Source organism: Balaenoptera musculus, chromosome 7 (genome assembly GCF_009873245.2).
Source record: "Balaenoptera musculus isolate JJ_BM4_2016_0621 chromosome 7, mBalMus1.pri.v3, whole genome shotgun sequence".
Taxonomy (NCBI): domain Eukaryota; kingdom Metazoa; phylum Chordata; class Mammalia; order Artiodactyla; family Balaenopteridae; genus Balaenoptera; species Balaenoptera musculus.
The window spans coordinates 30,573,382-30,645,470 of record NC_045791.1 but is presented as its reverse complement, the minus strand read 5'-3'; positions in this window follow the sequence as shown (position 1 = coordinate 30,645,470).

The window sequence follows — 72,089 nt, the reverse complement described above, 5'->3', positions numbered from 1 at the left end:
ATATTTTAATGAGAAGTAATGTACACTGGACATTGGTGGTGCTGAAGGACATGTGGACAGAAATGATCAAGTCCTAAGGATCCTAGCCTGTAAGGTATCAGGTGTTGCAGAAAATAGTAAGGGGAAGAATTTAAATGTTTGAGATCTGAGGAAAGGAAGTCTCCCCTGTGTGCTGGAAACCTCTCAGGATAGTGTTTTCTGACTGTCCCTTTAAACTTGGTCCTTTAAGTATTTCTCTATCTCAACCTCTTTGGTTTCCTTGATAGCATTTTTTATACTTATATTTTTCCATTTTCTTTACTTTTTTCAATCTCCTTCTCTGGAATGTATGTTCTCTAAAGACCAGGATCATGTCGCACAGCGACTGCTCAGTAAATGTGTCCTATTATGTAAAAGAATCTGAAAAAGAATAGATACGTATGACTGAATCACTGTGCTGTACACCTGCAACTAACACAACATTGTAAATCAACTCTACTTCAAAACAAACAAACAAACAAAAATGTTGACCGGGTGGTGCTGCGAAGCCTCTGTTAGCCGGTCCCCAGCGGTCCACGCAGCGGTCCCCAGTGCACCCCACAGGCAGGCCATCACTGTAGCCCCGAAGGGCATGCCTAAATCTGCACATGCTCAGAGACCACCTCCTCCTAGGAAACGGGGCATCCCCTCGCCCATCGCCCCACGCACGCAGGTCGCACGTCAGGGGAACCTGGTACAAAACCATTTGTAGAGGACCTACCCGGGGACGCTGGACGCTGCGTGGACTGGAGAAGGGGGGCCAGTGCGGTGAGCCTTGAGGCCTAGGGCAAGGGACTGGTGGAGCAGGAGAATTAAAAATTATGACCATTGTTGAATGAATACGCCAAAAGGCCAAACAAGATCCCCTCTCTTTGTGAGATCTGCATCAGGTACTGCCAGACTGAAATCCACATACCAGTGCAGGGATCACCAGGCAAGATAATATAATGCATGACAGTTTGTTTTCATCAACACTCCCTCTGTACACCACCCATCATAGAAACGGCCTTAGAAAGAGGATGTGCTGGCATCTCACCCACAAGGACAGTCAGGAAGGAAAACAGGAGCAGGTGGCACTGAAGAAATGGGGCCGCAGGAGTCGTTGACTCTGGCCCAGGTGGCCAGGCAGTCCAGGGCAAGCAGTTCAAAGGTTGTGGACCATTGAGCAGATGTTTTCTTTTTCCAGAAAGGTTTTCCAGAAAGGTTCAATGTCATAGGCTTCAGGCAGGTGTAGGCTGTGTAATACTGAGTCAGGTGGTGTCATACTGGGGACTTGGCCCAGGGGTGGCTCATCTTGGCAAAGAGTCAGGACTCAGAATGTTCCAACACTTGAAGGAGGAGACTTGTAAGAACTGGTCAGTATCAGTTTGCCTGTGAATTTCTGTGGGTTATCAGCATCCATAGGCGGCGTACCATACACCATACCTGACCCTGTAGCCTTGAAATCGTGTTACAGAATCTGGGTGCCTAGGAAAATATTCACAACAAAGAATTGAGAGATAAAGAGAATTAAACAACCCTATATACCATGTGAGGCAAAATATCTCTATCTCTGTATTTTTATCTACACCTATATATGCAGAGGAAAAGAACAGATTGGGAAGAAATACATGAAGATGTTATTAATGATTATCTCCAGGTGGTAGAATCTCAGGTGATGTATAGTTTCATCTGTATGTTTTCCAAGTCTTCTCCAGTTAACATGAATTACTTACAAAAAAGAAAAAAATAAATGTGAAAAAAAAAAAACAGAGAAAGACTCCTCTAGGCAGAATAAATCTAAATAAATCAGAGACTGTGCAGGTAACTCTTCTCATGTTTCTGTTTCTCGTCCAGGGGAATGGCCTTCCTGGATATTCTCTGAAGTACAGACTCTGGTGCCTTCCCTGGCTGGGAGACACCAATTACCCGCCCTGCTGGCTCAAGATTCTCCCTTTTTGCTCACGGGTCGAACTTCTTGCTTCTCACAATATGTGATGGTGGGGGTGTTCCTCTCCTGTTCTTCTCTTTACCCGGCATTCAGTGGTGGTGGACACAATAGGCCTGAGCTTCAGCTTTGTTCAAAGACAAAGAATTTGGCAGGGACACTGAGGCAGGTATCACACTTTGGCAATGCCCTCCCCCCATCTCTGGTACACTACGTGTCGGAGACCTTGAAGTGCAAACCCTTTAATTAACAGCCCCACGGCAGCGCCACAGGCTCCTATATGTGTGGTGGAGTAGATGCTGGGACTGCATGCACATTTGAAGAATCAAATATTGAATCTGTCGGTTTATTGCAAAAATTGCGATGGCTGGTTTAGAACCAAGGATGAGCCTAGACCTGCAGTTTTACATGAAGCTGGAAAAAGCAAAGAGGGTGATTTATTCCTCTATGGTTAGTCTCTCCCTGTCAATCCCTGGTTGCCCTTCACTCTTATTTTCCGAATTCTACCTACCCTTCCTACCTCACAAGAGAGGCGGTTTGTCACATTTTCCTCTTAATTAAAATGTACAAGTCCTATATTTTACTCTCTCAGATCCCCTGCTAGGTAACTGATTTAACTGATTACTTGAATCCAAGTTGAGGTGTTGATAGCTGATAAGCACTAGATGTGTTAGATGTGTTAATGTGTATGCTGATAACATTGGAATTTCTCCAGTGACCTTCAGAATCTTAGATCTACTGGGCATTTAAGACACCATGAGGTGTTGTAGGATAAAAATGTGAGGGCAAATGGGACTTTCATAACCCTAGGTGATATAGGCTACTATTTAATTGAGCTCAACATTTGGCCACTTTTATTTTCAGAGCAAATTCTCTGAAATCAATAATGTTTGTCTCTGATTTCTGATTAGGTGTAGTACCCAATACTTGAAACTTAAATGAAAAAACTGTAACTAGTTATTTGAGAGGAGTTTTGATGTTGAATTTAACAGAAAGTCTGATCTTTTTTGGATATGATTCCATTAAGATGAGTGTTATGTACTCTCTCCAACAAAAGACTAGCATAAATGGTAGCTGTGACATGGCATATTTAATAATGTATCTTTTGTAAGTTAGTCAAAGATAGAGAATATAAGTTGGCTGGGGAAAAAAAGAACTGTGAAATTCAGTGATAAAACCTCTGATCATGCCTAAAAGGTCAGTTGAAATGGGCTGATTATACTTTATAATCAAGTGGTTCTTAACCTATACTGTGATGCTTTTAACTTCCTTGGCGTGACCTTGTTTTGGTGAAATTCCCATTTAGATTTCTGATTAGGGGTGTGTGAGTGTCTGTGTGTGTATTGGGAGGAAAGAAAGACAGCCACTTTGAAAATTCCAATCATTTATGCATTCTTCCCTCTTTTTCTGTGCTTTGATTTTAGTTGAACTGATTGCCTGTCTCATTTTATTTTAATCCATATAGCAATTTTTGCTTTCTGATCCTTTCAAGATACATGACAAGTTTGAGTCTAATTTTTATTTGGCTATCTCGCTGTAATTCAGTGGATGTGAGTATGCACGTGTGTATCAGTTTGAAGTAAAAAAAAAAAAAAAATGTGAAGAAAAACCCACTAAGAGATCAGTTTTAAGGCTTGTAAGATTACTTCATTTCTATGTCTGTCTCCTTCTCTATAATTTAAGAATAGTATCTGTCTTTTGTATCTCAAAGTGTAGTTGTAAAGTTCAAAATGAGATAATAAAAATGAGTATTTTTAAAAGTATAAAATCCTGTTTAAAAATAATAAAGATGTTACTTATATTGCTTTGATTTTCAGTAGTTCTACCTTTTAAATTGTACATTATCTAAAGATAAAGAATCTACATGTTTTAATTTGACACACGTAAGTACAAATATTTTTCCTTAAATATGTTTTTTCATTTAGTGTAAGATTCTCCTTTTGACTCTCAGTGAATAATTATTCCAAATTTAGCAATCTAATTAGCATTCATGCACATTGTCTTTATAAAATTATGGTGAAGAATATAAGTTATTGTTCATTAAAATGAAATAATACAAACTCTGATTAGGATTGCAACTATTCTGTTTTGCCAAGTGGTTAGAAGACAACAGAACTTAAACTTTGAGGAGCTAAATAAGTAAAACAAATTGTTTTGCCACTAGACAAAAGTCTCTAGTAAAATATGACCATTCTGCAAAATACTGGGAAAATATTCAGCATGAATTTGCAGTCAACAATTTTAAGAAATTTTTTTTCCCTTTGACGCTATGCTTCATTGATCTATTAAGCAGGTCCCGTTAGCATCCAGTCTCTTTAAGTAAGACATCCCGTGCTAGATAATCCCTGTACAGTTTTCAAAGTCATTTAAAATGAATGAATAAGCAAAGAATTTGTGATCTATGGGATTCTAGAAAAAAAGGTTGAGCAATTTTATGCTATATATATTAGAATAATGCGTATTGGTAAATACTGTATTCATGTAAATATGCATGCACATTTTTCAAGAGACTTAAAATAATACATGAACTCTTTGGCTAATGCTTGCCCCTGTAATAAATCTGTCATTTTTCCTTGGAAATGTGCAGTTACAAGGAATTTCTACCTCATTTGTGACCTCATTTGGACAGATATTTTTAAATGTTTGCCAGAAAATAAACAGGAAACATATTTGAAAGCAGTTCAGAAAAGTCAGAAAGATACTCTCCTTCCAAGAATCTAGCTCAGTTACCATTCCTCTCCCTGTCCCTATTTAGTAGTCCCAGAGGTTTTTGTTTAAAGATCCAGGTCATAACTATAAATTAAGTAGTTTTCAGCACCTCTGGATACCTCTAAACAAAATTACCTAGATTCTTCTCTCTCCTGCCACACCACCTCCTTCCATTAAATGGAGAGTGGTACATGCTGCAGGAGACTATTTGATCATTGAAGAGAGACAGAATGTTCTGCTTTTCAGCACATTTTAATCCACAGCTGGTGCACAGATTGGCATAGAGTATATGTTAATTTTAGCTGTGAATTTTTTCAGGTTGAGGTTGCCTATATTTAGATCTCTGGAGTTTTAGGATTGCTGAAAGTAAATGTTTGAATGAGAAAAAATATTGACTGGAGGAAAACACTGTTTAATAGAGGTGTTGATTTTGACCAGCCTAAAAAATGCTCATGTTGGATGAACATTTGTAATAGGAGAGATGAAACTGTGGTTATTACTGGGAACCACATTTATTCGATAACTATGCATTAAAGATAAACTGTGGTGTCTAAAGAATATTTGGCTTTTTTGGAAAAAAAAATATTTTCCTAGGTTCATTTTGGAAAGCAAGGTATTACACTTTAGAGACAAACCAACACAAAACCTAATTTAGACTTTTAAAGTTTATTTTCAAATTTATTAAAATCCTAAAGTAATTATTTAACTATTGATTCTTGGACTGCCTTGCAAAACAGGCTCTTCACCCACAAGAGGGAACGTGATGGTCTATTTTATTTCCTCCTGACCTGGCTTTTAATTCATTCAACAAATATTTATTGAACACCCATTAATTGCCAGGCAGTGTGCTATTTGACTATAACTTTGATTGTTATTGCTCTGTGAGATGTAAATAAACACAGGATTTTTTTTTATCCTGATAATACTATAGTATATGCTTTTCTGGTCAAGTAGTTTTAATTGCAGGTTTATCTAGTAACTCAGGTAATTCAGAATGTGTATGTTTTGCTCAGAGCTCACCTCCATTCAGTCAGGGATGCATAGTGTATGGACTCAATTAAAATAACAAATAATGTACTTAAATCATCATTTTTTTCTAATATTTTTCCACACAAAAAACTGAAAAAACCTGACTCTATTCCAGTATATAAAAGAATAAATGTTTTAAATAGGAATTATGGTTTTAAAGCAAGTATATAGAAACGGATTGTTTAGATCAAGACCCCCAGTTTAACTTAAAATTCAAGATAAATAATTTTTATTTCATTTACATCTTATCACCAGAAAAAGAATTATAAAATATTCTAAATGAATCTTCATGAGAAGAGGAGAGACTGGCAATGTGTATTCAAAGCCTTTACAATGTTCATTATCTTTGAATTTAAAATACCTCAACTATGAATTTGGGGAAATCATCAAGATGCAAAGGGAGGTTCAGGATTATGTTATTTGTAATAGTGAAAAATGGATATAAATGAAATATATATTACAAAGTGTTTATTAGATAAATTATGATACATCATAGATTGAATGTGATGGCATGCTGTTACCATTGACATTTTCTTAACAGTACATCAGGAGTATGTTTCTTTTGCATTCCATTGAGACTACTTACATCAAGATAACCAATAAGTGGACTCCCCTGGTGGTACAGTGGTTAAGAATCTGCCTGCCAATGCAAGGGACACGGGTTCAAGCCCTGGTCTGGGAAGATCCCACATGCTGTGAGGTAACTAAGCCAATGCACCACAGCTACTGAGCCTGCGCTCTAGAGCCCACGAGCCACAACTACTGAGCCCATGTGCACCATGACTAATGAAGCCTGCATGCCTAGAGCCCGTGCTCTGCAACAAGAGAAGCCACCGCAATGAGGAGCCCGCGCACCGCAACAAAGAGTGGCCCCTGCTCACCACAACTAGAGAAAGCCTGCACGCAGCAATGAAGACCCAACACAGCCAAAAATAAAATAAATAAATTTATTAAAAAAAGATAATCAATAAGCTTCATAGAGCAAAATGCTCCATCATTTTTCTGCATATCTTGTGTGACCTATCTGCAGCAATCTTGTAGTATACTGTTCAACTGTTCATCACCCAGCAAGATGTGTACCAGGTACACAAAGCTACAGAAGTATAAGATGCCTTAATAAGGAGAATAAACTCTTGAAAACAAACCCAGAACTGACACAGATGATAGAATTAGCAGAAAAGGACACTGAACATTGTTATAACTATTCCATATATTTACAAAGTTAGGTAGAGACATGGTAGGTATGAAAAAAAGATGCAAATCAAACATCTAGAGATGGAAAAATACAACATGTAAGATGGAAAATACACTGGATGGGATTAATGGTTGATTAGACATCGTGGAAGATGATTGAACTTGAAGTCATGGCAATAGAAGTGACCAACAAAGGAACACACAGAGGAAATAAAAAAGTACAGCCACAACAAATAAGTGAACAGATCATCAGTGAGCTGTGGATAATGTCAAGTGGCCTCTGGAGGAGGGAGGGAGGCAGAGAAAATATTTGAATGTGTAATGGCCATTTCTTTTTTTTTCTAATTTGGTAAAAATGATAAGCTCACAGATCCAAGAAGCTGACTAAACTCCAAGGGCAAGAAACATTAAGACAATCACACCAAGATACATGATAACCAAATGCCCAAATCCAGTGAAGAAGAGAAAATCGTAAAAGCTGGCAGAGAAGGGAAAACATATTTTAGTTGTAGAGGTACATAAAGCTTTTGTCACCGATAATATTTTGACATATGACCTTTTATTGTTGAATTATAGTTTGATTTGCTCTTTGACTTTAGAAAGCCTATTGTGGTCTTAATATCCTCAGTCATGGACAACTTCATCACCTCTGCCACTCACCCATTTCACATTTTTTTTGCATGAGCTAGGTCTAAAATAAGTAAATACCTTTAATAATCTCCTTATTTTCTATTTCTTGTTTCTAAACATAATGGATGACTGGTTAGTGTGTCCTTATAAAGGCTGCTTATTTAACCCATTGGTCACTGGATTATAGTCATTTAGACATTTACGTAGTTGGTCATGCTTAAGGCTCTTATTAGCAGAAAATATAAGCTTAGCCACACCACCAAAGTGGCAAAAGTTACAATAATTTACTAATATGATTGGTCAGTGCCTACTGTATAATTAAATGTAAATGTGTTGAATGAAAATTTGATAAATAGAGCCAATAGCGAATGTTATTTTTTTAAAAAGTAGAGCTTCTAACTTTTTCAGTATGATAATATTCACTGCTATCAGTTCACTGTCAACTGATACTTTGTAACGAACACATCAACAATGGTTGATTATGGGATATGGTATTTCAGATTTGTGAAGTTGATAAATTTATTTTTTAACCTATCTTTAGAACATTGGCCTTTTCATTAGAGAAACTCCAACAGATTTATTTTTTTGTGATGTAAACTGCGTGTGTTATTGGAAACATTATTAATTTTTAAAAGCAGTATGCCTGTGTTTTGAATAGAATTAAGTAGTCACTACAAAAGAATTAGTGACTAATTTCTAGACTACTCAGGGAGCTTTTTTCAGTTCTTAGGTATTATTATTATTATTATTATTATTTAAAAATCAAACCAAAGTACAAATCCTGAAGAGGATATGTGAGAGAGCTTCAAGCTAAGAATAGCATCTGAATTTGTTTTTTCCCCCTAGATTCCTAGGGGAAAAATAACAACAGCAACAACATTATATCAAGCCCTATGGTTGCTGAGTTACACAACTTTATGCCTCACTTTTCTCTCTTGAATCTCAAACCTTTTATATTCAGATACTCTTAGGCTTTATTCTACTTGGTGAATCTTGATTCCTTCATCATGATTCAATGTTAGCTCCTCAGTGAAAATTATCCTTTGAACTGAAGCCGACTTAACAGATAGCTCTTGTGTATTCCACATTACTGTCACATATATTACATATTTCCATTAAGGTTTCAATCCCACGGAATGATCACATTTGTTAACATATCTGTTTTCTATGTTAGCCTATGAAGTCTTTGAGGGGAAGGCCATACCTGAGTCTCTACCGCAAGCATAACAGTAAGTACTTTGTAAATGCTGTTTGAATAGTCATGTTTAAAGAAATTAACATTGAAAGGTTATAAAATTTACTATCATGTAATTTTAAAATAAGCTAAATCTATTATTCTGTTCACTCCTCACTCCACTGCTTGCTTTCTTTTCATTCTTCCAGTGAGGATGCAGGGGAACGGACACTCTTCTTTCTAAAATTGTTTTATGAATGGAAGACAGAAATTAGATATTTACTAATATTTTCTACACTGAGTGAAATAACTTCAACTTCTTTAACCTTTCCTTAAAATATATATTTTTCAAAATTGAAGTCATATTTTTAGTGAGTATTAATTTAGATAATGTAAGTTAAAATGCTTTAAAATCATAGAATGCTATGCAGAGATGAGATGATAATAGGATTATTTCAAATCCAAGTTTCATTCATTCACAATTTGAGGAAGTGAGTTCCATCAGGTACACTTTGTAAACACGATATCATTTTCGGCATCTATATGCCATTTTAAAAGGTCCGCTGCTGCCAGAAAGAAAAAAAAAATCAACGGCCTACTCAGCATTGTCAGAAGGTTATAGGAAACAAAATACAAAGCATTATCAAAGCCTCGTTGTATGACTAAAGACATAACAGAGCTGAAGATGAATACTGTGTCCATAATGGAATTTAATGCATCTTATGAGAGGTAGGGATGGGTCAGTGAAAAGGTCAAAGGACTTGGAGTCAGGAAAACTTATCCTCGGGGTCTCATTTCAAATAATGCACTGAGGTCAAATAATGCACTAATAACATGAACACCCCAGAACCAAAGGAATCGTTATTTTAAAATCAAATTTCTAGTTGTTATTAGACATTTCTCTTTTAGATGATACCATATACATTTTCTCTGCTAAAATATACAGTTATACAGTTATTTAATTCTATATGAGTCTTCAAGTACAGTCTTCCAAGTGTGTTAAATTATAATTATGGTGAGTATGATCTGGCCCATTCATTCTTGCATGTAATTTGGTCACATACTCTGTGACCATGAAATGATTTCGTGTATGGAATATCAACAAGCTTTATTATGAGAGAGAAGCCCTGTGTTTGGATTCATTAAAACTTCAGTATGGAAGTCCAGTATGGCTTATTTATTTATTCATATGCTCAACTACGTCGATTTAACCCCTCATTTTAGGAATGTCATCTGTATGTTAGTTTATATGTCATAGTCGTCAGCCACCTAGAACAATTACCAATTTGTGGATCCTATTTATATTTCTATCATAAATGGCATTCTTTTGTAGACCAACTTTTGAACTTAAACCTTCACACAGTTGTAGTGTGAAGGGTTCATTTCTGTTTTATAATGGCATAAGGTTGTTAGAAAGATCTAGGGAGATGTGGTATGTGAAAGTGCTTTGTAATTTTTAAAAAAACTATCCAATTACAAGGTGTTAATTTTCTTTATTAGAGTACCTAGTATGTGCTTGGCACTGATAAACCTTGTAATCAGTGAGATTTAAATTGATACTAGGAAATCCCAAATGACATTATAGGTTTATTATTTTAACCATTCAACCATGATTGTACATTTTAGAAATGGAGAAGTGTTTTCATTCACTGATGGAGATTGATTAATTTAGTGAAGGAAAAACAATTTAAATCCAATATATTTTATCATTTGATATTTATCTAATAGAGGAGTTGGTCTCCCTTTGGTCTTTAGTGACAGTTTATTGTCAATGTTATTATTTATCTAGCTGCATTGTAATTATGGAAATAAGTAATAGTAAAAAAATGTTATTCGTAAGTAGACTATAAGTCATTTCAATATCAATTGTGAATGCTTACAGTTTATGTTTATGGCTTACATCCATGCTATTGCACAGATATTCAGGCAAGTACCTTTCTTTGTTAGTACCTTTGTTGGTCCTTCCTTTGGCAAGCCCACATGATTAGTACACTGGATAATTTTGTGGTGGTGTAAATATGTTACATGTTGGAGAGACTTGATGGAGTGGTTTGTAACCAAAAGATGGTATAATAGCCATAGTTCTACTTTCCTGATTTTCAGAATAAATTTATTCCTTGATTTCAATTGCAAAACCAGTCTCCAACTGTGCACCACAATTTTTATATCTAAGAACATTATCACAATTGAAAGCAGTGACGAACTCTGTTAACACGAGGTCTCTCTCACTCTTACTGTAGCATTCACTGTCTTGTTTTAACTTTGCACAGGCACAATACCGGTCAGTTAGGAATTTTTCAGTCTTTGCAAGCAACACTAAATACCTCTTTCCAGTGCAATATCTGCCTATAGAGAACAACTGTGTAGACGAAGAGGAAGGAAATTGTAGGGACTTTTGCTCCTAGGAATCTCTGAAATTAGAAAGGAATTTTATTCTGTGTGAATTTTTATAGACATGAATTTGAGGGGTAGGTCTTAATTAAAGCTCCTACTGAAAGCTAGGAATTTGTATCTCATTCACTATCATTTTGGCTCAGACAGTGCTCCCAGGACCACTGCCTGGTTGAGTTGACGCACTTCACACAGTGATGCTGTCTACTTTCCAGTGGTCCTGTGTCTTCCACTTTAGGCTCTGGCTTGGGTCATCATTTGACTGTCTTTGCTCAGAGTCACCTTGCCCACTGTACAGCGACCTCTTTGGTAAGATCCGCAAGCCAGGATTTGAGTTCTCTCTATACCACGTAGGAACCGAGGGCCGCCAGGAAGAGCTGAACCTCAGGACCATCTTCTTCTTGAGCTCCCGGGGCACATGATGATGTATCTGTGCCCAGATTGTTACAGGGCAGCCTGAAAATAAGCCTTTTCCCAGAGTGAAAAGGGAGAACAGGATGGAGTAAGATCTTCCCCTGCCCTTGGTGTGGACCGTGCTAACTAACCTCCTCTTCTCTGGACCAAAGCCCAGAAAGGGGAGTATTTACATAAGAGCCCAGTTTGGAGCTTCTTTGCAAGCTCTTGGTTTCCTTTTCTGGGATTGGAGAGTGCATAGCTTTTATTTTTCTTGTCTTACATGTGCCTTCCTTTGGCTCCATCAAAACCATAATGACAGAAACAAATAACTTCTATTATTTCAGGTGAACTCTGTGAACTGATTTCCACAAGCTGAGCTGTTAAATTGCTGCAGGGTTGGGGAACTTGCAGTAGGGATGAAAGAATAGAGACAACAAAATGACACTCAAGATAACCAGTAGAGCCTGAAGGTTGACTTTTTGGGGGTAGAGTCAGGGCAAGGGCCTTATATTCAGAAAAGCGAAAGAGAAAATTAAATAATTTAAACGTGTGTGTATTGTTTTTCTTCCCTGCTAGAATGTTATATACTCTTTTTTTTTTTAAAGAAATCTCCGTTTTAATTATTTATTTATTTATTTATTTATTTATTTATTTATTTATTTATGGCTGTGTTGGGTCTTCGTTTCTGTGCGAGCACTTTCTCTAGTTGCGGCAAGTGGGGGCCACTCTTCATCGCGGTGCGCGGGCCTTTCACTATCGCGGCCTCTCTTGTTGCGGAGCACAGGCTCCAGACGCGCAGGCTCAGTACTTGTGGCTTACGGGCCCAGCCGCTCCGCAGCATGTGGGATCTTCCCAGACCAGGGCTCGAACCCGTGTCCCCTGCATTGGCAGGTGGATTCTCAACCACTGCGCCACCAGGGAAGCCCGGGAATGTTAAATACTCTTAACGGCAGAGTCCTTATAGTTGCTGCTCATAAAAGATGCTCAGAGAATATTTATTTTATGAATTAAAAAGTAATATATAATACATATTAAAATATTAACATGATTATCAATTTTTGGATTCATTGTATTGTGTTGAGAGAACATGAACTGTATTATTCTGTTTTTGAGAAGAATGACTTCTTTAGACTTTATACTTAGGAAAATAACTGTGATTATTTCATGTTGCTAGCAAAAGGGCACATTCTCTTTTGGGTAAAGTTTTATCTAATCATTCAATTTTATTAATTATATCAATTATTCATTTTTTTCCTCTTTCCTATTATTTTTCTCTTTCTGCCTGTTGGAGGGAGATGGAAATATTTTAGACATTTGCTGTTACTGTATTTTTCAACGACATACTTTTCATTCTCTGTCTGCCTTACCTTTTCCTCCTGTCCTTCTCCTCCCTCCCCTTCTTTCCTTCTCTTTCCCTTTCCTTTCCTTTTTGTTTCCTTTCTCTTCCTTGTTACTCTTCTTTTTTGTTTTGCTTCTCATTCTATTTTTCCCTTGTATCATTATTATTTTGTATGCTTTCACAGTCTTTTCTATGGTATTTGATATGTAACACTTGGTGATGATTTTCTTTAATGTTGCTTATAAACTTTATTAATAAAACAATCGTATTTATATATTTATTTCTATTTTCTAATTGAATTAGAATTTTATATAATAAAACTTAAATTTTTTTTCATTGCATGTGAATTACATGTCTTTGACTGCTTTGAATAATCTGAGCTATTTTATTTTAGGTATAAAAAATATAGGTAGAATCTAATTGCATTTTTTAAAGTGAATGTGAATCTCTGTCTTTCACTGAGGGAAATGAATTTGTTTATAATTACTGTGCATATCAGATATGCATATTTTATTTCTGTTTTCTTGGTTTAATTATGTCATAGTTCTTATGCTTCCTTGCTACTTATTTTTTCACATTTTCCTCCTCTATATTGACCATAAATTTTTTCATTTTTCTTTTCCTCTCTTTGTGCAAAATGTATGAGTATTTTCATTCTAATTGGAGTTAAATTTACATTTTCAAGGCACATATTTGAAACAGTATTTATTTTAGATATAAAATTCAAAAATGAGATATGGTCAGATATTATGTATAATGTCCCTCAATTGAAATTTTTCTGATGTTTTTCTCATAATTAGATAGAGGTTATGTGTTTTTGGAAGAAAAGCCATCAATTATCTTTAAAGAGATGTAAACAATAAGAAAAAAATCTAATATATTTACAGAGGAAGGTACTATTTCTGTTGCTTTTCATTTGTTTGCATAGATCCATATTTCTATTTGGTGTCATTTCCTTTATGCCTAAAAGACTTCCTTTAGTCTCTTTTATAGTGCAGGACTGTTGGTGAGGAATTCTTTTAGCTTCTGTGTGCCTGAATGGTCCTTATTTAACCTTTATTTGGAAAGATATTTTCTCTGGATATAGAATTCACCCAAACTTGTTTTCTTTAAAGATGTTGCTCTGTGGCTTCTTACTTGCATTGTTTCTGACAAAAAATCTGCTATCTCCCTTAATGTTGTTTCTCCAGGTAATATGTTCTTTCTCCAGCTGCTTTTAAGATATACTTTTTCTTACTGTTTTTGAGCAATTTGATTGTGAGGTAGCTGGGTGTGGTTATCTTCGTCTTTCTAAACCATGGATTTTTTGAGTGTCTTGGATCTGTGGGTTTCTAATTTTTATCAAATTTGGAAATTTGGGGCATTATTTTTACAAACATTCTTCTTTCCCTCTTCTTGTCCCTTATCTTTGAAGACTCTGATTATATATCTATTGAGCCATTTGAAGTTGCCTTACAGTTCACTGAAGTTCTGCTAATTTTTAAAAATTCTCTTTTCTCTCTGTGTTTCATTTTGGATAGTTTCTATTTCTGTCTATAAATTTGCTAACCTTTCCTTCCACAATACCTAGTTTGCTGTTAGTCCCATTCAGTGCAGTTTTATTATTATTATTTTGGTCAGGAGGATAGTTTTATTTAATTTTTAATATTAATTACAGCTACATTTTGTGGAATGAAGTTCTAAGGTACTGTTCTGACTTACACATATTAATTAATTTAGTCCTTAAAATAATCATATGCTGTGAGTACTATTTTTATCCCCATTTTACAGATGAGAAAACTGAGATGAAAAAGAGTTAATTAACCTCACGTTTACATAGATAAGAAGTAGAGAAACTAGAAATTCAAGCCAAAGTGCTCATGCTTCAAGCCATGTGACTAACCATGTATAGAGGAAGTCTTCAATCCACATGGAGCCAGCACTGCATAAATAAACATAAGCTTTTAATTCTCCCCACAGCTCTAAGAGATATGTGGCATTATCCCATTTTTCTTTTCTTCTTTTTTTTCTCCATGTTATACTCCTGTGACTTATTTATTATATAGCTGGAGGTTTGTACCTCTAATCCCCTTCACCTATTTTGCCCACCCTACCACTCTCTCCCTCCTGGTAACCATCCAGTTATTCTCTGTATCTATGAATCTGTTTTCATTTTGTTTTGTTTGTTTGTTTTGTTTCTTAGATTCCACATATACGTGAGATCATGCCATTGGAATTTTGATAAGGATTATTTTGTGTAATATGGACATGTTAACAATGTTAATTCTGCCAATCTGTGAGCAGAGTATGTTTTCATTTATTTGTGTCTCCTTCAATTTCTTTCATCAGTTTTCCATGTACAGATCTTTCACCTCCTTGATTAAATTTATTCCTAGGTATTCTCCCTGACACAATTGTAAATGGATTGTTTTCTTAATTTATCTTTCTGATTATTCATTAATAGTGTATAAAAATACAACTGATTATTGTATATTAATTTTGTACTCTGCAACCTTACTTTTTTATCAGTTCTCACAGTTTTCTGCTGTAGACTTTATGGTTTTCTATATATAAAATCATGTCATCCACAAGTAGTGACAGTTTTACTTCTTCCTTTCCAATTTGGATGCCTTTTAATTTATTTTCCTGCCTAATTGCTGTGGCTAAGTTTTCCAATACCTTTTTAAATAAAAATGGTGGGAGTGGGCATCCTTGTCTTGTTCCTGACCTTAAAGGAAAAGATTTCATCTTTTCTCTGTTAAGTGTGATGTTATCTGTGGACTTGTAATATATGGCCTTTATTATGTTGAAGTATGTTCCCTCTATACCCACTTGAGAGTTTTTATTATAAATTGATGTTGAATTTTGTCAAAAGCTTTTTCTGCATCTATTGAGATGATTTTATGATATTTATTCTTCAACTTGTTAATGTGGTGTGTCACATTGATTAATTTGTGGATAGTGTACCATCCTTGCATCCCTGGGATAAACCCCACTTAATCATGGTGTATGATCCTTTTAATGTGTTGTTGAATTTGGTTTCCTAATATTTGTTAAGGTTTCTTGCATCTATGTTCATCAGTGATACTGGCCTGTAACTTTCTTTTTTTGTGGTGTCTTTGTCTGGTTTTGGTATCAGAGTGATGATGGATTTGTAGAGTGACTTCCCATCCAGTATATTTTTGATATCACATATTGTAGCTTTCATCTCTAAAAGTTCATTTTTGGGGTGTGTGTGTGTGTGTGTGTGTGTGTGTGTGTGTGTGTGTGGTCTAGCTCTCTACTTAACTTTGTAGACAAATTGAATGTAGTTGTAATAATTTTTAGATTATTCTTGTCTGATAAATCTAAGATCTGTGTCAGTCTATATTGTTTCAACTAATTTTCCTCTTTATTATGAGTTATATTTCTCTGCTTGTTTTCATGCAAATTTTTTTGTTTGGGGGATAGATATTGCTAATTTCACCTTTTAGGTGCATTATATTTTTGTATTCCTGTAAAAATTCTTGAACTCTGTTCTTAGACACAGTTAAGTTACTTAAAAATATTTCTATCCTTTCCAGTCTCGCTTTTTAACATTATTTAGGTGGGATCAGAGCAGTGTTACTTAAGAGTTAAATCCCCACTATTGATTACTATTGATATAAGACCCTTGTGAGCACATGACCAAGTATGCTGTGAATCATGAACTTTTCCAGATTGACTGGTAATAGGCTCAACTCCTGGCCAAGTACTATTCCCTCAAATTATTTCAGGTGGTTCTCTCCCCAGCCTTTGGTAGTTTCTTTACATGCTTATGTTGATCAGTACTCTTTTGAGTACCTACAGGGGACAATTCACAGGTCTCTGGAATTTTCTCTATGTGCAGCTCTCTCCTCTTCAGTACTCTGTCTTGTGAATTCTACCTGCCTTCGTCTCCTTGGACTCTCAGCTCCATGTCCTTAACTCAGGGAGTCTGCTGGGCTCAGCCCTTCCGCCTTTTTGTGCTTCAGTCTGAAAACTTTATTAGGACAGTAAACCGAGCAACTGTGGCACTCATCTCTGAAAGAGTCCCATTTCTCAGATATCACACCACCTTCATTCCTAATGTAAAGAGGTTTGCCATATATTTTGTCTGGCTTTTTTGTTATTGTTGTTTCACGTGAAAGGGTAAATCTGGTCCCTTTTGCTGTATCTTGGCAAGAAACCTCTCTCATCTCTATTAATTCTTTTTGTTTATTTGTTTTTTGTCTTTGTATTGTGTAAAAGTTTTCAATTTGATGCTATGTATTTGTGAGAAAGATTTATGCATGCTTGCGCCTGATTTTAGTGCTTGAAATTCCATTTTAAATACTAGTTTCTCTTTTCTTTTACTTGGATTTTTAATTTGTTTTATGCTTTGTTTTTTATATATATATAAATATATATATTTATATATATAATATCTTCTGATATCCAGTTACCTCTTTATTTATAAATACTCTATATTTACTTCTTGTATTATTTAATCTTTCTTTTTTTTCCTAAAAGAATTTGAGACTACAATGTAAATAGATGCTTTTTTAAAAAATTTGTCTGTTCCAGGCTTCTGGTATTCCTAAAAGTGGTAACAGATATTTTTCTGGTGTGGTGCAGATGGTGAAGTTTACTTTCTTTTACATTTACCTATATTTTCTAAATTTTCTTCATTGAATGTATACATTTATCATATAAAAGTTTATTCTATAAGAAAAATGCTTTTCCATTCTCTCTGGTTTGTTGATTCTTTAGAGGTCCCTGTCGCTATGGTTGGTGTTTTCCTGTTTACTTGTTCTTGAAAGACAAGAGATTTATTCAAGCCAAATAGTCTCCCAAATCTGGATGGGTGCAATCTCCTTGAATCTTCCCACTCACCTCCTGGGTGATATTTAAGAAAAAAAAAATCTTCCTTTTAGATGTTGAACTGGAGGGCTTTTTGGTATAAATTCATATTAGCATTAATAAATCCAAAAACTTTGGACCCAGAGAAGAGAAGAGAAAGTCTTATTGGGGGAATTTTATTCCTTCATTGTTTAATTTTGTACTGAGAGATATCTGTTCTCTTAGCACTCAGATTTCTAAGTCCAGTCATCCTGCTCTTGCCTCCAGCCAGCTCACATGAACAGCTCCTTTGATGCTGTGGCCCAAAGCATCAGGATGACCCCTTCCACACCGGAGGGAAGGTCCTTGGCCCTGCCCACTTTCTACATAGTACAAATATACTTATAAGTGCTTCAGTGAACATGTTTTTCTTCTCCCTCATCTAGATTCCTGGAAGTGTTATTACTTGCCAAAAGTTATAGGCATGTTTAAGGAGTATTTTCAAATTACTTGCTTTCTAGAAATACTGAGCCTTTTTGCTCCTGCCATTATTATTGGAGAGCTGTCCCAACACTATATTACTTTTTTTCCCCTCACTGTTTTGATTTGCCATTCTTTATTAGTGAGGGTAAATTGTGTGGTGTGGTGTGTGTGTGTGTGTGTGTGTTTGTGTGTGTGTGTGTGCATGCATGTGTGTTCTTGCTATTTGGAATAAATTATTTGCTCATGTCCTTTAGCTATTTTTCTCTAGGATTTTTCATTATCCTATGAAAATTTCTGTATTGTCCTTTATATAGTAAGGTTATTAACCTTTTCATACTTTTTATAAACATGTTCCCACCCTTTTCTTATGTATTTTACAAGTACGTTAGGTTGATACTAAATTTTCTTCTCTCTATCTCTACCTCTGTGCTTTAACATGATTAAGTTAACCAAATAAACTGATGTGTTCCTTGATTCTTCCCATTATTTTACTTGGAAAACTAGTCCTCATAGAGGAATCAGATAAACAAAGACAACTAAATCTATTTATTACTTCTGTGTCTTAGTTGAATGTTTGTTAATTGAATGAACAGATAAAATTGTAGCTTCCTTCCCACCTATCCACCCACCCTGTAGTGCTTACACTGCTTCCAGCTCTCATTTTGTTAACATTATTAATATTTTACATCTCAAGATGCAATGTTAATTCTTTTAATGTCTACCATTACACCAATTTGCAGTTCCATTCAATTCCATTTCTAGTGTCTCTAGAGATGGGGAAGAGTTAGTCAGTAGGCTGACTGACCAGAAAGAATGTGATGTAATGGTGCCCAAATGGAAGTATTATGGCTCTGTAAAACCTTACCTCAAAATTTAGTGGTGTATACCCACCAGTTAATTTGCCTGTGGATTCTGTTGGTCAGGAATGTGGACAGGGCACAATGGAAAGCCCTTTTCTTTATTCTGCCATGTCATAATCTCAGTTGGACTCAAAGGCTGGAGTCTGGGATTATCTGAAGGCTTGCTCACACACATAGCTCATGGTTGATCCTGGCTGTCAGTTGAGTCCTGAGCTGGAGCTGATGGTTGGAACATCTATCTCTCATCTCACCGTGCAGCCTGGGCTTCCACTCACCATGGTAACAGGATTCCAGTGATAAGTGTCTTGAAGTAAAGAAAGCCAGGCAGAAACTGCATTGCCTTTCATGACTTAGCCTTGGGAGTTATGTTGCATTACTTCTGCCACATTCTGCTCTTTAGAAATTACTCATTAAGTTTGATGCATATTCAGAGAGAGAGAACAAAGACCTGTGCCTCTCAGGAGAGGAATATCATGCCACTTTGTAAGAAGAGCACATATGTGAGATGGGATATATTGGTGCAGTCATCTTTGGAGAGCACAACCTGCCAAACTGTCTTTGAGATTTAGATATAATGCCCTCCTCAAGACTTCTAAACTCTAAGTTGTGTATATTCTACCAACCAAATCTACTTCCAATTTCTTTTTCTGTTACATTTTCATTGTTACTTGCTTCTCACTTCCAGTAGCAGCTCTTTTCTTCATGCAATTAAAATGTTAAATGTTGACCCTTTTCCATATTGTTCCAAAAGAACATTTATACGAGATATTTATATATGTATTAGATTTTACTGAAGGTTTGGTAGGTAGTTTAATGGAGGACAAGGATAGTAGGGATAGAAGAAATAATATCATAGCCACTATGGAGCAAATAATTTAAAATTAGAATATAAACAATCATGATATTAAAGACTTTTTGGATGTCCCTGTCACCAAGAACTTCTGACTGATGTACATTTCTTTATTGGGGATTCATTTTCTGTCACGTGACATTTTTTTCTACTCTAACCCAACCTCTTTTTCCTTTTTCTGCTTTTTCACATGCCCATTTTCTACTTGTATCATATCCAGAAATATTTAGGTTTATCATTATTTTACCACCAGGTTTCAGTTTATGCCCTGAAGGCCTTCTCTGTCAACCATAGCAAGGGGAACCATATGTTGGCACTTGAGCTGAAGATCAATCATGGGAATCCTTTAAAGGCAGAAGCTGCACTTATTTGTAATTTAAAAAACAAATTTGCCTCACCCACAAAACTATCAAATGAGTAAAGAAACAAGTAAGCATATAGTTTTCTTCAAGCACATTGATAATACTCTTTTTATCATTGAAAATGCCATTTATAGTAGAGCAGCTGAATTTGTGATAGTTTTGGGGGAAAGCTTGCTCTTCTCTTTACTTTTTTCTTTTTTTCCACTGGGTCTTGCCAATTTTCTTGTAAAAATATGTTAACTGTAGGTGAACCCTTTAAGATTCAGCAAAGTGTCACATTTTTACATGAAGTGTGAGTTAATTGTTTTATGAGTAAGTGAGATTTATAATAGATTTGAGACTGGATGTTTGAAAGAGCTATTCTCAAAGTGGTGTACTCTAAAGGAAATATTTCTTTAGCACCTAAAAGCACCTCAATCCATTATAGCACAATAAGGTAAAACATTATTTCCAAAGTTTCAATTTTCTATGACTTGAATCCAGGATAACATTTTGCAATTTTAGTATTCATAGAAATGAGAAGTCAAAATGTACCTGAACAGTATGACTTGAGAAGATAAGATTTAAGTTAAAGATATTCTGTACCACCAATACATAACAGTTTTTCTTTTAGTTGAGAAATGCATCAACTAGTTTTTTTGGCTGAGAGCCATGTGGGATATCAGCTCCCCGACCAGGGATTGAACCCGTACCCCCTGCATTGGAAGGCGAAGTCTTAACCACTGTACTGCCAGGGAAGTCCCTCAACTAGTTTTTAAGACAACCTACTTGGTTGTAAAAACAACCCTTCTTATAGTGGGGCATAAGAAGAAAATCCATGCCCTCAGTTTCTGTGCACTAGGACAATGTTTGAAACAATGGTGGACATTCTAAGACATGCTTGTAGATTATATGCTGTGTGGTGTAGATTGTAAGTATTGATACTATGGGTTTTGAGAAGGAGGAATGATGAAAAATAATGCGTTAGGTTAACCTTCATGGAGCAGATAGGACGATCCTAAAGGTAGAATTCGGGTGAAGTCTTTCTAATTCATAATGTGTGATAAGGATTACGGATCATTTGGGAGTAGTGTCAGGTTTACTGTTAGTTTAATGAGGCTGAATCTCCAAGGCAGCCATTTGCCTTGGACCTTGGAGCACAGGAATTTGTCAAAAATGGGTGGGGGTGAGGGTGAGAAGCATATCTACATAATCATTTCTGGTAATTTATGTAGAGATACCTCAAAAGAGATCTTTGCTGAAATTTCTTATTTACTGTGATTTCCTGTTTCAGTCAAAGTATATTCACTTTCATACCTATTTTTGTATTTGTAATTTTATACTCTTTTTCTTAAAAGGTCTCCTGGTTTATATAAATCAGACCCCACAAAACCTGTATCCATCCCTGTTTGGGAGACAGTGATGGAATCTGCAAGTTAGAAATTTAGTGTACATGGTTCCTTTTGATTTCAAAGAGGCAACTGATTCATAGCTATTTAGTATCAGAGCTAAGAACAAAACTCAGATCTGTTCATTTCTAGCTCTGTGCTGTTTACACAGCATGGTCTTGTATAGAAATCACCTTCAAGAGCTCTTCTTTCGGTTTATTAAAGTTAGCCGGATCTGATCTAATAAAATGTGGCACCAAATTATGTCATTGATAAAATGAAACACTAAAATCTGCTGTATGAAATGGCTCTGGCAGCATCTACCTTTCCTTTGTAGATACTATAGTTTCTTAATTACCACCATAGCTGAAATGCCTAGTGTTTAGAAATTGGAATGAGTTCATATAAGCACTTACATTATCAGGAAATATAAATAGCTCATTTATTCATGGTAGCATTACTGTGTTCCTAATATAGTTTTTATTGATGGATGCTTGAACTGTATCAATCCACTTAAAATTCAGAATGGTTCCTTTGTGCATGGCATTATGGCAAGAGTATAATTTAATTTAATAGAATCTTTTAAAACAATGATGTTTGTTTCATAAATGAATATTTTATATGTTGTGTTTAATTAAAATAAAACTATGCTACTGATCTAGAAAACACAAAACAGACTTGAGTTCATATTTATGAAGTGTAGCAATATTGGCAAGGCACAACTTATCTTGTTTATGAGACATGCTTGCTATTACTTGTACAGATTGCAGTCATTTTATTGCTGAGCTTTACATGGTTTACAACCCAACAAATGCAATGAAACTGTCATGAGGAAAATAAGCCTATAAAATTTTTTAAAAAAAGAAGGTGACACTCACAGATCAAAATGCAGTTTTTGCTGAAGCATTGGTAGGTTTTGCACCGTTATATCCATTTAGGCAGCAGGTTTCCTGGATATAGCTATAAATGAATGGGAGAAGGCTAAGATAGGACACCAAGGTTATTTTTAGCACCTCTGCTTTGAGTACAGTTCCTCTGAGACTTCGCTTTTGCTTTTACTCTGTCAATAGGTTCCAGCATCCCAGGTAATCATAGAAATGTTTTCAACAAAGGGACTGTTTGGAAATCAGGAGATGGTGTTTATATGTTTAAAAAAAAAAAAAAGGTGTGTATGGATGGAAAGGTCCCTGTTTCTTTATTTAAAGTGTTCAAACTGAATATTGAATTTGATTCATATTTTTGTAAACTGGGACTGGAGCAAGAAATTGTAGTAAGGGCATCTGCAGGCTGCAGTGGTCAGGTGGGCTTGGCTGTCTCCGTGGCTTCGCACAGATAATTTATCTTCCAGGGCATTAAGCTGTAATTTTAATTTACTTTGTAGGTTTTTTCTTTTATCTGAAAAATCATTTAATTTCTTGGCCAGTCATAAAATATTAGTGGCCTTAAATCTTGTACTTCTTCAGGTATATTTATGTTTATCTTCTTAAGACTTAGAAAAAATGTCATAAAAGCATTCTTAAATGAACTTTGGAATTGTTTACAGAAAGAACTCAGAGGGGAAAAATGCTTGTTTATACAGAGCACCTATTTGTTGCATATCCTCCCATAACTATGCCTAGTTTTGATCGTAACTGCAACACTTATTTTGTTTCCTGATGCAAGAATAATAAAGTTTTACTCTTATAGCTTTTTAACCAGTTGGGTCCTTGATTGTATCCAAGAGGTAGAAAAACAAAAGTGTGTAAAAGAAATTCAGGGAAGAGAAAGGAGAAATTTCAAAACATAAGACTATAAGCTCTTTACTACATAGAATAAACCTTTTCAGAGCAATTAGCAATGATAAACATACTACTTATTGGGCCTAGAAAATGTCCTGCTTGTCTTCTCTTATCTGAATCCTACCCATACTGCAAGGTGCAGTTTACATCCCATTTGTTCTCACCTGCAGACACATTTCATGGGTTTTTGTCTACAGTCCCTTTTCTGGAATTATGGATACAGCTCGTCTCTGGACCCAGGCCCACTGCAGTTTTTCTTATTTGTCCTGTTGTTCATTTCTCAACCCACCAATACTTACAGAAGACAGCAGGGGGCCTGCAGTGTGGTCTCACTGTCATTAGAGGGCATGCCTTGTTAGACCCGGGTGTCTATGAGGCACTACCTACCCACTTCAAGAAGCCCCATGCTCCAGTTCCCTGCTAGGTTAATCCCCTGCCTGAATGTCATTATGCTCAACTCTGGGACTCTGCCACACTGCCTTGCTCATGCCAGCCTCCTCCCAGTGAGAAAACTGACCCTCTTCTCATTACTTACTGTTCTACACTCATACCTTCTCTACTTCCTCAACCCATTCAGTACCTGCTATCAGCTGGTATCCTGCCTTGAATGGATGGTTTTCCCTGGACTGTGCTAGGACCACCATCTTCTGGACTTTAAATATATCTTAGTTCAGTGTTCCATATATTAGATTTTTTTTTTCCTCCTTTCCTACCTCACTTGTGATTTCCACATAGAATCAATAATACACTGAGCTATACTTGAAATTGTATAATGCACATGTTAGAAAATGGGCATTGCACCGCCAAGCTATACCCAGAGGTACCTGCCCCATGACTGATTTATTTCCACAGTCCCATCACAGGTAGTCAACTTCAACCCCTTATTTACAGGTTCATATTTTCGACGCCTCAGCTCTTCTCTTATTAAAACAGCCTGAATTGAAGTTGATCAGTGACTTCACCTGATGGCTTTCTTCTTTTGCTATGTACTTTAAAAGAAGTCCACATAGGTACTCTGCAGGCAAAATTCAATTTTAGTTATTTTGTGAATAGATAACACATGTACGTAGTATAAAACTCAAAGCTTCCAAAATAAAGGTTAGTAGTTTTTTACCTGTGGCACTTCCCCTGCCACCCTCAGCCATTCAGTGTTTCCGAGCCACAACTACTGTTAATAGTCTCTGTATCATCCTTTCTGCCATTATGCATGCATATATAGTACACACAAGCCTATGTGGATATGGTGATTGTGTCTATTCATTGTGCTTGTAGATGTATAAATCACATACACACAAGCACACACATACTAATACACTGTTCTACACTTTTCTTTCTTTTGTATTATACCTTGAAGATCATTCTATGTCATATATAAAGAGTTGTCTCATTCTTTTAGTGGCTATACAACATTCCATTTTAGGACTTTCTCCTATTGATGGATACTTAGAGACTTTCCAATATTTTATGTTACAAAGCTACAATGAATATTTGTCATTTCACAATGCGGTGGTACATATATAAAATGAGTATCTGTATATGAAAGTGCTGGGCCAATGGGTCTGTGTGTTTATAATTGTAATAGATATTGCTTAGTTTCCTTTAACTGAAGTTGGACTGTTTTACTACAACTAGAATTCTTGAGGATGACATTGTATCCTTAGGAGCCTAGCTGGAAATAGATGGATCAATTGGGTATTTGGTAAATGAACTGTTTACAAAATATGGGCAGGATAGAGAGAACTCCCAAGACATGCTGTAATATCCCAGAGCTAGTAAGGGGGTGGGATTACTGCCACTAGACCTGAGAGGGCAAGAGGAGAGAGCACTTACTGGTACCAAAGACAGAGAGGAAGATGTGTGAAAAGGACCTCCTTAAATGGGCTGTGACCTTTGGTCGAGGAAGTAGCCAGCCAGAAGCAAACCCTCAGAGAGGAAGTCTGGAGGATGAATATTCAGACCACATTCTCATCCCTCCTTCTGATGTCTTGTTGTTGTTACCTATTGCCCAAACTTGACAGGTGGCCAGAGGGCAAACGAGACTGTGGATGCTGTTCACACAGGTTAGCTAGCTGAGGTACAGAGCAGGGCAGAGAAGTGGGGCCAGAAGCGTACACAGAAGATACCCAGCTCATACAGCTATCCCTGATCTTTACCAAAACATAGATCAACAGTATTTTTTTTATCCTTATGTATCTGAGTGGTGAGATATTGTATATGCATTTTTTCTGAATATGAGTGAGGCTATGAATATTTTGAAATAAGAGATAATTTTATCTCTATTTCTATATCTATTCCTAACCTTCCCCTATAACATATATATTTTTCACTTTTATTTTGAAATGATTTCAAATTTACAGATAAGTTGCAAAAACAGTATAAAAAATAGAGTTCCTATATATTTTTTATCCATATTTTCAAACTGTTAATGTTTTAGCATAGTTGCTTTTTCATTCCCTTCCTCCCTCCCTCTCTCTCCATGTGTGTGTAAATATTATCAATTGATAAATCTAAGACATGTGTAAATATACACAAACATCTATATCACTATATATGGTGAACTATCTGAGAATGAGACACAAACATGATATCCTTCAAGTGTGTATTTTCTGAAAACAAAGGTATTTTCCTACTTAGGCATAATACAAAATTAGGAAATTAATTTCATTATAATCATTTAATCTTCAGACTCTATTCAAATTTTTTTTCTGATGTCCACACAGTGTCATACATTGTATTTGATTGTCATGGTCCTTAGTCTCCTTCAAGCTGGACAGTTCCTCTGTCTCCCTGTCTTTCATGACCTGACTTTTTGAAAGTTATAGGCTAGTTACTTGTAAAATGTCCCTTAATTTGGATTTGCTGATATTTTCTCATTTTCAGCAGGATTACCTCAAAATGTTACTGTGTTTATCTTATATCATATCAGCAGGTATGCAATGTCAATTTGTTTCATTACTAGTGATATTAAATTTCATTACTTGGTTAGCACATTTTATGCCAGGCTTCTTCACAGTAAAGCCATTTGATAAGTATTCGTGCTCATTAATTAATAAACAATCAAGTATCTTTTGGGGAGACACTTTGAGATTTTCACTAACCCATAAAGCTCTCTTCTCATTCATTCATTCGTTCATTCATTCATTCATTCATTCATGTATTTCTATCAATCAGGATTTGAGCAGAGAAGAACAAAGGATTTATTATAGGGGTATCACTTGATGCAGGAATGAGAGCTGATTACACAGTTTTGTGAGCCTTTTGTTTCTGTGCCTGGAGCTGCACTCGGAATCTCACTGGGCGGGCAGTCATGTAGGGCCAGTGGACATGAAATGAGGGAAGCAAGGATGAATTGGAGCTAGTGAAGACAGAATAGAGTCCAATGGAGAATGTGCTCTCATCACCTCCAGGCCTCCAAGTTGGATTATGGAGTGTCCTGCAGGAGAAGCCAGTGTCCTTCACCATGGAGCTAACCATGCATCTGGCCAGGCATCAGTGGGGCTGACGCCAAAGATCTAGTGGTTGCTCCTACCTGAGAAGACAAGATAAGTAACAATGTGAGTGGGCTGCAACAGCATTGTGCTCTTTCAACTGACCTTCTGGTCATAAGGAATACTGCTGCTCATTTACTTCCATCTTACAGATCTTGTGCAAAATATCACTTCTGGGTCAGGCCAACTCAGAACTCTGAGGAAAGGGAATTCTGGGACGTGTAGTCACAGATTAGTCCAGTTGACATAAGACAAATCCACCATAGTATTTATAGCAGTTTGAATTCATAAATTTTTATTTTACTCAAAGGATTACTACCTATTACAATTATTAATATTTATTTTGATGCTCAAATTGTTCCAGACTTGGCCAGTGGAAACCTTTCATGCTGACTCTTGTATTCTTTTGACATTTTCCCAGCATTGAGTATTTATTTACTTTTGGATACAAAAAGATGTTACAGGATCATCTTATATTTTCCCTGACATAATCCAAGATTTAATCCTTTCTCCAAAGAGTTTTGGTTCTTTTAGTATAGAATGGCATTTAGAAACTAATATCTAGAAGACACTTGTCTTCTTTGTTACTTAGGATCACTGCTTCTAGGTCCTCTCAATAGACAAAGCTAGGAAATACAGGAAAAAGGAAGGTAGAGAAAGATTTCTTTGCCTATTTTCCTATTAGGATGTTAGTCTTATTTTGTATTGAGTTTTGAGAGCTCTTTATGTATTAGGAAACTAACCCTTCATGATATGAGTTATGAATAGCTCTCCTAGAATATCGTTTATGTATGGTGTTCTATTGTAATTTAGCCTGTTTTGATTTTCTCCCTCTCTTGAGGGCAGTTTTGGTTACATATATATAGTGTAATTTGGATATGTATAAAGCAGGGTTTTCATTCTAGTGATCATGTAGAAGACAGATAACACCTTAAAATGGTTAAAGAGGGGGCAGGTATTCTTGAAAATGCATGTGGGGGAGACTTTGTGACCTCTCTGCTTATCTGTAGGCAGTATCTTTAAGACAGAGTTCGTGATGTGTAGGAAGACAATTTTTCAAGACTGGTTTTCATGGGAGACAAATCGAAGGTGTTTAGAGTTATTTTTATTCATCATTCTGTCAACTGTTCAGAAAGGAGCTGTCCTGGGCCTCTTTCCCTTGATTTGGACCTTGATTTTTTTTCCCTCCATACATTTCTTGGTTCATTAATTCCCTCTGTGCATAGTTCATTCATTCATTTAAAATTCATTCATTCATTAACTAGTTCCTACAGTGGACATAAAACTGAACTACATTTTGGACAAGCTGGAAAGTGACTGAAACTATGGTTCTTGTATTCAAGGCTTACTATGGTGTTTGAACGGCCAAAATAATATCAAAATAATAACTAGAAAGTCATAGCTCAGCATCATAAATAAGCATAAAATATCTAGGACAGACTGGAGTCTAAGTTTACATGAAATATTACGTTTGTTAATTCAAAAAAGGCATCGGATTCTTTTGGTGTGCCTAAAGCCTATTTTATATATATATATATATATTTCATGCAACTTTTGTGCCTCAGAATTTAGGGTAGAAAAAAGAGACAGTGATTTAAGAATAGCTTGAAAACTCAAATCAGAAATTGCAGGACATTAGATGTAGGATAAATGGAAGTTTTTTGAACTCAGTTTCTTGTTGTTGTTGTTTTTTTTTATATCTCCCTATATTTGCTTTCATGGCTTATTCTGTATTATCTAAAGGCTGGCACCACTCACATATCAAGACCCATAGCCTTGCCTCCTGTAGAAAGTCTATGTAAATACTATCACTAGCCAATTATTAATAATCATTTTCTTCCTTGCTCCATACTCCCTTGTCTTTCTATAATATCATTTCTGAGACAATATTTCACTTATGTATTTTCATATTAGTATCCTCTCCAAGACTAACTTACTAGAAGATAGGGATTGCATCTTATTCATCTTTGTTTCCACTGCCAAGTATAGTGCCTGGTAAATAATAGGTGCTCAATAAATGTTTGTGGGATAAATGAATGTATTAGTCTCCCATCTTAAATATTATTGGCTTTTGGATAGTGAAAGTAGAAAACTGTTCCAGTCCAATCATTTAACCTAAATTGATTTTCTTCTCCCAACTGTGAATTCAGTGGTGGGCGTGATTATCCTGGTCTTGTTAATCTAGTTCATTTGTTGGCATGGAAAAGGTGGAAAGGTGAGTTTCAGATGCTGTTTTTATGCTGTCCGTCAGACATCTCCTGTCCCATGCCATGTACAGATACATTCTGTTCACCAGCTGCTGATTTCTGTTTGTTCTCATCATGTTGCTTCCTGGGCCAAAGGTGGTGCTGATGCTGCTGGTCTCTTTTCTGCAACAATGTCCCCTAATCACATCACCCAGATATAAAATGTGTTATCTATACTCCCTTCTGTCCTCCTCTGTTTTTTGTTTCCTCTAAGAAATAATGGGGAAATGCTTGCCAATGTGTATGTTTTGCAAACGTTCCCAGTACTCATGATTTATCCCTTAGTCCCTCTTCTGAGGAGATCAGATATTCCTCAGAGATACCACCAGAATTTGGAATTGTCTCTGGTACTTGGAGCAGATCAAAAAAGCTCTCCGGGGATTTAAATTTCCATAAATTTGAAAATTGGTGTCAAAAGGTTTTGATTCTAAGCCTGTAAAGGTGAATGCAGTACGATTAATTCATTGTTGCAGCTACTAAATTCACATTTTAATTTGCTGATAAGGAAAGGCAGAAAATAGTATGAAACTTAGACATTTCATCTGTCATGTTAGTTATACCCTGGCTTATAAGAGGTAGTTCCATGAGATTGTCTTTATGTTACTTTTCTCCCCTCGAGTTATTAAGAAGATTTTCCCCCGAAGTCTACCTGTAATTTCTACTATGTGGACCAGTATAAACTTGAGTAGACATGGCTTCTGCCAGCATGTATGGACTATAAGTCTGATATACCTTCTAAACTGTGTAAAAAGGATACATTTGGGAATTTCTCATTCAACTACTAATAAAGTCTGGGAGGGTGAGGGGAAAGACACTTGGATTCATATCTACTTCCTATCTCTATTCTAAGGTTAAATCACTGTTGGCATCTATCTGTTGTCTGACCACATATTCATCCAATTTTTAACTTATTACGTTTACCAAGAACTCAGCAGTCAGTTGGCACTGAGGTTATGCAGAGAAAGGACAACGTGCTGGCCCTAAAGAGCTCCAGACTCAAGGAAGGGGCATACTTGCAAATCAGGTTTTGATTGCCCTCTGCAGAGATCAAATTTTGAATGCTCTCTACAGAGCAAGCTTGTTGGAGCAAGAGTGGGCAGCTTCTTTCCCTTAAGAGACATCAAAGAATCTTCCTCAAGGAGATGAATCCTGGGTTAGGTGTCAAAATGTATTAGTAAGGCAGAGAGGAGGTAAGTGCTTAGATAGGTGTACGGTGTTAGTGTGTGGATGGCTCAACAATTACAGATCTTGGGTGGCTGTGGGCTAGAAACATAGCAAGAACTGGCATCTATTAAACACTTGGTATTACATAGACCCTTTATTATCTTACATTTAATTCTCCCCCCAAAACATCTATGGCAGATATTATCATCACATTGGACCCATTTTTAAAGGTAAGGAAGGGCATCTCAGAGTAGGTTTGGTAACTGCCCTAAAGTTAAGTATACGGAAGAACCAGGATTTGTATGCAGACCATTTTTCCTACAAATTCTTTAGTCTAACAAATATATGTTAGGAGAAAGAGTTTAAGAGAGGATTGGAGATGTAGTGAGATGAGGTGTAAGAGAGAGGCAGACACCATATCATGAAGAGTTGTGTGGGCCTAATTAAGAATCTTGGCTTCTGTCCTGAAAGTGATAAAGTACCTTTAAAAGGCTTTAAGCCAGGAAATGGCATGATCAGATTTGCATTTAGAAAGATGTCTCTTGCTACAGGGTTCAGAAAGGCCAAGATTGTAGGCAAAGAGGCCTGTTGTTGAATTGATCCAGTGGAGACATGACAGATGAGTTTATACAGCTCATTAGTAGCAGATGAGCCACACCAAAAAGTCATCTGCTTTTATAATCATCTTGATCCTACTTCCTTTTCAGGTCTTTGGTATCAGCTGGTTCCTCTGATTCCAAGCCTTTCCTTCCAGTTTTTAATTGATTTCCTTCCAACCTGCTAAACAGCTCTTGCTTCTGAAGCCTTGCATTGAACTTCCTGTTAATTTGGCCTTGCCAAACTAGCAGTTGTCATTTTGATAATCTAATATTCACCTCACTTAAGTGACCTAATATTTGTGATCTGACTTGAATTTCTTCCTTTTAGTTTAAATTGTATATTGATAATAGATTTGGAAAGTGTACTTTTGCATAATTCTTCTTACCTTGTAAAAATATGTATGTAATTGCACCTAGGGCCTGTACAACACAGAATCATTTTTTTCAAGAGAATGATTGTAAACTGCCATTTTGAAGATGGGAAATAAAGGAAAGGAAACTATCAGGCCGCAGAGTTGGCCAAGGGTGAAATCTAGAAATCTAAGCCATTGGAAGGAAGTCCGCAGTAGCTGGGTAAGTTAGACCGTATTTGGAGTGTTAGCGAGCTCTGTAAAGAAAATGTTGGCTGTGACTGCTCAGGCAAAGCAATAAATCCAACCCATGAATTCCACGAAGGTCGAAAGTTCAAGAAGACTTTGGAAGATCAAAGAATAAGTTAGGGCAGCTGCCAGAAGCAGAAGACCCAGAAATTTGAAACGAGGGTGCGTGGTTTGCTTTATTTCCTTTTTTATGTTGCCTCTTAGGTATGAATTGCTGCTGTGTGCCACAGCCAGAGGATGACACAGTGTTCTCAGTGTAGTTAGATCCTCATTGCATGAGTTCTTGAGCTCAGAGGCAACTGAGTCTCTTTCTGATTGCAGGACTAAGATGAGTGGTCTAGTCTGAAAATGCATGTCAAAACTGGACAGCCCAAATAAGTGGGCTGCAACCCCTAAAGACCTTTGCATAGAGCTGTTTGTTTTTTTTTAAATTATTTATTTTATTTATGGCTGTGTTGGGTCTTCGTTTCTGTGCGAGGGCTTTCTCTAGTTGCGGCAAGTGGGGGCCACTCTTCATCGCGGTGCGTGGGCCTCTCACTATCGCGGCCTCTCTTGCTGCGGAGCACAGGCTCCAGACGCGCAGGCTCAGTAATTGTGGCTCACGGGCCCAGTTGCTCCGCGGCATGTGGGATCTTCCCAGACCAGGGCTCGAACCCGTGTCCCCTGCATTGGCAGGCATATTCTCAATCACTGCGCCGCCAGGGAAGCCCTTGCATAGAGCTTTGCAGACTGCAAAACTCTTTTCGTAGATATATATCGCACCCATGAAAATTTATTTTTATTATTATTATTTTTTAATATTCTCTCCCTTTTATTACTGTCAGTTCCTGGTATTTTATTTTTTATTTTATTTATTTATTTTTCGGCTGCACCGCATGGCAGGCATGTGGGATCTTACTTCCCCGACCAGGGATTGAACCCACGTTCCCTGCAGTGGAAGCACAGAGTCTTAACCACTGGACCGCCAGGGAAGTCTCTTATTTTTATTATTAATGACACTATACTAGCCTAAGGACTTGGACTCAAATATTCTGATCCAAAATCTTGTCTTTCCTTGAAAAACACTAAGCCCACAGTGATAGGAATGGCATGGGAATGTTGACTGGGTCACTGGAAACGACTCTTTGGGAATGCATTCCATCTAACTCTGTTTGCCCCTTACATATTTAGGCCTGTTCTTTCTCCTATTGAAGAACCATCTCAAATACTAACTGCTATATACTCCCTAACAAATTTCTAGTCAGAAGTGATCTCTCTCCTCTTTGGTCTTCCCTAGCACACTTGCTTTGTATCTTTCTATGGCAGTTAGCTTACCTTTCCATGTGTCATTGTTTTTCCATAAAACGTCTATCCATGAATGCTCCCCTTTTCCTCTCACCCCAGACTTATTAACATACTTATTACCATGAATATACAGCACGTGTCTTCAATAAATACATGAGTGTTTCAGAAAATTCTAGCATGGTTCTTTTAGTGTTGAATTTTGGGATAAAGTGTTAAAAAGAATAAAAAGAAAAGTGCAAAAATTTATTTTCCAATACAAAAAAAGAGATAGAGATGTATTGATAAAAAAAGTTTACCTTTGTCTTTTTCAGTCCCATATCTGAGAAGCTCGGTACTTGCCTTTCACTGTTTTATATGCTTACATCAAACTAGCACATGAAGAATCATTCAGACACACAAAGATTTTATTTGAAATAAATTCTTGTGACATTGAATAATATAGTAACCTTCTTTAGTTTGGCAAAGGAGTTAAGGGGGATGGGTATAAAAAGGGAGTGTAAGATAGTGGTTAGTGGCAGGTGGGAGAGAGGTCCTGATAAATAATTTTTATTTAAAGGATTACAAGGATTACTGCAGGAAAACAGCCAGGCCTAAGAAGCTTGGCAGGGCCTTTGGATATGGTTTTACTATCTGGCAACCCTGTGCCATATGTAGAAAATGATCAAATTGGCTAAGATTGGGTAAAAAACAGTGGATTGCCAGCTCCTACTGTAGGTCATTAAAGTCATCTGTGTAAAGCAACTGTACTCCAAAAAAAATTAATTAAAAAAAACTCATCTAAATTGCCTCTCTAAGTGAGGTGGGAATTTCTATCTTCTCTCTGGTGGATTTGATAGTCCTTAGCCATAATTCTCAATGTGTGGTATCAGGAATTTGCAGGTACCACACCAGATCTACTGAATCAAAATCTCTGGGGATGGGACCAGCAATCTGTGTTTACTAAACCCTCAATGGTGATTCTTACGTTCATTAAAGTTTGAAAATTACTGAACTAGAAGAAAGAGTTAGAAAAAAAGGTTGGGCTAAGGTTGGGGAAGGAGATAAGAGGCTAGCTAGAGAAAAATTCTTTCATGGGGAAAGAATTGAAAAGAAATTAGAATGACTTTTTCCAAGCAGAAGAGCACTTAAAATTTTTGGATAATTTGATGATTGGGAAACCAGAATTTAATGCCTCTGTATATTGCCTAACCCTACTTCTATAGCCAGAAATCTTGAGGTCTCTGGTTAGAACCAATGTGGAAAGTCTGGTTAAGTTAATTTTTATCTCATGGCCTTGGTGGTGTGGTGATAGACCAGCACTTCATCTTGCTTTCCTTCTAAGATCCTGGCCATTGATTTAATTAAAACCTAAATTTGGATGACATGGTTTCTCATAAAATAATGCTAATAGATGTAAAATGCATCCTTCTTGGTGTTAACTTCTCAAGATTGGATCTGTCCACACACTGGGTGATAAGGTTGTGTTGGCAGAGTATCCGGCCTTGGGTACTGGGGAAAAGCTTGAGGTGGAGAGAAAAGCCTTTTCTCTCCTCGTTTGGAAATCAAACAGCAGCAACAAAAATGTTGGAAACTTTTAAAAAGTTTAGTTTGATGGAGTGTCAAGCAGAACTGCATAGATTCAGAAATATTTACATTTGAGAGCCAGAAAGTAGTGGGAACAGAAACTCTTCTGCCTCCTCCCACCTTTTCTGTCAGCTACTCAGTCATTTCCGAGTGGTTTGAAGTTTCTGTACAAGCATCTCGCTAATGACTGTAATTCATCACAGGAGGTGTTTAGTTTTGAAAATGAAATATGACTATATATTTTGGAGATTGATAGCGAGGGTTTGTTTATTGATTATACTTCTAGAGAAAAAAATAAAAGAAATATAACAGAGAAAAATGCATTTTTGAAGGTCCATCATAATAGCTAAAATAACTTGACCTGTAAAACTTCTTAAAAACATTCTACCTGTAACTTTACATAAAAGATAAAAAATACTGATGTTGAGTTTTTATAGCTACTTTTTTCTAAATTTATTTTTATTTATTTATTTATTTTTAGCTGTGTTGGGTCTTCGTTTCATGCGAGGGCTTTCTCTAGTTGCGGCGAGGGGGGGCCACTCTTCATCGCGGTGCGCGAGCCTCTCACTATCGCGGCCTCTCTTGTTGCGGAGCACAGGCTCCAGACGCGCAGGCTCAGTAATTGTGGCTCACGGGCCCAGTTGCTCCGCGGCATGTGGGATCTTCCCAGACCAGGGCTGGAACCCGTGTCCCCTGCATTGGGGGGACAACCTCTGCGCCACCAGGGAAGCCCTGATGTTGAGTTTTTAAAACACTTTTGAAAAGACCTAAAGACGTATATGCCAAAAGTAACAATGATTAAGTCAATATCCTGGACACAAATTAGTGTTCTGACCATGAAGTCCCATATATTTGCGATCACCGAGCATTAGTTTTGCCTCGGAGTTTCCTAGTGTCTGTGGCAAAAAGAGAAATATGGGAAGATTCAAATTCCTTAATGAAGAAGTGGTTTTAAGGAAAAAGGTATAGTCTTGGATTTTATGTAGGAGGTACAAGGTAATGTAATGAATACTGCTCTCTGTAGTCACTTTTAAATAAATATAGAGGTGATTGGCATGTGACTTTTTAAAATAAGGAGATTAGGTGAATTCAAGGTCAAAGCATTTGAGGGTACAATTCAGGGAAGGTGAGTTATTACATGAGAAATTAAGCCAATGAACTTCACATATGTAGGCTTCTTGTGAATCTTATGTGTTAATTTAGAACTGAGAATAAGTGTATCCCTTAAACTTTCCCCTCCCTAGAAAACTTTAGTTAGAAGTTCATGTAGTATCAGTTTAAAATCACTGTAATTTCTTATATGCTGATATTATATGTTATTGGCTTAATATAGCTCCATATACTTGGAAGACCAGAAGAATGCTAACTAGGTAGAGATGTCATTATGTTAATAAGATGAAAAACTGAAGCAGTATTCTCACCCAGAAGAAAATCATTCCTGAAAAAGAGTAAACTGAAGGGACAGCACAAATTTTCCTCAGGAAAGCATCTTTAGATTTTCTATAGCACTTTAAAAAATGCTTTAACCGTGGAGAATGACAGAGAAAACTTTGGCCAGAATAATTTTCCAAGTAATGCCTCCTCCTTCTCAATAGAAATACCAAGGGTTTATTTTCACATAAATGACACTAAGCATTAATCTAAAGATTAGTTTCATTCACTTGGGACAGTGAGATGAATAAACAAACATGGATAGATTTGGGACTTTCAGAGAAATCTGAATCATAGGTTAAACTAATCCAATCCAACTCTTATTTCTCTTTTTAGTCCCTTAAGAATCTTACATCCTCCAAATAAGAGTAGGTTCGCCACAGATGACTTTTTTCTCCCATATACATTGAAAATCATCCACTCCTAGAAATTGAAAGAATTTAAAGAATTGTCAGCAGAATTTTTAACTTTTAATTAACTGTAACTTTATTTTTTTGAAACTAACTGAAATATTTTGTCCTGATGATTGGAATGTTCACATTTAATTTGCCAAACAAACGTTTAAAAATATACTGTTAGAAATGCTGCAGGCTTTGTAAAGTGGCTTTCCGCTGGCTGAATGTTACAGCAGGACCAGACGTTTATTAATTCTCTCTGCCACAGAGCTAATAGAACTGTTCTTTTAATTCAACAAACAGAAGCCTGTGTTCTTTGGATGGTTATTTTATTTCCCATGTAGTCTGCATGCTGTTGGCTGACAATCACAATGGCTATGTATCTATTTGGCTCTGGATGGCTCTACTGAAAAAAAAAAAAAACAATCTTTTAATTTGTTTTGCAATAGTTCTGAAAATATAACTCCAAAAATTCTTAGCAAAGTTTCTGGAAATGATTTCCCCCCCCCCCTCGAGACACATTTTTTAGCATAGAACTGCTAAAATCATAAGATAAAGACTAATTTGATCAATAACTAAAGAGTCTCACATAGTCCAAGTATTCTTCCAGTTACATTTAAGGTCCCCTTTTGAACCAAACATTGTCTTCTTTAACATATTATAATTTTTAAAAATAGAAAATCATTTACTAGTCCCTTGTACTCCCATCTCCCCAAACACAGTCCATGGTTACTGCCTTACTCAGGCTGATGAGTAGTTAATAGCAAACTGCTGTGATAGGATGGGGGTGGGGGTAGGGGGTAGGGGGTGGGGGTAGGGGGGTAGGGGGTAGGGGGGGGGGGTAGGGGGTAGGGGGTAGGGGGTGGGGGTAGGGGGTAGGGGGTAGGGGGTGGGGGTAGGGGGTAGGGGGTAGGGGGTAGGGGGTAGGGGGTAGGGGGTAGGGGGTGGGGGGGGTAGGGGGTAGGGGGTAGGGGGTAGGGGGTGGGGGTAGGGGGTAGGGGGTGGGGGTAGGGGGTAGGGGGTGGGGGTAGGGGGTAGGGGGTGGTCAACTACTCGGACTCTGGGGCACAGCCCTCTCAGAGGTTCAAGTATCCTCTCTGCACTTTCAGCCATGTGATCTGGGGTGAATTACTTCATCTCTCCATGCTTTATTTTCCTTATCTATAAAGTGAGCATAAAGGTAATTGTGACTACTCCACAGGAGTGATAATAAGAATTAGATTAATTTAGTTCATGGAAAAGCACCAGAGCAGTGTCTTACCAATAGTCGATGCATCCCATGAGTTGAGGTTATTCTCCTTGCCCTTGAGCAGCTCCCTTCTTAATACATTTCCACCCAGCTGCTTACATTTGTGTGGATGCACCTGTTTCTGTTAGGAATTCAGTGTTACTTTAAAGGAGCATTTAAATGTAAGTGTCCTGAAGTTCTTCAAATCTTAACTTCCTCTGTTTGCTTTTTATCATTTTTTTGTTTCTGCTTTTAAACTATTAGCTTTCATTTATTGCTTCCTGTATCAGTTGCTCAGCCTGCAACTTTCTGATTTTAATCTGCTGCACACCAAGAAATCAGATTATCAACCCAATTGGAATTTGAAATAAATTAGGAGTAATTTGACTCAGAGGAAGCACCTGGCGTGCTCTCCCTCTGTGTAAAGGAAATTCTCTTGACCGCATGGATTTTTTACTAGGTAGGATCTGTTTTGCTTTCCAGGGAATTGTTTTGCTTTTAAAAGTTAAGGTGTTAGATAAATTGCCTTGGAAAAAGTGAAGTGTTACACTGTTAAACTGAATTTCCTTTTGATCTCAGTGTTTGCTGTGCTTATGAAAGAGATGGTGGACCTAGTGAGTACATGTAACCACATTTGTTGCAGGAGTGAATGAGACAACTTACAAATTCATGAATTTAAATATTACCCTGACTGCATTTCAAATGTTCTGGCTGTAGACTCACAACCTATTCCTCTGCTTTAGGCAAATGGAATTGATAGCAAGGGTCACTGCAGTGATTCTCAGATTTTCCTCCCAGAACCAGCCCCAATAAAGTTTTTTAGAAATGCAGATTCTCTGCCCCACCCTAGACCTATTGACTCAGAACCTCTGGGGTGGGCCCAGCAGTCCTTCCTGTAACAATCCCTCCAGGTTATTCTGATGCAGGCTGAATTGTGAGACTCCCGGGACCAAGGCTAGTGCACGGCAAACCTGATTACATATTAGATTCACCTGGGCGCTTCCAGCCCCAGAAATTAAATTAAGGTAAAAACAAAAACAGAAACAAAAACAAAACACCTGAAGAGAGTTCAAGGTAAACAGGGTTGAGACCTATTTCTCTAGACTGTGCTTTCAAGCACAAAGTAAAGTAAGTCACTTAAAAGCTGTAATTTTAACAGGCCTCCATGATTCAGATTCAGAGTCGCTCCCTTTTCGCATCTGTGGCACCTGAACTCTTTCACCCTAATTGTTTACTGCTTACTTCAGCCTAGAAGGCCTCTGTGAAATGCAAATGTTATCTGTGAGAGATGACGTCTGGAATTAACATAGATGGATACAGTTTCTCCTACTAACGTAGCCCTTCTTCTGTAGCAGTGCTTCTCAAACAGCAGCCCACTTCATAATACCTGGAAGACTAGTTAAACGAAAGGTTGCTATGCCCCCCTCCAGAGTTTCTGATTCTGAAGGTCTGCGGAGAGGCTCAGTAATTTGCATTTCTAACAAGTTCCACGTGAGCTGGCGTTGCTGGTTCCTGGGACTATAAAAACCAGCGCTTTGAGGAAAGAAGGGTCCTGAGGAGTGGGGTTCCGAGCAGGTGAGGTTTTGCTGGGTGGGGGAAGGACAAGGTCGTGCTGCTCTTCCGCAAGTGGGAGACCTGAGTCACTGGGAGACACCCACCCCCCAGGGGGTAAAGAAATAGAAGGGCTAGTGAATCTAAAATCAAGTGATTATTATTAGAATAGTTTAACTGATAAGATTAATTTCTGGTTTCCAAATTTTTATCTAGTGTTTTCCAGAACTTGAGGTGCAGCAAAATGGTGGTAGAAGCTTGTTTAAAAATTCAGACACTTAGGGCTCATCTTTGCGACCTCTATTCACGAAATCTCGGATGAGGCGCAGAAATAAGCGACCCGGGTAAGTTTGTTGCAAATGGTCTTTTACTTATTTATTCGTTTGGAACTCTTTATTCAGGGGGAACTGAGGGCCTGTATTGCTATTATTATCATGTTATTGAACATTTCTGGAGATTTAATCATAAAATAGAAATATTTTTCTGAGAGTAGTTCAAGTATACTTTTGCTTTGCTTTCAGAATGGCCTCTTCCGCTTCTAACTCTTGGTGTCTTTATTTGAAAATGGTTCAGTTTACTACTTAAAAATAATCTGAAGAGCAAATTCTTATATACTGGACATCTTTTATATGATATAACTGTCAGGTCCATCTAAATTCAGGAGGTGAGAGATCCTTCTATAGGTCCACTATTCGCAGTTGTAGAAATCAATTCAAATAACAAGGAGCACATGGGGAAAGTGCACAGAGCTTCATTCTAACAAATTCCAGTGACGCATCAGCTTTCCATATGATGATAGCTACCGTATTCCTGCCATACTGATGGAAATCTCTACAGACAGGGTTGTTGTCAACAGTCGTGATTTGCAAACATACAGCACTTCTAAAAATAAAAAATTATCAGCGGTTGTTGCTAGGTTTTTATTTTCTTGTTCCTTTTGTAATCCCCAGTTTAGGACCCAGTGTAATACAGGATAGTAGCATGCTTATAATGAACCTCGAATCTTCCTGTACAGGAAAAAAGGTTGCTTTCCACCCTCAGTAGTTAGGTGCAGTTTCCCTGAGGGTTATGAACAGGGAATGATCCCTCAAGAAATGTAGCTGGCATATTTAAATCTTTAAGCAAATTATAAAAGTCATTATAAAATCCGTTCACTGGGAAGGAAGGAGGGGTACAGTTCTTCAAGAACCTTTAACTCTTTTCAAAACAAGTTTAGTGGAGAAATCATTGTAGCAAAATACTGCCGGAGGAAGCTCTTCTATCTAGAAATCTAATGACCTATGTCAAGAAACCATGAAAAGTATCAGCTGAGGACATTTAGAAAGAATATGAAGGAATATTTGATGTTTTAAGGATATTGTTAAACATGGAATTTTAGCCTGTATAAAATACTGTGTTTCACTAAGTAGTATTGATAATGCTTACAGAATGACCCATCTTGTTGGGTGACGTGTTCTGGAGATTTTCGTTTAAAAATGTTTCCTCATTCACTTATTTTAGTAAGTCTGTATTTGTGTTAAAAGTTGTACAACTGAAATGGGCACGTGGGTGGTTGCCTCAAAGCGACACTGTGTTGAGGTCACTGCCTTAAACCACACATCAGTTTGAACGGGGCTGGCTCACATATTTGGCATTGGGAATTTATTTTCCCCCTGTGAGATAATAGTTACGTTTATTCAGACATTCAACCTTGTCTTGATCGTTGGTTCCTGTATTCAGCAGAGAGACAGCATGGGAACAGAAGTAGCTGCCTATCAGAGAAAGTTGCCAAGTTCCAGGGTCCCTAGGGAAATGTCTTGAGTAGAACACTCCAGAATATTTCCTGATTTCGATGCTGTAAAATAGTTAGTATTCTGCTCAGGCTGATAGGCAGTTCCTGTATTCACGCTGTAATAGGTGTTATGCTATAGAAGGCACAAAAATTGCTTCAAGCAGTATGTTTTCCTTTCTGGCGTTTAGGAGGAACTAAACGTGGGGAGATGTGAATGTCCCTCTGGATTTGCTTGTTTCCTCTAGGAGAGGGTTATTTAAGATCATGGAGTTACTTTTGTGAATGGTACCTTATAAAATAAAAGAATATTACTACCTTTTGTTCTGTTACTGTTACTCTCTTTCAGCAATAATATACTTCTGATCTTGGTGTAAATGTCGTATTGTTTGAATATGCAAACATCACATCCGCCTACATATGTTCTGTTGCTTAGTAATTCTTGGCACTGGAGCACCGTGAATTTTGTGCCTAATAAATGAGATACCCATCAGAATGAAAAATGAACTATGTTGGTCTCTTGAGTAAGAGATCATTATTTCAGATTTTAGTTATGAAAAAGTAGGCTGCATTCTTGTGTGTGGTAGTCTAGAAATTTGGAGGGGAATTGAATTTAGGAATAACTTTTGTTTACTTTTTCATCAAATAAAGCTTATACCATCTAGTACTTTTCCCTAGACATGGGCCAATATTTCAAAGCATTTATTTAAAGACAGACAGATTCTGGTTATATAAAGTTTTGTTTGAAAAAATTTTACTTAAGAATCTGTAAAAATCTCCTTTTATAATAAAACAAAATACTGTATGCAAGAGTGACTCCTGGAATTATGCCTTGAAGATCAAGTGAATTCTCTTCATCTTTGTATAATTATTACAGTCACCCTTTTCAACTCTGAGCCCATATCCCTTTTTGTAATGTCCATTCATAGATCTGAGTTTTGAGGTTTTTGATAGGGATCCCTTTCAGTTTCAAATCAATGAATTAAAAGATATATCTCTATTAACACAATTTAATCTTTCTCTGAATTTGAGAGACACTGTATCTCTCTGCCCCAAATAATTAAAATGGTTTTCTCCAGTGGGGGGCTTTGAATCCACCAAACAAGATACCAGATATCATACTCTATTCATATGCCATTCCTTCACTTCTAGATGTTCATTTTAACACTACTGTTTCCTCAGTTCTTACCTTGTGATAAAAACTGGGGATACAAAGATTTTAAAAAATCACTCTTCTCATTTCGGAGCTCATGCTCCTGTAGGAGAGACAGACGTATACTTTAATGTTACAGTAGCTTTATAACAGGCACCAAGAAAACACTAGATACCACATGATAAAAGAGGTAAGAATCAGTTCCAAAGGAGGACAAGAGTCAAATGAATGCCTTTTAAAGCTCTTACCATGTTTTGAGTCACATCTTCTCCCAAGAGGAAGGAGTATGGAGTATTCCGACTGTACCTCAAATGAAGAGAGGGGAATTTAAAGAGACCACTAAGAATTTGAGACAAGAACCTTGCAGTTTTAGGGATGAGTACAGAGTGGAAAATTGAAATGCTAAGAGGTACACCTCAACTACCTGAGTTTTCAAGGGCATCAGTGGATCAGCTATCTACTACATCATGGGATAAAGCCAATATAGGGCCACCTTAATTAATGAAGTATGTATTTTATATCCCTTACCTTAGGAGAATGTGGAATAAAAATATGAGCGATGTTTTATAGCCAAGTTATTTTTACTTTAGCTGAAACATGGTGCTTCTATGCCTTTGCCTGACCTCTAAATGCTGATGCCTTTCTCTTTACTTCGCACATTGTCTCTTGGGTATTTTACTCTCTCATAGTTTCAGCTACCTACTGTGGGGTGATAGCTTTTAAGTTTTATATAAATATACTTTGGATTTATGTCTAATCACATATGTGACCTTTTCAACTGGCTATGTCGTAGGTACCTCAGATGTCCAGATAAACAAACTGTGACTAATCATTTTTTAAACCACCCTTCAGTATGCACTTCCTTTTGTGTTAATTGTGTCATCTGAAGTAGATGACACAATTATCCACTCAGTTGCTACCACATCTAGAAAGGGAGTCAACCTAGGTACTTCAGTTATACCTTCACCCCTCATGTCCTATAAATTACTACCTAGTGTTAAGTTTACCATCATTCCTTTCTCTTTATCGTCATTACAACTAGCATAGTTCAGACTTTCCATCACTTGCTTAGACTCTCAACTTAACAACTTGCCTGCCTCCACTCCTGTCCTATTAATTTTTTATCTTCAATAAAATATCCAGAAAGGTTTTTTTTAAAAAACAAAAATCTGAATATATCACTCCCTTGATTAAAAATCCTTCAGCATCTTGTTAAAATCTAAGCTTTGAAATGTAGTAAATAATTGGTTCCTTGAACTTTCTCTTGCATATACTCTGGACATATCTGTTGCCCTCTGCCTTTGACTTGATGCTCATGAAATACATGAACTGTCTGCAGTTTCCACTTACATCATGCTAGATCTCCCTTCTGTGTCCCTGTTCTCATACTATTTTCTCTGCCTGGAATGCCCTCTCCACTGCTACTCATATTTTAAGATTAAACACAGCCATTAATACTGTGAAGCTTTCACTGACTGCCACATATAGGGTGGTAAAACTTACTCTGGATATTTTTATCTTGTACTGTACTATCACAATATTTATAATATTGATTTGTTTGGGTCCCCTGCTGAATTGTTAGTTTTGAATCTCCAGTGCATAACAAAGTAATTGGTATATTGGAAGTATTGGATGAATGAATGATTGAATAAATGTCTGCTAATCCCGCTTAGTAGTTTATGCTCTACATGTACACATTCTGTGAAGGGGCAGGCAGATGCTATTTGAAGTTGTAGGCCACAGAGCCAGTCTAGATTGTTGATCAAATTGAATATGCTAGTTGAACGGTGGAAGTGATATTTGAAGAATTATAATTTTGAAATTACTTGTGATATGGTGAAAAAAAGATGAGTTAAGAAAAACAGGAGATTTTGGCAGTTGCCCGAGATGATTATATTTGAAGTGGGAGTGGAAAAGGAAATGAGTAGGTTTGAAAGATACCATCAAGAAAAAATAAGCCAGGAAACTCAAGTACAATATATCAGCTGTAAGTGGTAGTGAGGAAACAAGTCTTAAATGTTGAGAAGATTTAACCATATAATCTGTGATTTCTTCCATTGGGCTGAGTAATTGAGAAAAGATGTATAATCCCTCTGGAACTGGAAAGATCCTAGGTTATATAGAATTAACATTATTATATATGTTAAAATTTGTAGAATTCTACTTCTGCCATGATGAAGTAACTGGTATTAGTCCTGCCTTACCACTGTAAACAACTAGAAAATTAGATGAAATATATAATAACTGGTTTCGGATACTGGGCAACAGACAATACAGAACTGTGAACTCTAAGAGAAGGAAACAATTGAGGTGTGCTCTGAGATATTCCTGGCTTTTAGATGGATATTTCTGGCTTTTAGATGAAATTACTTTCCATAGTACAGGGGGGCAGTTCAGGAGGTAGAGAGGGAAGAATTTGGAGAGGTTGAACGAACTTGAATTTACATAACAGAGTATCAAAGAGTTAGAAACTATGAAGAAAGAGTTCTAGAAAAATAGTTCTTGAAATATGCATAGGCTTGCCCTCAATCTGTTGCTGAATGGTGATAGATGTGTGTGCAGAGTGAAACCTTATGAGACAACAAATATCAAGGGATTTATAAATCACATAATTCCCAGAGCTCACACAAAGTTGGGAGTTTCCATCATGCAGAATAAAGAGATCTATTTGGACACCTGAGGCATTATGTAGGATACCAGGAAGTAGGTCCAAGCTACACTTGAGTAAAGATTACTCTAAACAAGCCAAAAGAAATCTTAAAAACGTATCATGGATATATCAGACTGATCCATGAGTAATTTAACTGCTTCTTACCACTAAATTTGAAACTTTCTAAAGTAACACTATAAAATCCAGATATTAAATAGCAGTATTCATCAGGCCTCTTACTCAAGAGTTAGTAGGCATATAAAGAAGCATAAAATGTGATTCATAAAGAGGAAAAAAATATCAGTTAATAGAAATATAGCCAAAGATAAAATAAAGAATTTGGAAACAAGAACTTTAAAAAGTTATTAAAAATATACTCAATATTTAAATGAAAACATGACCATAATGAGAAGTTAAAACTGTATGAAATGAAACCTCTAGAGCTGAAAAATAGAATAGCTAACATGAAAATTCGCTAGATGGGCTTACCACAGGATAGACTCTGCAGAAGAAAAGATGAATGAACTGAGAACATAGCAAAAGAAACTATCCAAACTGAAGCAAAAAGAATAAAAAAGTTTGCAAAAATTGAATGGAATCTCAGGATGGGACAATGGCAGTTGATCTAACATATATATAACTGGAGTCCCAGAAGTAAAGGAGATAAGAAGGCAGAAAAAGTATTTAGAAATAATGATCTATATTTTCCAAATTTGATGACAAGGATGAATTCACAGATCCAAGGTGATGATGACTCCAAAAAGAACAAATACAACAAAAACTTCACCAAGAATCATAATCAAATTGCTGAACCATTGATTTAAAAAAAAATCTTAAAAATAGCAAGAGAAAGGACACATTATATTCTAGGAAACAAAAATAAGAATGAATGGAGATTTTGTCTTCTGTTTGCATTATTTTTAATGCAATGGAATAGTGCCTTCAAAATGCTAAAGGAAAAAGTGAACATAGATATCTATAATCAGCAAAAATGTCCTTCCAAGAAAAGGTAAGATAAAAAATTTTCCAGACAATAAGATAAAGATAAGAAATTCTAAATGTGATTTTTCAGGCTGAAAGCATATAATTTCAGACTGAAGCTAAATAGAGGAATGCAGGGCAACAGAATTGGAACATATATTGGTAATTATTATTTGAGGGGGGCATTCTAATTTAAAAGATAACCATTTAAAGCAAAAAAATAAAACTAAAATGTGTGGTTTAAATATACATAGAAGAAAATATAAGATTAGAAATATACTGCTGTAAGGATCTTATACATAACATAATACAATCTTAATTGAAGGTAGATTCTGACAAGTTAAAGAAACTTATCGTAAATTCTCCATAACCTTCTAAAAATAAAACATTGAGGTATAGCTAATAATCCAATAGCAGAGATAAAATGAAATATGAATATATATTCATCCCTAAAAGAAGGCTGGAGAAAAGAAGAAACAAAATAAGAGAATGAACACAGATAAAACAAATAACAAGATACCAGGAAAATATCGATCATAATGAAGGTGCAGTGATTGTATTGATATCAGAAAGGCAGACTTTAAAACAAAGAATATTACTAGAAATAAAAGGACCATTTATAAGGAGTCAGTGCATCAAAAAGACAATCCCAAATGTATGCATCTAATTACAAGGCTTCAAAATAGTCAAACAAAAACTGATAGAAAAGGAGAAATACACAAATTTTAGTTCATTTATATACTCTCTGTAATTGATAGAACAAATAGACAAAGTCAGATTTAGATTTAGAAAGCTAAAACTGCACTACAAACCAACTTTTCTTTATTTTTAAGAGTACTTTACCCCAAAGCAGCAGAATATATGTTGGGTGCAAATGGAAAATTTATAAAAATTGACCACATTCTGGTCCACAAGGCAAGTTTTAATAAAGTTGAAAGTATTATTCCTAGAATATGTTCTCTGATCAAAACTGAATTAAATTAGAAATCAATATTATTTAGATCATTCTAAAATATGGGACAATGAAAAACATTCTTTATAAAAGCCTTAGGTCAAAGAACAGATCAAAAGGAATATCCATATGAATTTAGAAATAATTTGAACTTCATGAAAATGAAAACAATAACTTTATGACTCAACTAAAACAATAACTATGACACAGCTAAAGAAGTTGCTTAGAGGAAAATATATAGAATTAAATGCTTTGTTAGAAAAAAATAAGTCTAAAATCAGTGTTCTAAGCATTTTCCTAAAGTTAGAAAAATACAAATTAACCCGAAAATAAATAGAATGAAGGCTATAATACAGATGAAACTGTAAATAAAAATAATAATAAAATGGAAAATAGAAAATCAGTGAAAGTAAAATTTGGCTCTTTGAAAAAAAATCAATAAATTTTATAAATCTCTAGAGTGATCAAGAAAAATAGAAAACACAGTTACTGACAGAAGGAATCAAAGAAGCATTGGTACAGGGTCTCCAGCCCATTAACATTTTGATAAGTAAATATGACATTTTTATGCCAACGTTTGAAAGACACTTAGATGAAATAGAAAAATTCTTTTAAAAGAACACAAGCAAAACTGACTCAAGAAAAAAAAAATTAACGAATAGCTAATAATGGAGTGGAATTTGTACTAGGAATTCTCCTTGTGGAAATATTTTCAATCTTAGATGGCATCACTGATGAATCCTATCAAAAGTTTAAGGAAGAGATAATACCAATCCTACACATTTTCTTCAGAAACGGAATAGAAGTTAATACTTACCAGGTCAATTTATGAAGGAGGTATTACCCTGGTACCGTAACTAGGCAAAGACATTATAAGAAGAGAAAAGTGGAGTCTGCTATCCCTATGAACTTAGATGCAAAAATCTTTAAATATTAGAACATCAAATCTAGCAGGATAAAGGGGGGAAAAAGATAATTATCTCAATAGGTGCAGAAGCAGTACAGTTGACCCTTTCCCAGCACAATTACCGTATTACCAAGTGTGATGTAAAGATATTACCTTGAAAGGAGCCAGAGAACAATACTTTATACACAGAGAAAAAGCAATATGAAGGGTGGCTGACCACTCTTCAGAAACAATGAAGATCAGAAGACAAATTAGATTTTTAAAGTATGGAAAGAAAATGTCAGCCCAGAATTCTATATTTAGTGAAAATGTCTTGCCAAAAAATTCATCAGTTCAAGCTTTCACTTTTGACTTTGTTTCTTCTACATGTGTTAGTAAAAAAATATATATGGACATTTTTAGCAATCATGAAAATAAGTCCTGATTTTTCAGACTGGACAAGAGCCTAAAATATATATAATCTGTAGGCTGGATCTAAGCAAGACCCTCCTGACACTCAGTTTAATTGTATAATCAAGCATAATGTATAATTAACCCTAGGCAAAAAAGCAGTTTAGAAGTAAAATGTCTCCTTGTGAAAGAGAATGTTTGTAGAAATAGATATATTAAATTTTTCAGTACCTGAACATTAAGCACCTGATGTGCTCATCCAACTCTGCATGTTCTAAACCCTGCTCACAAGGCAGTCCTCTGATAACTGATTTTCCATCTACATCTGCCAAGAAGAAAAATGTAATAGCTATGCTCATGCAAGTCTTACATCCCATTTAGCTGTAGCATTTTTGTTGTTGTTAAAGTAATAAACTGGCATCCTACTTGGTGTATCAGCTTCTTATGAGCTTGGTTAACATGAGTTAGCCTCCTTGAACATTATCATAATTGGATCCTGAATGATCAATTTTCTGGCCCTTTAAAACTTCTCTGAAACCTGATTTCCCCATCACACAGATCTGCAGAAGATGAATAAACCCTACACCCCTCAGTCCTTTTTTTATTTTTTTAATTTGACGTAACTTCACATTTAAAGGAGATTTGAGAATAATCCAAGGAACTCCTGTTAAATTTTTTAACCAGATTTAGAAATTGCTTATATTTTCCCCATTTTCTTTATCATTTTCTGTGTACATGTACATATAAATATGTGCATATGTGTGCATACAGGAATATTTTTCTAATGATGTGTTAGAAACATCATGTTCCCTTTCCCCTAAATATTTCAGTATGTATGTCTTAGGAAAATGGGCATTCTCTCATATAAAACATATTGTAAAAATTAGAAAAATTAACATCTTAATTTGATACATTATTATCTAATCCATAGTCATGTTTAAATTGTTCATCGTTCCCAACATGTCCTTTATAGCCCCTTCTACCATCCCCTAGTCGAGTGTCCAATCCATGACAATGCATTACATTTAGTAGTCATCTTTTTCTCATTTTTTTGTGTCTAACATTTCCTCACCCACCCTTTGTCTTTTTTTAAATTGACATTTTTACAGCATTTTGTAGAATATCCCTTAGAGTTTACTTGATGTTTCCTTATTATTTAGATAAGGCTTTGCATTTTTGGTTTAAAACCACAGAAGTGATATGTCCTTTTTAATGAATCATATCAAGAGGCAACATGATGTTATTTTGTCTCAATTATGGCTAGGTAAACTTTGATCTTTTGGTTAAAGTGGTGTCTAAGAGGTATCTCTTTTATGAAGTTACTGTTTTAACCTTTGTAATTATCCATTGACTATCACCCCAATGGTAATATACTGTTTTCTAACACCATAGATTAATTTTTGCAGGTTTTTGAATTTTATGTATCTAAAATTATACAGTATGCGCCCTTGTATGTATTTTTTAATTTTACATTGTTTTGAGATCCATCCATATTGCTATGCAATTGCCATTTGTTTATTCTCATTACTATATAGTATTCCATTATGTGAGTATACCACAATTTATCCATTCATGAACAATTGAGCAATCTTCCAGGTGTTACTATTAAAAGTGTGCTCTGTAAACAATCTTGTAAATGTCATTTGGAGAATCTATTGGGTGTACACCTAGAAGGGATAGAATTGTGAGTTGTATGGTCTCCATTTATGTAGTTTTGGTGGGCATTCCAAAGGGTTTCCCATAGGGGTTGTACCAGCTTTTACTGTGACCAGAAATAAATGAGAGTTTCAGTTGATCTGAAATAATACCACTTTTATCTCTTCCTTTCCAGTTGTTTTTCATGTCATAGCACTTGCTAGAACCTCTGAGAAATATTGAATATAATTTTTATCGTGAATAAGAGTTGAATTTAATCAAAGAAATTTTCTTCATCTATTGAGATGATCATATGATTTTTCACCTTATTTTCTATTTATGTGTTAAAACATGGATTGATTTTCAAAAATTTTTACTTCTATTTATTTATTTTTATTGAAGTATAGTTGATTTAAAGTGTTGTGATCGTTTCTGGTGTACAGCAAAGTGATTCAGATATATATTATTTTTCAGATTATTTTTCCTTATAGATTATTACAAAATATTGAGTATAGTTCTCTGAGCTATATGGTAGGTCCTTGTTGGTTATCTATTTTATATAGTAGTGTGTATATGTTGATCCCAAACTCCTAATTTATCCTTCCTCCCCCCTTTCCCCTTTGGTAACCATAAGTTTGTTTTCTATGTCTGTGGGTCTATTTCTGTTTTGTAAATAAGTTCATTTGTATCATTTTTTAAGATTCCACATAAAAGCAATATCATATGCTATTTGTCTTTCTCTGTCTGGCTTACTTCACTTAGTATGATAATTTCTAGGCCCATTCATGTTGCTGCAAATGGCATTATTTCATTCATTTTATGGCTGAGTAGTTTTCCACTGTGTGTGTGTGTGTGTGTGTGTCTATATATATATATATATATATATATATAGACACACACACATACCATATATTCTTTATCCATTTATCTGTTGATGGACATTTAGGTTGCTTCCATGTCTTGGCTATTGTAAATTGTGCGCAATGAACATTGGGGTGCATGTATCTTTTTGAATTAGAGTTTTCTCCAGACATATGCCCAGGAGTGGGATCCCTGGAGCACATGGTAACTCTATTTTTAGTTTTTAAGGAACCTCCATACTATTCTACATAGTGGCTGTGCAAATTAAATTCCTACCAAGTTTGGGTGGGTTCCTTTTGCTCCACACCCTGTCCAGCATTTATTATTTGTAGATATTTTGATAAAGGCCATTCTGACCAGTGTGAGGTGATGCCTCATTGTAGTTTTGATTTGCATTTCTCTAATAATTAGTGATGTTGAGCAGATTTTCATGTGCCTTTTGTTCATCTGTATGTGTTCTTTCAAGAAATGTCTATTTAGATCATCTGCCCATTTTTTTTTTGATTTTTTTTTCATATTGAGCTGTATGAGCTGTTTGTATACTTTGAAAATTAATTCCTTGTTGGTCACATCTTTTGCAAATATTTTCTTCCATCCTGTAGGTTGTCTTTTTGTTTATGGATTCCTTTGCTGTGCAAAAGCTTTTAAGTTTAATTAGGTCCCATTTGATTATTTTTGTTTTTATTTCCATTACTCTAGGAGATGGGTCCAAAAAGATATTTCTGTGATTTATATCAGTGCTCTGCCTATGTTTTCCACTAGGAGTTTTATAGTATCCAGTCTTACATTTAGGTCTTTAATCCATTTTGAGTTTATTTCTGTATATGGTGTTAGAGAATGTTCTAATTTCATTCTTTTACATGTAGCTGTCCAGTTTTCCGAGCACCACTTATTGAAGAGACTGTCTTTTCTCCTTTGTATATTCTTGCCTTCTTTGTCGTAGATTAATTGACCATAGGTTTGTGGGTTTATTTCTGGGCTTTCTATCCTGTTCCATTGATATATATGTCTGTTTTTTTTGCCAGTCTCATACCGTTTTAATGATTGTAGTTTTGTAGTATAGTCTGAAGTCAAGGAGCCTGATTGCTCCAGCTCCATTTTTTCTTAAGATTGCTTTGGCTATTCGAGGTGTTTTGTGTTTACATACATATTTAAAAAATTTTTGTTCTAGTTCTGTGACAAATACCGTTGGTAATTTGATAGGGATTACATTGAATCTGTATATTGCCTTGAGTAGTATAGTCATTTTGACAATATTGATTCTTGCAATCCAAGAACATGGTATATCTTTCCATCTGTTTGTGTCATCTTTGATTTCTTTCATCAGTATCTTATAGTTTTGGGAGTACATGTCTTTTGCCTCTTTGGGTAGGTTTATTCCTAAGTATTTTATTCTTTTTGATGCCAAGGTAAATGGGATTGTTTCCTTAATTTCTCCTTCTGATCTTTCGTTGTTAGTGTATAGAAATGCAACAGATTTCTCTGTATTAATTTTGTATCCTGCAACTTTACTGAATTCATTGAGCTCTAGTAGTTTTCTGGTAGTGTCTTTAGGATTTTCTCTGGTAAGTATCATGTTATCTGCAAATGGTGTCAGTGTCAGTTTTAATTCTTCTTTTCCAATTTGGATTCCTTTAATTTCTTCTCCGATTGCTGTGGTTACAACTTTCAGAACTATGTTTAATAAAAGTATGAGAGTGGGCATCCTTGTATTGTTCCTGATCTTACAGGAAATGGTCAGGTTTTCATTATTGAGTATGATGTTAGCTGTGGGTTTGTCATATATAGCCTTTATTATGTTGAGGTATGTTCCCTCTATGCCCACATTGTGGAGAATTTTTATCATAAATGGATGTTGAATTTTATGAAAAGCTTTTTCTGTATCTATCGAGATGATCATATGGTTTTTATTCTTCACTTTGTTGATGTGGTGTATCACACTGATTTCCAGATGTTGAAAAATCATTGCATCCCTGGGATAAATCCCACTTGATGATGATCCTTTTAACATACTGTTGGAGTTGGTTTGCTAGTATTTCATTAAGATTTTTTGTATCTATGTTCATTAATGATATTGGCCTGTAACTTTCTTTTTTTGTGATATCTTTGTCTGGTTTTAGTATCAGGGTGATAGTGGCCACATAAAATGAGTTTGGAAGTGTTCCTTCCTCTGCAATTTTTTGGAATAATTTCAGACAGATAGATGTTAACTTTTCTCTAAATGTTTGATAGAATTTGCCTGTGAAGCCATCTGGTCCTAGACTTTTGTTTGTTGGGAGTTTTAAAATCACAGATTCAATTTCAGTACTTGTGATTGGTCTGTTCACATTTTCTGTTTCTTCCTGGTCCAGTCTTGGGAGATTGTACCTTTCTAAAAATTTGTCCATTTCTTCTTGGTCATCCATTTTATTGGCATATAGTTGCTTGTAGTAGTCTCTTATGATCCTTTGTATTTCTTTGGTGTTGCTTGTAACTTCTTTTTTACAAAGAGTTTTTCAAAGGGGTTGTACCAACTTTTACTCTGACCAGAAGTAGATGAGAGTTCCAGTTGATCTGAAATAACACTTTTATTTCTTCCTTTCCAATTTTTTTTCTTGCCTTATGGCACTTGCTAGAACCTCCAAGAAATGTTAAATGTAATTTTTATTATGAATGAGAGTTGAATTTTATTAAATAAATTTTCTTCATCTATTGAGATGATCTTATGATTTTTCACCTTACTTTCTATTTATATGTTAAAACATATGGATTGATTTTCAAATGTTGAGCCATCCTACGTTTATAAGAGTGAAACAGTTTGGAAATTATCCTTTTAATATACATCTGGATTACATATGTTAATATTTTATTAAGGATTTTTGTGTTCATGAGGGAAATTGCTGTCTAACATTTCTTCCCTGTAATACCCTTGTCAGGTTTTGGTATCAAATTTATGCTGGCCTCATAGAAAGTTGGAGAAGTTCTCTTTCTCTGTTACAGACAAATTTAATATTGGGGTTTTTTCTTTAAATTTGGAAGAATTCGCTGTTAAAGCTGTTTGGGCTAGGGGTTTTGTTTGTGAGAAAATTTTAAATGGCTCACTTTCTTTCTTAGACAGAATAATGTTCAGATTTATAAAGTGTCTGTCAATTTTGGTAAATTGTGTTATTAAGGACTTTTACTGCTCATTGAAATTAACATTTTTGGCATAAATTTGATTATATCTCCTTTTAAAAAAATCTATAGGATCTCTATCCCCTCTTTTTTATTCCTGTATTGTCAATTTGTTTTGTCATCCTTTCTTCATTTTTACTCATGCTAGTTGGTTATCAAATTTATTAATATTTTCAAAGAACCAATCTTTGGCTTTGATTATCTCTATTGTGGATTTATTTTCCTTCTGTTAATTTCTGATTTTATATATATATATATTTTTAATGTGCTTATATTTTTCTGGATTCTACTCCTATTTGTATTCCATCTGGTACTTTCACTTAATACTATATGTTTCTCTTTGTTTAACAGTATCTACAGTTTTGGTTCATCGTATGTGATATTAAGTATTCATATGTTTAAAAATATTTTTCTAACAATGTGATTTATTCTTAGATAAATAGAAGTTAAAAAGTTTTTAATTTCCAGTGTTAATTTTCACTCTGTGATGATGTAAATGTTGCATATCTGAGATGTTCAATACAGTAGTTGTTAGTCATTTATGGCTATTGCACACTTGATTCATGGCTGGTGCAATTGAGGAACTGAATTTTTAATTTTATTCTAAAATTTATTTAATTAAGTATAAATGTAAATAGTCACATGTAGCTAGTATTATCTCTATTAAACAGCTTAGCTAGGTCTTCCAACAATCTAGTTTCTACATTGGCATACTTAAGAATAAGTTAATAGATGAAAAATGAGATACTACTGGTATTTTGAAATCTCTTGATCTGGGGTAGAATGCACAGTATCCTCTGAAGCCCAGATAGGAGTCTTTAGATTTGGAGTCAGAATGGAAATCGTTTGATCCCTGATTAGCTTGACCATTCTCCTGAGTCTGAAGTTTTTTGTTCTCTGATGATATAGTGAAACAATACCTATTGTGTTTGACAGCTCTGATTATTTGATTTAGAAAGCTTAAGTATGGCACTTAGAGAAAATGGAGGAATGTGAAGAAAGTCTAATATGGACCCCGAAGGACCACTGATGAATATTTTTAAAAACTTCTCTCCATTTATATGTCTTTTCTCCTTACCTTTCAAATTCAGCATTCATAAGAGGTATCTTGTTTCTCTCTGTTCCAGGGTGGGAAATTTCCATAGTAATATCTGAGGAAAAGAAAAATGGGAGAGTAAAAAAACAAAGGAGGGTCAGAGAAAAATGAAATGTTGAATTCAATATACAACTGAGTTTGTACTTAGAAACTATGACACCTGAAAAATTAAAATTCAATTAGAGTTTAGTTATCTTATTGAGGAAAACATGATTATAATCTTTATATCTTATAATTTTTTTTTCAGTATACCATAACCATTTTATTTACCATCAAGAATATATAAAATCAATGCAGGAAAATGGTATTACATAAATCTCGTTCTTTTAATGGAATCAAAATCTCATGACTACAGAAGTATTTTCACTTGACTATAGTTATCACACAAACTTTAGAGCTCAATATTCTGATTAAGTTTAGAAGTATTTTAAACTAGCTTTTGGAATCTTAGAATTTATATTTTAGTCTTTCTTTTTCTTTCTCTCCCAGTAATATTGAGATATAAAACATAGCATATAGTAGGCTCATGATATACATACTTAATACGTGATAGTTTATGTCATTTAGCTAACAGATTTGATTTTCCTGACAAGAAGCTTAGGTAGCCATTTGTGAGGACAGATTAGGTTAAAAAAAATCAGATCATCTCTGCCTGATCAACTTGACTTATGTGATTACTCCAGTGCTTAGTCTTTAAAAAAAAAATCTCCACTGGGAAGAACCAGTAACATTAGGACTATTAGTTGTACATACTATGACTCAGGATAAGCACTGCACTTTTAGGTAAAAGTTAAATCGACTTTAAGAAAGTATTTTCCTGACATAAGTGTACCTTATCTGAGTTTAATGTAAGAAGGCTCTGCAGACAATAAACCTAACTCAAGTACCACCTTAATGCTGGCAGGCAGTCATCCAGTATGTCCCTGCTTTGTTCCCTTGTCGTCTCTTCTACATGACTTTTTCACACCTTCTCTACTCAATCTACTGATAGTCCCATAGAGTCCCATCCCATTTCCACCCACCTACCAGCATCTGTGCCCACACTCTGACTAGGAAGTTGGTCTGTTCCCATGGATGAACTCTTCATGCTCCTATCTAAAGCCAGTCACTCCAATAATTCTCCCCTCTGTCTCCCATCACCAATTTTGTTTTTTGCTGTCTCCTGGATTATTCCCTTCAGTGTACAAATATGCTGTTATTTCTCCCATCTTAAACAAAAATTTTATCTCTATAAACTACTGATTAAAATTTTAAAAATCATGATACAGAACAGCATTATAGTATGCTGCCATTCCTTTAAGATGGAGTGGAAATGTGGCCAAATTGCCATATTTTTGTATAATATAGCCATGTTTATATATTATACATATATGTGTAAATATATGGATTTCCTTATATTAAAAATGGAAAGAAAAACCAAAAAATGAATAAAAATGGTTTCTTTAAGGGGGATGCAACAGGTGGAGGGAGCAGAAACGGAGGCTAGAATTCACTAAAAATGCGTTGTTTCATAATTTTGACTTAAAATTGTTATACTTGTGACTTTAAAATCAGGTATGAAGACCCTCATTACTATTTGTTGGAATTCTCACTCTCTGCTAATGCCCTTGCTTAAAGTTCCACTTAAGTGCTGCACCTTTATCACAATTTGCTAAGGAAGATTTTCTTCCTTTTAACACATACCACAAAAATGTCCTTGGCTGCTCCCTTCACTCTTCTGAGAACGGTTTTCCTTTCTGCCTGTCTGGGGGGCACTGTAGAGAATACATCCCTGATCCCTTTTTGACCTGTGTGATTCCTGAAAGCCGACTGGGTGTTAAAATTCTTTGGGTTTAATTGAGTGTAAATATACCTTATAATTATCATTATGCTTTTCCTTATTCTTTGTTAAATATTTCAATGACTTATCTTACAGCTTCTGTAATTTTGAGTAAATCAAAGCTATGCACTGATGTGGACCTTAGCTAGCTGAGAAGGTTTATCTTTCACTGAATCAAAGGTGATTATAATTATTTTCAGGGAAAGCTAATGAAATTACCACCTGCTTGAAAAGGAACTCTAACAAGTCCCGAGTTTCAGAGAACAGAATCAGATCCTCGAGTTATAAACAGAAGAAAAAAATCCTCAGGGGTCCTGTGAACAATAATTTCCAAAAATAAAGCTCTTGTCTTTAATAATGTGTCAAAATTGTACCATAGAGTTGGTAACAGTGCAGAGAAAAGAATGAAACACTTTTAAGAATACTTTAGTGCTTGAGGACATTTCAAGATGAAAGTCCTTGAGGATGTTGTCACATTGGTAGAATTCCAACGTTATAGTTCCTTTATGAAATGTCACCATCAGAGAGATTAATCTTAGAAGTATAGGATCACAGAAATGTTTCCATTGATGTAGGTTACTTTGTTGAACTCCAAAAATGTGTCAAGAGTAACAGATCTAACATGTCCAGTCAAGGACCTGTTTTAAGCAGAAACCATGGCTTGCAGGACACTGTTACATTTTAATTTTGTTTTTCAACCACAAAAAGGAGTCTTTGTTTGTACTCAGGATGAACACCTGTGGAATCCTAAAACATTTACAGACATGTCTTTAAAAGCTCTATAGTACAGTTAAGATTTAATCTATCAAAGTGGTATAAATAATGTAGACATAGCCTTAGGTGCCAATTCTTCCCACAGCAGATAGAAAAACATAACAGTAAGAACTTCTTTACTGATTTTTATATAGCTCAAATTAACACTGCCAAAGGCAGGGGGGAGCAGTGTAATCTGTAGATAAAAACTTCTTGATATTAGTAATAATGTGCTGAAGACTAGAAATAGGAAATAATCAGGGTTCTGGCAAAGCTAAAATTATGCAGAAGAAATAAGATTCAGATAGTTTCATGCTTGAAACCTTGGTTATCATTTTGAAACTCTTATAATTAAAAAGAAAGTGATAAAATAATGGTCAAGCAGTTCTGGGACTAAGCATTGACCTTCCATATCCTTTTAATCTAACCTAAAGGTATTTCAATATTTATCCATGCCATTCAAACACCTCTGGTAGAATAGAATGTGGAGATTCAATCTAAAATTTAAACATTTATTTATTAAACATGAAGTAGAGTGTGCAAAGCACTGCACTGGCTACCATAAGGGATTAAAAAAAAAAAGTGTAAGATGTGGTTCTAATTCCAAAGATGATTAAGATCTAGTAGGAAAGATGAGAAAATATTTCAGCAGTAACTAAGATTCAAGGTGGTATATTTGAAAGGGAAATTTATTTTTGGTTGGGTTGTTCTGGAAATTCTCCTTGGTAGAAGAGAAAGTGAGACTTAATGAAGGCAAAGTTTTGCACAGGTCAATGTGATGAGGGAAGGAAGTTGTTGACAGCAGTACTAATGTAGAGCTGGAGAAACCAAGAGACAGAGTCACCAATTTTAGCTGGAGGGATAGATGTGTTAGAGGAATAGAGAAATAAGTTTAGAGAATTTTTCCCCAGAATGTGGAGGAACTGGAATCCCAAAGAAGTGTAGTCATTTGAAGAAAGTGGGTCTTGGGAAAGACTACCTTCATAGATAGAAACCACCATAGGGTAGATGTTTAATGGATATTTACTGAATGAATGAATTGGGAGACCATCACTGGATATTTATTACCAGTCTTAACAATAAGGTCCCTTATAAAATCAAACAGATAAACCCAAAGCAGATACATTAGAAAAGAGGTCCTTATTCCATTTAGAATAGAATTAGAGTCAAGGTGAGGTACTAAAGAAAAAGGAACTGCTCTTTCTGTGGCTATACATCAAGAAAGGTAATAAGCTAGTAATCCAGTTCTCTTTTTTTGAGGTGAAAGAACTCTGTTTCCTTGCACTACTTATTTCATCTAGTACCTCCCAAACTCTGTTGTTCTTTACATAATCTTCCGTTATGAAAGACTTTATCCTTCTTCCATTTTCTTCTGTCTTTACTGGAGGACAGATGTCTGTGTTCCAGGTCACCTTGTTGGGAAGCATCCCTTGATCCCTTTCAGGCAGTGTCAGTTACCTCCTCTTCAGTACAACAAAGGTGTGCACTACTCTTGTTATATTGTGCATTCCAAGTACAGTTCATTCCTTCACATGTTTGTCTCATGCTTTACTCTGTCCCTATTAATCTATTTCTAGCATAGTGTATGATTGCCAAATATCTAGTGAATTAAATAAATCCTTTCCAGTATCATAATTCTGACAGTAGAGTAGAAAACTTATAAAGCAATTCATTCTATCTAGAAAAATGAAAAAAAAAAATTGGTCAAGGGATTTCTGGCTCTCTGATGATGCTTCCTTAGTACCTGGAGGGAATAGAGAGGTGGTGATTCTAAGTGATTTAGACATTTAGTCTTAGACATTTCATATATCTCTATGCGCACACACACACACACACACACATATATTCACATACATATGTTCATATATAATATGTATATATTATATATAATCTTAATGATCTCTGTTTTTCTACACACACACACACATATGTACATTCTTAGTTGATGGGAGTATCTTCCAAAATACGATGCTTTGGCCAACATGGCTTTCCAAACAGGTTCCATAGAAACAAATGAAATAATCAAAACAAATCTTATTCTTCCTTCAGCCACACTCTTACTTAATTACCTGTTAATTATTTTGTGGGGAATTTGTGAATTTTAATAATTAGAAATGAGCAATAAATAGATATCCTATGGAACAAATCATACAATAAAGATATAGTAATTTACAAGAAGATAATTTTCCAGCAGTTTCCTACTTAAAGTTAAGCTTTTCATATCTTTGGGCATTTTTATTTGTTTTATTTCATTCTGGAAATCCACGGTTGGACTTAAAAGGGTCTGTGTGCTCCTGAAATTGTGTGCTATGTTTTGTAATGTGAGCATTTTTCTTGGGAAAGTTTCTTGCTTTTTTCTTGTCAAGGTCAGACTTTGAAAATTATCTAAGACTCAACGTATTCTACTCTGTCCATTATTGTCATGTGTTAGACAATGAGATATATATTCAGCAACAATAGTAATTATAGTAATAAACATATAGATAATTTCAAATTGATTGTATCTTTTAATCTGAACCCTAAGAAGTAAGTTTTTTAAATCTTAATTTTGCTGATTATTAAATTGAAATTCAGATCTCAAACATCTTGCATAAGCTAAGCAAGTTATTCCATGGTAGGCTGTGGAACCAGGTCTCCCATCTCCAAATCGGCAACTAATTTCAGTAGACTTGGTCCTTGCCCCATCAACTATATCCTCTTCAGGAATCTGTCTCCTTCCATCTGTTTTCCTCCATGAATAAGCACGATTAGTGCTTGGACAGCTTGTCCAACTGTTCCCAGTCTCACTTCCCACCATGGTTTCAAATCTTCTGAGCTTGGAAGGTTTTAGGGCAGGGAAAACTGACTCAGCAGAATCGATATTTTGAGTTGGCCATAAGGAAATCAGTACGGTCACACTTCATTGCAGTGGTCAGAATGGTGGTACACTGGAGTGGGAACATAATTGTCAGAAAGAGATTTGTATTGGAAATTTGGAGGGGGAGATAAAAGAAAGTAAGTGAACTTGGAATAAAGCAAGGAGGGGAAGGTAATGGAAGAGAGACCACTTGATATCAAGGACCTCAGCTCAAGCAGAAGTCTCCACATCTTAGGACTAGAGGTGACAGACTTCCATAAGGTCAGGAGAGCCTGTTCCCATTAGGTCTCAGTGACTCACAGTCTCTAAATACAGTCTGAAGCCATCCTCCCTGGACAAAGAAAAACACTTTCAAGGAAGTTGAAGCCAAACGCATCCAACTGACCCAACTCTTGTAGGGACATTTAAAACGTCTTAACTCATCTGTGCTGCATACTGCTTCTTAGTTGATTGGATCCTTGTGATGCAAAACCATCTTCATTATTTTCTCATTTAAACGAGAAATTCTCTATCAGCATGGGAGCACCAGTATTTCTCCCCCATCCCCCATTCCTCATCCTTTTCCTGGATGTTTTCACGTACCAAAATTAAGGGAAGGTTTTGCAATGTAACTTAAACCCGAAGAGGAAACAATGCTGGCTTCTGGTTCCTAAGGACTTCAGATATACCTCATTTATTCTTACTGTTTAATTAAGAAACTGAGATTCAGAAATGTCATATCACCTAATGGGGATAGAAACCTTGAGTCCTCAAATTTCTGACTCAGGACCACTCCCTCCGTACTGTGCAATGTTCAGTATACAGTTTCTTAATACTGCTGATTGACCAGAAAGGAAGTTGGTCCCTGCTGCTTAATCTTCCTGGTATTAAGCTTAATAAGTATTCTATTACTCTGATAACTTATTGCCATATAAATTCATGGCCCCTTGGTACTTAGTTATTTGTATCAATGCATGCACTAAACTAATCAGGTCAATGTTTATACCTATCATCGACCATCTAGTTCTCTGTCTTGCATCATTTGGTTCAAGCCAAACATTGTGATTGGGCACATCCTAGGGCACAAACAGTTTTCACAAATCTGTACATAATTTTCCACCACTAAAGGAATAAAATGCTTTGCAAATAAATTCTATTAATATGTAAGAGGCCACCCAAAGCACTGCAGTATAGATCACCAGGATATCTCAACATTCTCTGCTTGCTTAGTCTCAGGATTCTAGGCAGTGGAGGTGAAGAAAGGGTAGAGATGGGAAAGAGAATGGACCAGAGTTAAGTGATACCTTAATTTACCTTTCAGGTCAGAGAGGGCAGATTTCAAGCAAATCTTTAAATCTAGTGAAGGTTTTCTTTGAACTTTCCCTTTATGGTTCTCTATTTTAATCAGTAAGAAAACTTCTTTGTCTACTGAAGTCCTGGAGTTCTGATCGAAAATGGCTTCTGGCTGACCCACAGCTCACTTGTGGAACATAATGTGGAGAAGGAAAGAGCTAAGGTTTTGCAGTCCTCTTTTTCTTCTCTTGAGATGGTCAGCACTGTTCTGTTTAGAGACTGCTCTCAGCCTCCATCCAGTGAGGGACAGGTAACATAATTTGTAACTCTAAGCCACTGAAATATTGGTTTGGTTTGTTACCAAAACCTCAGCACAAGCTAGTCTGTCCTTACTGATACATTTTCCACTGTTTTCCCTCCTGATAAAAAGTCCATGGACCTGTGCTTTTGAAAAAGGACATTGAAGAGTTGCTCATATTTTACAATTAGTAATTCAGGTATAAACAAGCAGTATTATTGTAAGGCCAAATTGGTTGAAAGCAAGACAGCACTTCACATTTAGAGCAAAGCTGACAAGATGAGAAAGAGGAAGGAGTGGTTCTTTCTTTCTGAGATGGCTGTGGGACACAAGAGTATAAAAGGAAGACTGTAGGTCACCTCCTGGATTGGTACGTTATCCCAACTAGTACTAGGAAAATTTTCTTAACTTCTCTAAGCCTCAGTCTTCCCATCTGTAAAAAGATTTATTACTAATAATATCTTTCTCATATTGTTAATAAGTGGATTAAATGAGATAATGCATGTAAAACACCTAGCACAATGCTTGGATATCAGTAATAAATTAATAAATGGAAATAATTATTTTTATTCCAAAATTTTTTCCATCCCATCTTAATTCCTGTCTGAGTATAGTCACACTTGCTTCAGCAATGTAAAAATAATTATTTTCATTCCTATGAACCAGCTTACCATTTATGCCTAATGATGTGTAGCACAATAGCTGTTATACATATCATTAAATATGTGTCTGATTAACTTTGTTGTAATTTTAATTGCCACACAAAATTCCTCTTGTGCATACTCAACTATCAAAGACTATTGCTCATGAAACATGGTTGACTGCTTTCAGCCTGAAAGAATTACAGGGAATGTTGATCACACACTATAAATCGTAGACCTGAAAGCAGCAGAGCACAAAGGAAAGAACACAAGTTTGGGATTCATGTAGGCCAAGGACTAAAGACTTCAGCTCCACCACTACAATTTATTCAGCCTTCTTCTGAGAGTTTTTCTCTGTAGAACATGGCTAGTGACACCTACCATGTAGAATTTTGTGAGGAATAGAGATACTATATACAAGATGATCAACAAGGATCTTGGAACAGAGTAGACAGTCAATTTTGGACTCCAGCTTAGAAGAGACTTCTGGAAGCCCATGGTATGAGCCACCTCTGCTTGGTAGGTATAATGTTATCACATCCTCCCCTCTCATTTTCTACAAATGCAGAGTGGGAGACACCAGCATGATTTGCCCAAGGTCATGCAACTTATAAGTGAAGCAGAGAAGCTGAGCCAGCAATGCGTGCCCCACCTCTTCCTCCACTCCCCCCTTTCACTCAGACCATGCCCACTGCTGGCAAAACAACCCAAAGCACACATTCTTCTGGGGTTGGCTCAGTGGCATCCTGTGCCTTCCTTCCTAAAGAGAGGAAGCACATTTGAGTCAGGAGGAAATGGAACTGCCAAGTAGAAAAAGAAATCAAAGAACAGAGGACAGCCAACCTGTTCCGTGCTGTAAATGTGGCAAAAAGCCACGCCAATTTCGGGGAGGAAATTGGTACTATTTCCTGCTAATCAGAGCTTGTCTTCATGGGGCCTGAGTTCAGAGTTTCATAGGAGACCTGCTTGCTTTTGGTAACCGTCTCCGAATGCTTTCTTCCTTGTATAGTCCTCCTTCACTTGACCATGACCCAGGGTCCAGACAGACTGAGTCATCTGAGCTGTTTGAGATGATGTCTGCACACTGTCACTGTGGAGTAGATGTTCACCAGAGGAGCCCATCTGCTGTGTGCTGTTCCTTCTCAGAATGGGCAGCTGCTTTCTCAGAAGGTCTGGTGCTGGTGAACAAACCTTGATTCAGAGCTCCGTGGGAGATTAATAGACGACTCAGACTTGACTACTGTCTCTCTTTGCTGCCTATTTTCATCTTGGCCTGGTCTTTTCTCTGAGGCCCTGGGAATAGTTGATTTTGATCATTTGAATTTTGGTATATTACTTCATTAGGGAGGTGAGTTACTTTACTTCTCATGTACTCCTATAAAAGAGTAATTACAAGGATGAAATGAGAGAATATGGGTGAAAACATGCTAGATATATGTTAAGTATGAAGAAAGTGATAGTTTTCCCCTCCTTCCTGCAAAATTAAATCTAGGGAAAGAGAGCTATAGTAAATCTAAATGTTTCTGATTATTTCAAAAACTGGGAAGGGTAAAAGATGGGAGAGGGTGCTAATTCCTTATCATATGGAATATTTCATTTTATTTAATTTTAAAAATTTATGATAGAAAAATGATGCAAATTAAACCCTATGGAGAAGCAGTGTACCTTTAGTGAATATTGTCTGTAGTAGGTATATAATTCATTTTAAAATTACCTTTCAAAAGTCAGAAAAACCTTTGATAGATGAAGCAAAATGAAGCAAAATTACATTTGACATGGTTTGTTGTTAATGAATTCAGAGTATGAATGAAGCCATTTGAGGATAAATATTTTTCTGGTTATGATAAAATCTGATTATGATTTTTCTGGTTATGGGCTTGTGGTTTAGAAAATCAAAAGCACTGTTGCTAGAGGAGTTGTTTTTCATCAGCTCAGGTAATTTTCTTAGGTTCTTGGGAAGGTCCTGGCAAAAACCAAACCCATGATTAAAGCTGACGCTCCCATGATGCCCAATGACTTTTTAAAATCTAAGATTTATTATAATAACTAAATACATTGTTTCTCAATGTCCTTCATCATAGCAGTTGTTGAGTAGTGGAGAAGCAATTAGCTTCTTTTTCTGTATTAAGTGATGTGTCAAAGAAGGGGAAATGGCCTTTTATCTAGGTTCTACAAACTGGAAGTTCTGAAATGTCATTTTCCTAGAGGCCATATCATTTATATTACTAAGAGTTCAACATGATATATGTATATAGTTTATTTATATCAATAAGCCCATCTATTACACCACTGATGCTTCAAATAGTTTGAGAGAGGAATACTGAGGAAATGTTGGTGTGTGCCAGGATTGCTTGTTTGTGAGACTTGATTACGCTAGGCCTGTCTAGGCCTATGGGACTGTTCCTGGACCATGATTTCCATGATTTATGTGCAACCAGAAAGGGCTGTGTGAATGCATATGAGGAGAAATCTGTAGCTGTTATACACTCATCTAAATAATTGAATTGAGGCAGTTGTACATGGAGAGCAATGAATGTTGTCTACCTTGCAAGCTACTGAGGAAGATGAGAGTGGTCAGAGTGCCAATGGAACATTGATGTTTTATATAGCAGTGACTAATTTTCATTTTCTAGGTAACTATAGGGGAATATGAGAAAAATCTCCCAGAGGTCCCTTATTAATGATGATAATGGAGACAATGGCTTTTATACATGTATATGTGTGTACACACACACACACACATATATGGTGCTTGCAGTTTTCCAGGAATGGTGCTAAGTTCTTTATATGTTCAGTAAGTATGATTGTTGTATAACCATCCAGGTGTGCTTATCATGTTTCCTTACATTAAAACTTTCACAAGCTTCTTCCCTTCCCCTATAACCCAGATTTCAGGAAGTCTAGAATCATGCTCCTATCTCATTTATCCTCATTTTCAGATAAAGAGACAGTTTCAGAAAATTTAAGTAACTTGACAAAGGTTGAATTCTAATCAATATATTAAATAATGTGAGAGGAATAACTTCTGAGTTAGGTTAGCAAAAATTATTCACATAAGAGAAGGCCCTTGGGAACACTGACCTGATTGTTTCTCAGCCTTTCTTTTCCTAGATCATTATTTACTTTAAAAAGAAATGTATGTTCCAGCTCCCTTCTCTTTCTTTAAGGGTAAAGCAAAAGGTCTTCATTGAAAAAAAAATTATTTAGCATGTACTGTATGTCAGGCACTGAGCTTCTGCTAAGGATTTAGTTGTGAATCAGGCAGACATGGTCTCTGTACTCACAAATGCAGCTGTGAAAAGATAAGCAAACAAATGGGCAATTAATACGTTGGGGACTTGTTCTTCAAAGGCAGAATATCTGCTTTGGGAACTTACAGCGAAGAAGCTAATATACAGTTAAATTATCTTTTATAAGATTATCTTGAGGTAACTATATAAATTTGGAATCATAGGTATCCTTTATGACAGGGTTAAGACCGATATAGAAATTCAGACCTGTCTAAGGGAAGAAGGTGTATTAGTTTTCTGTTGCTTAACATGTTGTCACAAACTTAGTGGCTTAAAATATCACATATTACCCCATAGTTCAGGAGGTCAGTAGTCCAAAATGGGTCTTATATTTCTAAAATCAAGGTATCAGCAGAGCTGCTTGCCTTCTGGATGCTCTAGGGGAGATGACATCCCTTGTCTTTTCCAGCCTCTAGAGGCTACCCACAATCCTTGGCTTGTGGCAATGCCACTTTGAACTCTGCTCCCTTGTTACATCTCCTCCTTTGCCTCTAAATCTTTTGTCTCCCTCTTTCACATACTGTATAAGGACCTCTGTGATTACATTGAGCCCATCTGGATAATCCAGAATACTCTTCTCATCTAAAGATCCTTAACTTAATCATGTCTATAAAGTCCCTTTTTGCCATGTAAGGTAACTAACTATTCAGAGGTTCTGGGATTACGATGTGAACTTCTTTGGGATTAAGATCTTTGGGATTATGTTGTCTAACATAGAACATTATAGTGAAAATAATAAATATTTGAATTTAATGGTTAATCTAGCTTTTATCCATTTGAAATCGATAAAATATAGATAGAAAGACATTTTAGGTTGAGTAGTTAAGAAATTCTCCTCAAACTCATTACTCTCAGGTTTGCAACTTGGCTCTTTTTCAGTCTGTGTGAAACACAGATTATGATTAGATCTTTTAACACTTAGGCCTTGCTTTTTATTTAATAGAATGAGCTTGTGTCTAGGTGTTTGGCCTTCAAATAACTCCAAAGACCAATTTTAAGCCAACTGTAAATCAGAACCACTCTTCTTCTGGAATAAAGTAAATCAAAAATAGTGTGCTCACCCAAGAATAGGATGTTGTTTGCAAAAAAAAAAATAGACAAAAAAAGTGTCTACTATATTTCAAGCCTGTGCCGGTTATAAGAGTAACTACGGGAGCGTATACTCCAGAGTTACTGGCCAAAAAAGTAAAGCAAATAAAGTCTCCATGGGATTTCTAACTTTAAAACTGAGGTAAAAGTGGATATTAGATTTTATAATTTACATTAGATTTGTATATGCTTGTATCAGTTAGGGTTCTCCAGAGAAACTGAACCAATAGGATTCATTTTAGGGGAGTGGCTCACACAGTTATGCAGTCGTGGGGATTGACATGTCTGAAATTTGTAGGACAGTCTGGCAGAATAGAAATTCAGTTAGGGTTTCCATGTTACAGTCTTGAGGAATTCTCGTTTTTCTCTGGGAAAACAGTCTTTTCTTTTAAGGCCTTCAGCTGAATGAAGCCCACCCACATTATGCAGAGTAATTGGCTTTACTTCACGTCAGCTGATTGTAAATGTTAATCGCATCTGCATACCTTCACTGCAAGACTACTGTTTGACCGAACAACTGGGCATCACAGAGCTTAACCAAGTTGACACATAAAATCAACTATCGCCAATGCTCAGGGCCAAGAGCAATACTCTTATTCCTTTGGTTAGGGGCAGAGAAGTATTTTGTTTTTGTTTTGTTTTGTTTTTTGCTTGTTTGTTTGTTTTTTAGTAGAACAGTCTTGAAAGTTATCTGTAATTCTCACCACTAAAGATTATATCAAAACAGACTGGCATTTAGATAGAATGAAAGAACTCAAAGGTTTTGAGAACTGAAAATTGAAAAAAAAATGAGATTTTGATATTTATTATCGTACATGATTTCTTAGTAATGGTTACTCTCATAACTGCTTTATTGCACAGACATCAGTCCATGTAGAAGGACATAGACATTAATCCCTGTGTTGATTAATTATTTTGGGAGCCTGGAATCACCTTGTATTAATCAGCCAGGTTACTTAAGAATATGATGTCCAACATTAATTTTATTATATTATGACAACTATGGAGAAACCAGCTGATTTGCAAATGGGCCACCTATCATACTGATAAATAGGAACTGCCCAAATATACAGGAAATGTAGATTTAGAGCAATTTATAGATACTGATGTTAATAAAAATAGTTCTGTCATATTAAACATAACTGGATAAAAATTTGAAGAGATTAGGAGCTTAAAATAATTTAAAGATAAATAATGAGATTTTTATTAACTCCTTTTGAACAATTATTTTAACTGAAAAAAAAGGTTTTTTAAAAAGCATCAATATAATTTAAAAATATTGAGCAATGCATATCTTTGTGATGCTTATCTCTGTATCTGTTCAGTTAACTCTCTGCTGCTATCTTGCAGAGATGCCAGTCCAGAATCAGGATTTCTATACATACCCCTTGTCAAATATTCCATGAAAGAGAATATTGGTGATAAAAAAAAAAATTAATTTCAAGGTAACTGAGATTGAATTTGGATTCTGTATTTGAGTTTTCCAGAGAAACATAACTACTAACAGGATAGGGGTGTGTGTGTGTGTGTGTGTGTGTGTGTGTGTGTGTGTGTGTGTGTGTGTGTGTGTGTGTGTGTGTGTGTGTGTGTGTGTGTGTGTGTGTAGAGAGAGAGATTTATTTTAAGGAATTGGTTCACGTGATTCTGGAAGTCTAAAATCTTCAGGGTAGGCCAGCAGGCTAGAGGCACAGGGAAATGTTGCGGTTTGAGTCCCAAAGCAGTCTGCTGGCCTGATTCCTTTTTGCGTGGAAAAGGTCATTCTTTGTTGTATTAAGGTCTTCATCTAACTGGGTAAGGCTGATTTGAGAAGAGCAGATTACCCTCCAACCGCATAGTTGATCCTTGAACAACATGGGTTTGAACTGTGTGGGTACACTTATACATGGATTTTTTTTTTTTTTAGTAGTATAATACTACAGGATCCAAGTTTGCTTGAATCTCAAGATATGAAGGAATTGCATGTATGGAGGGCCAACTACAGGTTATAAATGTATTTTGACTTTGTGGAGGGCCGGAGCCCCTAACCCCTACGTGTTCAAGGGTCAATTGTACATACTTTGAAGGATAAACTGCCCAATGCAAAGTCCATTGACATAATGTCAATCTCATCCAAAAAAACACCTTCACAAAAACATTCAAAATAATGTTTGACTAAATATCTGGGCACTGAGGCCCAGCCAATCTTATGCATAAAATTAGCCATCATAGATTCTTAACTGATTTAAACTATGAATTGGAATAACTTGTGCAATAGTAAAACCAAGAAGAAAAGAGGCTAGGAATCAATATGTAGTTTTTATAGGCTTGATATTCATAAATTTCACTTCTCAAGATGTTTTTATTTATTATTAATTTTCAGAACTTTTAAGTGCAGATAAAATTCTAATATTAACTACAGCAAAAAGGACTTTGTAAAAGGGGAATGATGGTGTAGCAGCAAGAGAAAGGGTGTAAGTGTCAGCTCAGAAGGAGACAAAAAGGTGGCTCTTTTATGCTAGTAAAACGTCCTGTTCATCTCCTCCCTAACGGGTGCTCTCTGCCTCTCCTTTACACCATTGAGAGCAGCTGTGGAATAGCATGCAGAGCTTGGGTTGTGGCTTCTCTGGCACCCACATGGTTTTCCTGAAAGCACAGGGGGAGCTTCAGTGAAGAGAGATTGCCAGCAAGATACAGAGGCAGAGTTGAACTCACCGATTTGTAATCCAGTCAGATTTGTAGGTAATCCTTCTTTATTCACCACTGTGAGATCAAGCTGGCCACAGTGATATGGAGATACGCATGTTTTCCTGGTTGACCTGTAATCGAAAACCAAAACAATAAAGCATACTAATTCTAGTCAGCCAAGAAGATAGCTGTTTACTCATTCATCTTTTTTCTTCTTGAGGTTTTTGATATCTTACCTCCAGTCAGTAAGAGAGTTGGATGTTTGAGTGACTCCATGCTTGTGTGCATTCTGGTCAGTTGCACTAGCCCATTACTAAGCTGTTTTACTATTACTGCTCCAGCGTCTATAGAATGCTCCCATGTCCCTCACCGCCACGATTCTCACCTTCTGCCAGTCCCTAGTCCATACAACCAGTGAGACTAAAGCAGAAATAGAAAACTTTTCAGGTTATTTCTATTTACCTTCCAAAATTCAAGGAAACTTCTACAGAGAGAAACTAAACCATTAACGATATCAATTTATTTACCATCCATCTTGGGGAATGAACATGGAATTAGATGTCCTACAAAGACCAATAGCACTGAAGACCTTTACAGGCACTTTTCTCACCTGAAAAATGGTTTAGTTATATTTGAGCAAATATGTTTTAGAATAATTTCTTGGTATCTTCCTTTAATACTCACAAGGACCTTATGCATTTTAACTTACAGGGATAAACAAAATACACAGAATAGGCATGCATTCTATACTATACAAAATTAATTAACCAACTAAATTTCTCAATAAGAAGTAGTTATTTTAACTAATGGGTTCTTTCTTAATTAACATGGCAAAGCAGTCTAGTTTAATGTGTTTACATTTATTCTTCTGTTCCCTAGGCCAATTGTGTTTTTAATCTCCCTTTTATCTTGCCAGATTCTATTAATGAGTTTATTTAAATACACAGAACATTAGGTTAGGAAAAATATTAACATACACCGACTAATCACAATTATCTAGCCATAGTTTAGCTTTCTTCTCACCATGTGTATACTAAACTGGCCCTTTCATTAATGCACAGATTTTTTTTTTCAAGGTAAGCATTAAATTTTTCTCCTAACAGACTTTTTATGTTGCTAAAATAAATTGTGCATGTGTGTATAAATGTTGCTAATTTTGAAGTGGCTATTGCAAGTTGAATACCCTGGGACGCAGACTCAGAAAGATTGGCATGCAGGAAGTTTATTAGGGAGTGTCCATGAGAGCAGTATCTGTGCAAGGGAAGGGGAAGAAACAGAATTGGCAGAGTGAGAATTGTAATGGAGACTATGAAGCTGGGATGGCCCTTCAGCGTTGTGCTCAGTTGGAGCCAAGGGGCTGAGCCTTGACACTTTCATTTGGACAAGTCACCGGATGATGGCTGGCCCAAGAAGAGTACATGACCTGGGCAAGTTAGCTTTCTCCATGCAAGGGCAATTTCCAGAGAGGGTTAATAGCTGAGGAATATCAACCAGCATTAAATAAGTAAGGGTAGTCTTCATTCATAAAAATAAATTATTAGAAACTTTAAACAATGTCTCAATAACTTATTTTTATCAATCCTTTTTCCTATTTATCATCAAATACCATTCTATCTAAATACTTAGTGCCCTCTTCAATGCTTCTCTGAGAGTAGTTAGATACTACTTTATCTTTTCACTTTTCTTGTACTGTCTTTAGATAATATTAACAGGAAATTCATTTAAACACACTGTAAATCTAAATCCAAGTTATTTAAGCAACTGGAAAAAAAAAGAGGAAAAAGGATATATATATATAAAATCTCTAAATAATCGCCATGTAAGTTTTACCCAATTTTCACACATTTCCCACCTAGATTTTACACATTTCTATTACAATTAAAACAAAATACTAAAATGATTGAGGTAGTGTCAGAATTTTATGGTATACTTTGATAAGGTTTATGTTTAATCTATAATATTATAATCTTTAACGTAAATTGAAAATGTGGTTTTGTATAACAATAGCGTATTAAATGCCAGTAAGAAATTGTGATCAAAAATTTGTTCAGTAATTAAAAAATAAACTGAAATATTATATCAGTTTAGAAAATAACTTGGTTAAGTTTAAGTTTAATTGAGTTTAACACTAATATGTTTCACTTGGCTCATAACCTTGAAGTCAGTTGGTCACTATGGCCATATTTTGTGATTACCTACCAGGAAAGTGGTCATCTCTGTGAAGGGGGAGAATCTTGTGATTGAGAAGGGCATCCTGGACCCTTTGGTGCTGTAGGCAGTGTTCTTCATACTGTTGGTACATGGATGTTCCCTCTATAACTATTTGTTCAACCCTACATACATGTTTGTGGCATGTAGAGTGTAGAGGTGACATATATGACTAGTGCTCACTGTATCTGGGTCTCGTCTTCTTTCTAGTGGGTGGGAAGACCTCTCAGCCCTCTTCGAATTAGGCTTGACAGTGTGACTGTTTCTGACCAGATAACTATGAGCAGATCAAGGCCCTTCAGGATAAGTATGAATTCAATACCTCTCATTTCCTCTGCTGAGTGATGTTGTAATCTACATGTTGAGATAGCAGCATTTCAAAATCAAATTAGCTTGGATCCCTAAATCACTGTTTGGAAAGCAGCTGCCCTAGAGAGCCACAGGCCATATAATGGACTTTGCACAGACAGGAAATAACCTTTATGTATTAAGCCACTGAGATTCCAGGCTTTTCTGGTTATTAAATAGTGGAGTTATGTTGTCTAATTAAAAAAAAAATGTATGTGTGTGTGTATATATATATATATATATATATATATATATACACACACTATATTTTATAATATGTGTGTTTGTGTGTGTAGTGTTTAAAAACTGAATGGGAAGTAAAAAATGGAGAGGAAAATATGTAGATAGTTCTTGGTAACTAAATTTCCTGGTTGAGTGTCTGATAGTCTCAGCTTATCTTTCTATGACACATAGTTTGATGCTTGTTAGCCCATGGATCAACTGTGCTTAGT